The sequence below is a fragment of the Thamnophis elegans genome, chromosome 2, assembly GCF_009769535.1.
Source record: "Thamnophis elegans isolate rThaEle1 chromosome 2, rThaEle1.pri, whole genome shotgun sequence".
Classification (NCBI taxonomy): Eukaryota; Metazoa; Chordata; class Lepidosauria; order Squamata; family Colubridae; genus Thamnophis; species Thamnophis elegans.
Genome location: NC_045542.1, coordinates 24,897,918 through 24,961,136, shown reverse-complemented (window position 1 = coordinate 24,961,136; position 63,219 = coordinate 24,897,918). Strand labels below are relative to the sequence as shown.

The window sequence follows — 63,219 nt, the reverse complement described above, 5'->3', positions numbered from 1 at the left end:
GTCCCAGAGAAAGACGCACATTAGAATTAACTATGCCTGATCAAAGATGAGGCAATTTTTAGCTTAAATTGATATTGCTTATGACTAACACAGTACACAGGAAGATGACGTATATAACCTGTTTGATAAAAGTGCTTGTTTGCACATCATTTTTGTCTTTCTTCTAAGAGAACACCCTGTAGATGCAGAAAATAAAAGCTTCAAAGCACTCTTCACCAATTATAGGGTTACATTGACATCAAGAGAGAAAGCTTGCCCTACTGCATCTCACATTCAAAGTTTATTTAGGAAATAATATGAAACATAATGGAAGTTATGTATGTGTATTATGCACCAAGATACATATACAGTATGTATAGTTACTTTTCCCTGAAAAGCTGCTTTAGAGTTTAATGTTTTCAAGAAGTGTCATTCTTCTGCTTTGCCACAGGAAGCATTTTTTTTGTGATAATGTGAGAGTCCTTTTTTTTATGGTGTCACCAAAGCCAATGAATTCCAGTCATGCTAATGTCCTCATTTTTTTCTACCATCAAGCAAGCATGGTCTTACTTAGGCAAATGTGATCACCAGCTAACTTAGCTGACCTTGAAAACCTAAACTTAACTGAACTGTATTGATATTTGGATGAAAAATCAGGAAACCTGAGGATTGTATGCTACTTCTGTGTATTTGTGTGTATGAAGGCAGAAGGCAGTGGCAAATTATTGACAAGAAAATTACACAGGTGTGTCTATGAATTCACAAGGACACAAGTTCAACTCTAACTTATTCACATGTGAATTTTTGCAGAAAGTGGAGGTGGGGTAGGAACTGATTTTGTTGTGCTTATTATGTTTATAAAGTCTTTATGTTTAAAAAGTATACATGTTTTATTGTATTTTTAAATTAGATTTCTTTTATTGGAGCCATTTCTTGGCTCCAAAACGGGATGGATGGGTGGCTGTACAATGAATAAATAGAAGGAAGAGAAAGAGTCTTATTTGTGGAACATGCCATGGCTCCCAAAGTTTCATCTTCATCTCAAAGGATGCAAGAACTCTTGAGTAAGCAGAGGAAGAAACATTTGTCTGGCTACTTTTTTCACTCATAGCTACTGCTAATTCCTCTCTAAGAACTATAGAGTGATGATTGGGAGAGAGTCCTTTGGAAGAGAGCAGTGGAGTCAAGAAATGGAATGACATTTTGGGGAAATGTTGAGTTTGGAGGGCAGAACTAGAGATACTGCCTCTCCCAATGCTCTTCGTCCCCCAAAGATCCTTTCATGCAAAGGGACGACTGACTGTTCAGAGGAACAATTCCAACATGCAGCATCAGGTTTTATCAAACTGGAGGTTCTCCACAGCCTTGGATGATGACGGCGACAATGAGATAGAAGAGAATAACAATAATAATTATTATTTTCAATTCATCTGGAGCACCATTTGAACACCACCAGCATTGACAAAATCAACATCAGTCAATTGCAAAAGGCAGCTGTACTTGAAACAGCTTATATCCCATGGTGATATGTTTAATACTGTGAAACATTTGTCTATTCCTAGTCCTTGGGAAGGACTCGCTAAGTGGACAAAATGTCAAATACAGTGTAAACATCTGGCTGACAATAAGGCCCATAATAATTGTTACAGCCAATCCTGTAACAGCCCCTGCTGGCCAAATCTGGCATTGAGCTCATGACTGATAGGGAGAAAGTATGATGTCACACAAAGGTTTTATCTTGTATGCCTTTCCATGCAAAAAGCTTCAAGAAGTTGAGTACTTGGTGCTGTTTTTTTACCTTGGAGGATGGAAGTGGGCTTACCATTTTGAAATAACAAGACTCAGCATGCACACAATATTTTGAAACTGAATTGATGCAATCTTCATTTCAGGATGACTATTGTTAATGTAAATTACACAGTCACCATCAGTCTCCACAATATTTTGCATTTGTGTGAGGAAAAGATTAAATATTAAAGATTGCTATCAAGGACTTTACAATCTAAAATCAATCCTAGAGATCAGAAGGCCCAAGGAATAGAAGACATGAGTAGCCAAAGATTAATGTGACCAGAGTTACATATGTTGACAGATTCAAGACTTGGTGAGGATCTTCAAGGATTTATTAAAGCTAGGCTAACTCTTGTTGTACCAGAGACCCCCTCAAAAGTTCTTATCCAAGGAGATTGTATACAACAAGAAGCAAAGAGAGCAGCCACTCAGTCATTCTGGTTTGTAAGGTGAAGCTTTTCTCTAGCAATTCTTCTAAGAATGTGGAATGAGGCGGAACAAATTAAGATCCCATTGCCCCTCACAAAGGAGCTGTCATAAAGTATGCCCAGCAACAAGATGGGGAGGAGGGGGCTATTAAAGTTAGAACAAAAGTTGGAACAAAAGACAAAATGGCATTTGGCTGAAATGGGTCAAGGAGTGACATAGGAAGGATGAGGGAAAGGCCTTCCTGGTGGAGCCAGACACACTCAGCCTTTCAGCCACTGATAGAAATCAACGGGATGCAGGTTACATTAATCCCTGTTTATTTCAAACAACTACTCGAAGCATGAGAAATCTCTTCAAACTGCTTTGCAAGCGTCTGAATGGAGCAAATCTGAATCTCATTATTCTTCATGTTTTAAAGCAAGAGTGGATAATCCGTAGCTTTCTAGATATTGAACTTCACAGGAAGAGACAAAGTAGCCAACAATTAAAATTTATTTTAATTCAGCGGTGTTTCGAGAGCCATAGGATATCCACTCTTTTTAAAGTTTGCTACTTACTGATCACTACTTACTAATCAATTAATTATTAGAACAACTCCACTTGGTATAGGAGTTTAGGGAAGCATTCAGTTACTTCACAATTGATCCCTTACGCAATCTGCTTTTTTCTGCAAAATTAAATGTCTTTAAGACTGAGCTATATTGTCACTCACTTCCTATGCTGCTGGAGGTGAAGGTAACATTCTGAATAAGCCATATTCACGTGAAATCTAATGAAATCTAATGTAAATATCTGGGACAGATTGTCAGAGTCTTGATACCTATTCTGGAACTGGCTGGCAATAATTCAAATATAGTAACTGAGCAGCCGGCAAATAAAACAGTTCACTTAGGTAAATTTACTGTGTATTTTATGGATGGGAAAAGTGCTTAGGGAAGATTTTCTAGTACTGTACCCATCACTAACAAAAAAAGAGGATTATTTCAGATTTTTCACTGCTTTTTAAAATTTTTCATGCTTTCAAATTAGTCTTGACTCCTGGTAACTGTCTGGATAAGTCCCTGAAGTTTTCTTGACAAGATTTGGAAGTAATTTGCCATTGCCTACCTTAGGGATAAGAAAGAGAGACTGGTCCAAGGTCACAGCTGGCTTTGTGCCTAAAGCAGAACTAAAATTCATGATCTCCTGGTTTCCAGCTTGATGTCTTAATCTCTACAGCTAATTTATTCTCTTCTCACCAACTTTCTCCATCTTTAAATCTGATTCTACCTCAATACATATGCATATACATATACATATACATACATACACACACATACATACATCATACATACATACATACATATACATATACATATACATACATACATACATACATACATACATACATACATACATACATACATATATATATATATATATATATATATATATATATATATATATCAGGGACGTGGAGGCAGGGGAGGCAGAGCCTCACCACTGTCATCATGAAAAGAAAAAAAAATGTAAAAGGAAAAGGCAAGAACTGAGGTCAGGCTGAGCTAGTTGCTGCCAGAGTCAACGTGGATGACTCTGCTTAGTGCTTAACTGTTTAAAAAAGCCTCTAAAAAGTGCCCTCTACAGGAGGAGGCGGGAGAATGACGTGCCTCATCTAGTCTGGTGTTTCATGATCACTCAAGCAGAGTTAAGCAAGGGTTAAAAACCGAAAAATTCCTGACATAGAAGAGGCACGTCGTTCTCCTGCCTCCTCCTGTAGAGGGCACTTTTTAGAGGCTTTTTAAACAGTTAAGCACTAAGCAGAGTCAATCCACGTTGACTCTGGCAGCAGCTAGCTCAGCCTGACCTCAGTTCTTGCCTTTTTCCTTTTACATTTTTTTTTCTTTTCATGATGGCAGGCAAGAGCAGAGTTGAAATCCTCTCTGAAACCTGTAATCAGTGAAGCTGGGCTGGATCCTTCTGGGGCTGGGGGAAAGTGTGTGCGCGCTCCAGTATGGCTCTTTGACTGGCTTCCTGCCTCCTCCTGTGGTCTCCCTGACTCCCTCCAATCCAACTTTGTGCATGTGTGTGTGTGTGTGTGTGCTTGTTTGAGAGAGAGTTTGTTTGAATGAGAGAGGGAAGGGGGTAGGAGAGATAGTCCAATCCAACTTTTGTGTGTGTGTGTGTTTGAGAGGGAGGAGAGAGGGAGGAAGGAGGGGAAGGGAGAAGAAAAAGAATGAAGGAAACTTATTTAGCAAAGGAGAAAAACAAATGCTGTCACTTTAAATCAGAACTAAGCATGCCTGGCTGTGGAATTCTGGGAATTGAAGTCCACAAGTCTAAAAAAATTGCTGCCTCACCAGCCATAAACCTCACTGCACGTCACTGATATATATATATATATATATATATGTGTGTGTCTGTGTCTGTGTCTGTGTCTGTGTGTGTGTCTGTGTGTGCGTGTGTGTGTGTGCTGCGCGCGTATGTACGTATGTACGTACGTACATCATTCTGGCCATAAATAACTAAATCCATCCCTGCTAAAATGATGAGTGATTGAACTTGATTCAAATGTGCTCAGATAACCTGTCCTTATGCATTTAAATGTGCATACTATATAAAAATGCATTTTAAATGTGCATATTATATAACATAGGAGGCACGTGGTGGCTGAGTGGCTAAGATGCTGAGCTTGTTGATCAGAAAAGTCATCAGTTCGGTGGTTCAAATCCCTAGCTCCGCTAACTCAGTGAGCTCTCATGACTTGTCCCAGCTTCTGCCAACCTAGCAGTTCGAAAGCAGGTAAAAATGCAAGTAGAAAAATAGGGACCACTTTGGTGGGAAGGTAACTGCGTTCCGTGCACCTTCAATGTTTAGTCCTGCCAGCCACATGACCACAGAGATGTCTTTGGACAATTCTGGCTCTTTGGCTTTTAAATGGAGATGAGCACTGCCCCATAGAATTGGGAATGACTAGCACCTGTGCAGGGGAACCTTTACCTTTACCTTCATTCCTATTTCATCAAATGAAATATGGGTTTTTCAACTTCCAAGTGGAAACTGATGCATCTTTGAAGAGCAGGAATGATTCTGAAGTGGAGAATTGTGACAATAGTGATCCCAGACTGGTACAATTCTCTCGATAAGGAGAAGCTGAAGAGATTAATCTTGTATTTCGGAACATAGTTCTTCATTGGGAAGTCTCCAAAGACCCTGCAGGCATCTTGGGAGTAAGCACCAGAGGCCAAGGAAGAAATAGGTGTTTGCAGCCTCAGTGGAGCCTGTAATGGACATTGGGTCTGACTTCACTTTCCAAAATAGATCTGCATTATTTAAAGGTTACAGATATCCTTGAAGCAGCAGCAAAATGAGACCTGTTGAATGCTCCTATGACCCTGGGCATGAATAAGGGAAAGTGGGGGGTGGAATTTAACTACAAGGATTTAAAAATAATCTACAGAAAAATGTTTTCTAAGAGTTTTGTCTATGGAAATTAGAAATGGATAAAGGATTTGGATGAAGTCAAATACCTAACTTATTGTAAAGTATTTTCAAATTTTAAAAAAAATGCAGACCTTCCAAATGCCTATAGAACATGTTGAATGGTACTATGAGTTAAGACCATAGAGAAAAAAGGGGAAAGAAGAAGGGCTCCATTTTGGTTGCTTTTCCTTGTTAGACAAATTTAAAAAAGAAAGAAAGATGGCCATTATCATGAAAGCAATGAAAGAAGAGAGAAGAGGACCACTAACACCTCAACCACCAGGAAAAAAACATTACACCAGGGATGATACAAAGGATGTTTGAAGAATGTGGGAAGAATATTATAAAGCCAGTGACTACTGACCGAAATATTTGCAGTTGGAGTTTTTTGCTGAAAATGGCTAAAAATGACGTGGTGTGGGTAATGGGTGATTTTTGTTTTTATTCATTAAAATGGTTAAATGTGAGGAGTGGGGAAATATGTACAAAATTTTAAAGGGGGGTGGGAGGAAATAAGCTTGTTTGTAACTGCTATGAAGATCAGAAGCTTTTTTTCCAGTACCTTTTTCATACTTTTTGTTAATCTTTTTCTTAAATTTCTACTATACATTTTTCATGTTATTTTCATGTAATTTTTTTCAAATACATAGGTTATAAGTTATAGGTTTATTATTTATAGGCCGCCCTTTTCCCTGAGGGGACCTCAGGGCGGCTTACAGTTCATAGGGAGGGGAATACCAGACAGCGAGACATAAAACACTACATAATTAAAAATAGAACACAACATTCATCATTCGGGCGGGGGCGGATTGCAGTCTTTAAACCCCAGGCCTGATGGGATAGCCAGGTCCTTGAGGGCTGTGCGGAAGGTCTGGAACGGTGGTGAGGGTACGAATCTCCACGGGGAGGTCGTTCCAAAGGGTCGGAGCTACTACTGAAAAGGCTCTCCTCCGCGTAGTTGCCAGTCGGCACTGACTGGCAGATGGAACTCGGAGGAGGCCTAATCTGTGCGATCTAACATACAAACACACATGCAAATACTTGTATAGGTAGTCCTCAACTTATGACCATATTTGAACCCAAAATTTCTGTTGCTAAGTGAGACATTTGTTAACTGAATTTTGTTCCATTTTACAATTATTCTTGCCCTGGTTGTGAATCAATGCAGTTGTTAGGTGAATCTCCATTGAACTTTGCTTGGGAGAAGGTGGCAAAAGGTGATCACATGACCCTGGGATACTGCAATGGTCATAAATATAAGTCAGTTGCCAGGTGTCTGAATTTTGATCCATGACTACAGGGGTGCTGCAATGGTCATACGTGTAAAAAAATGGTATAAGTTACTTTTTTCAGTGCCATTATAACTTTGGTCACTAAACGAACTGTTGTAAGTTGAGGACTACCTGTATATTTTTTACATGTTGAAAAGCATTTATGAATATCTTTTAAACAGGCACAGATTTTGCTTGAGTGTAGATAACTTCTCACTGCCAGTAGTTTCCAAACTTACATTTGTGTAAATTGATTTTGAACATACAAACAATTTGATTTGGAACTTTCTACTTTAATTAGACAAAATTGAACCAATGACTTCATGCATATTGAAGTGTTGGCCTTTCAGCTCCAGCGGGTCCTTGGAGGAAGCCAGTTATCTCGATCCTTTCCAGTCTGGGCTTCAGACCTGGCTGCAGCACAGAAACCGCTTTGGTTGCGTGATCGATGATCTCTGGAGAGCCAGGGATGGAGGCCACGCCTCCATCCTGGTGCTCCTTGACCTCTCGGCGGCTTTCGCTACCCATCGACCATGGTATCCTTCTGCGACGACTGCGGGAGGTGGGGGGGGAGGCGCTGTTTACAGTGGTTTCTCCTCTTACCTCTCGGACAGGTCGCAGTCGGTGTTAGTTGGGGAGCAGAGATCGACCCCTAGGCCCCTAACGTGTGGGGTGCCGCAGGGGTTCGGTCCTGTCCCCCATTCTTTTTCAACATCTACATGAAACCGCTGGGTGAGATCATTCGACGGCACGGGAATAAAGTACCATCAATATGCGGACGATACTCAGTTGTATCTGTCCGCCCCGTGCCAACTCAACGAAGCGATGTGATGTGATGAGCCAGGGGCTGGATGCTGTTAAAGACTGGATGGGGGTCAACAAGCTTGTGCTCAATCCAGAAAAGACCGAGCTGCTGCTGCTGTGTTTCCCTCCACGAATTGGCCAAGTACACCATCTCTCAGGCTGGGGGGTCAAATTATACGCCCCTCAGACAGGGTTCGCAACATTGGGAGTCCTCCATGGACCCACAGCTGACCTTCGAACACCATTTGTCAGCTGTGACCAGGGGGGGCATTTGCCCAGGTTCGCCTGGTACACCAGTTGTGTCCCTACCTGAACCGGGAGGCCCTCACAACAGTCACCGTGCCCTTGTGACCTCCAGGCTGGAATTCTGCAATGTGCTCTACATGGGGCTGCCCTTGAAGAGCATTCGGCGACTCCAGCTAGTCCAGAACGCTGCCATGGCGAGCGATTGGTGGGTGCACCTCGTTTCACCCACGTAACACCTATCCTCGCGCGAGCTGCACTGGCTACCTGTTGATCTCCGGTGTGCGCTTCAAGGTGCTACTTATTCACCTATAAAGCCCTTACATGGTAGTGGGCCCTGGGTACGTGAGAGGACAGCCTACTGCCAATTACCTCCATTAGACCGATACGATCGCATCGATTAGGCCTCCTCTGAATTCCATCTTCTAGCCAGTGCAGACATGGCACTACCCGGGATGAGAGCCTTCTCGGTGGCTGCTCCGACCCTTGGAACGAACTCCCCGTGAGATTCGGACCCCTCACCACCCTCCAGTCCTTCCGCACCGCTTTAAAGATCTGGCTGTCCCGGCTGGCCTGGGTTAAGATTGTAGCCCCACTCGAATTGTGCGTCTGTTGTGTTTTCTTTTTAACATGCTGTATTGTATGTCTACTGTTTGTCTTTCCCCCCTTTTGCATTGTGAGCCGCCCTGAGTCCCCCCAGGGAAAAGGGCGGCATACAAATAAAGGCAAAACAAAACAAACAAAAACAATATTCCAAGATCTTTCTTGACAGTGATATTAATGTTAATTGAATTCCTTATACTTTGAGTTTGACTTCCAAGGACTACATTAAGACATCCTTGTTAATTTGGGAGCATAAATACTGAGGTGGTTTGAAGTGGCTAACCTGAATTTTTGTTTTCTATTTATAAAATTCTCTGATTTCCTGATGGTCTCCCCTCCAAGCACTGGCCCGATCTTGCTGCTTAATTTTCCAAAATTGGATGTTGTCAGCTAAGTGCTGCCACCTAGCAGGCTCACTGATCATTTTAGTGACAATCATAACACTATATCTGTTCCATAGATGAGGCCTACAGAATCCCTTGGGAAGAACCTGGCAACAACACCATAGGCGCGCAACTGGAACATTCCTGGATGAGGGTGTGTGAGGAAACTGCTGGAGAGAACCAAAGAGGAAAGTTGGTGGGATGTGAAGGGATTGTGATCAAAACTAACAGGAAAGAAAGAGTAATCTGTTACCTCCCAGCTGCCTGACACAGGTAGTCCTCAACTTACAACAATATTTAGTGACTGATCAAAGTTATAACGGCATTGAAAAAAGTGACTTAGGGCCGTTTTTCACACTTACAACCATTGCAGAATCCCCATGGTCACGTGATCAAAAAGATGCTTGGAGCTGACTCATATTTATGATGGTTGCAGTGTCCCGGGATCATGTGATCACCTTTTGCAAGTCAATAGGGAAGTTAGATTCATTTCACAACTCTTGTTACTGACTTAACAACTGCAATGATTCACTTAAACAATTGGGGGGCAAGAAAGGTTAAAATTGGGGAAAATTCAGTTAATAAATTTCTCACTTAGCAACATAAATTTTGGGCTCAATTGTGGTTGTAAATTGAGGACTACCTGTTGCTGGTCAGCTGATTGAGAGGATAGGGGTCTAGTGTGCACAAGCTACAGGTTACTCACTCATGAACCAAACAAATATCCTCCAAGCTTGTTTTGTTTTAAGATCTCTGCCAAGGCTTCATTATATACTTTTGCATTGGCCTCATGGTTTTTTTAAAGATATATATCAATATCTACATATCTACATATATATAGAGTTTAAGAGTTTAAGAGTTTATTAACATTTATAGGCCGCCCTTTTCCCTGAGGGGACTCAGGGCGGCTCACATAAAATCAGGAAAGGGGAATACAAACAATGACGTAGACACACATAAAGTAAAAATAATGAGCAACATTCATTCATCATTCGGGAGGGGCGGCTATCTTTGTCCCCAGGCCTGACGGGCTAGCCAGGTCTTAAGGGCTATGCGGAAGGCCTGGACGGTGGTGAGAGTATGAATCTCCACGGGAGCTCGTTCCAAATATATGTATGTATATGTATGTATGTATGTATGTATGTATGTATGTAGGTCGGTCTGTCTTTGGTTGTTCGGGTTTTCTCCCATGTAAAATGACGTTTCGATGAAGTCTCATTCATCATCTTCAGGCTTCGTGCTTCCAGGAGCAATATATATATATATCAATCAGAAAGCTGTTGCAGCAAGACCCATTATTTTTTTTAACAGAAAATTTTGAATGGATCATATATGTAGCTACCAGGATTTTATTCTTCATTATACAATCCCCTGGACTGCTTTTGGAATGCAGATGGATGTGATTTGGAGACTTGAATTTCTTGATCTTCATTTTCCTTCTTCAAATTGGCAAAAGGCCTGTTTCACAATCTGTGAGAATTAATATATGAATCAGCCACAAAAAAATCCCTTAGAATAAATAAAGAAGCAGTGAAATACTGGGATTCCATTCATTTTCATTTAATTGAAACTACTATTACTAACTACATTTAATTGAAGGAGAGCTGGGAACTGGTAGTGAGGAGGAGGCTGATTTCCCCCAGTCAAAAATTATTCCGGAGGAGCAGGACCCCCTTAGATCAAGCCAGGGATTTCAAACTGGGGCTAGCTAAATGTGCAGAACTATGAACCAAATTAGTTTGAAACTACCTAAAATTGTGGGCTACAAAAGAGCCCTGGCATTGCAAGAGGACTCAGCTGCCTAGAATTGTGCATTGGTTAGAAGTGTGTGAAGTTTTTATGCGTGTGCTTGTGCCAGAAGAGATTGTATATTCTGGTTTTATTTGTATGTAACTTCATCTCTGCAATGCCAAGTGTCCATCAGAGAACTAATGATGACCATCAGGGTATGAAGCAGATTGCCCATTATGCCCGCAAGGGCTACATTTGATCTCTTACTGAGGGACCACACTCCAGAAGATCAGCATAGTCCAGACAAAAACTTCACTGAACTAAATGTAAAATTTAAATTTAAAAGTACCCTGAATCAATTCAATGAGGCTTTGGAGGGCTAGAAGTGGCCACAAAGAGGACACAGTATGGTCTGTAGACAGCTAATGCATGTGAGCATCACCAGTGGCAATCAACAGGAAAAACCATAAACCAAAGCCTCTGAAGAGTATTAAAATTGTCTTCAGTTTCTCATCCAACTAATCTACATTGGTCTTTAGGCCACGGTGTTCCCTTAAAGGAATTTAGGGGTGTGTGTGTGTCCAAGAATTAGCTCACATACACAGAAAGATGGCCCAGAAGTTTATGGATTAATAGGGCAGAGGACGAGAAAGAGCGCAATCACATCTCACCTACCGGAATTTTATCGACAACTAATAAAAAAGAAGAGAGCGCCCTTTGGAATGACGCAAAGCATTAACCCAGCGCAAGACGTGGGGCGCCTCGCATTAAAGGTAGTTCCGGAGGAGCTCTCCAACCCGGGCCTCTGCAGCTTTTCGGCGGCTATTTCGGGGCTGGAAGTGCGCCGTCGGGGCTGAGCGCGCGAGTGACGGCGGCGGTGGCAACAGCTTTAATAAACTCCATCTGCTGCTGACACCCCCCTCCCCGCCTTCTCTCTCTCTCTTTCAATCTCTTTCTCTCTCTTTTCTCTCTCCGCCACCGCGGGATGAAAGGAGGCGCTGAGGACTCTGCAGGCCAAGCCCAAGCGGGGATGACGTCTGGCTAGCGGCAGCCAAAAGACTCCGGAGAGGGAACGAAACCACCGCAAAGCCTTGCCGGCCAAGTGCGGCGAGCTGTGGGAGTCCCCCGGAGAGAGGCGATCCCCGCGGGATGGAACTGCACGAGCAGAGACGGCGATTGAAGATCGCGGTCAGGGGCGATGCCTTGACCGGCTCAGCGTCCCGGCTCTTCCGTGCCTGTGCCCGGGACGGCTGCCTCTCAGTGCCCCGGCGCTGTCTGGATTCCCCTTCACGTGGGTCATGAAGGACGGAGCAGAGCGACTGGCGACACATTCTTCGGAGCGAATGACTGGTCGTGGTCCCGTTTTGGGGTGGGGATGAGGCACTGGGGTGGGGTGAGTGACGAGCATGAGGTAGCTTCCCCTCCTCCCGAATGAGCTGATTTCGGCCTCTCGGGACTCCGGGAACTTAATCTGAAACGGAGGGGAGCGGCCCGTCAAAAGCCTCCTTTCTTTTCTTTTCTTTTTTTTTTACAGTCCCCCCCGCCCCCCGCCCCCTGCCAAGCTGTGATGCGTCCCTTTTGCGCAAGGGCGCATTATTCGCGGGCGCGCACCGCGCTGGGTCTTCCTGACTGGATGGCTCACTCTATGGCGACCCTCCTCGCAGCCTCTATAAGAAGGCCTGGCCCTGGCGAGGGGATCGCAGACATGCTGCAAGGAGCCCACAGCTAGCAGGACGCGCGGCGCTTCTCCCCCGCTAGCGTCTTAATTTCTCTTCTGGGAGTCATCAGCAGGCGGGATTGCCAGCAAGTGAGGCCCGCGGGGACTTTTTCTCCTGCAGCTTCTCCCTTTTTCTTTTCCTTTTCCCTCCCACCCCCATAAAAACTTCAACTTGGGCTCACATCTTCTTGACGAGCGACGGCCACTTCCCGGGCGCACGGTGCGCGCCTCGCCAGCGGAGCGCTTTGGAGACCGCATCGCCATCCCACCTCTCCACCCACCCACCTATCATTCGCCGCTTCCAACTCCCCCCCTCCTGCGGTTCCCTCGAGCAGGCAGGCGAAGCGATGAGCCCCGTGCATTAATGCTAGGCTTGAAGACCTTGTGGGTTTTGGCTTTTTCCTCTCTTTCCAACACTCTAGCGGTGAATAACAGCGGCCGATGGTGGTAAGTGCGCTTTACGCGCGGCTGCGCCTTTGCGAAACCGGATCGCCTGAGTTCAATGGTGGGATGGGGAGGGAAATCGAACCTGCTGCTGCTGCTCCGAGGCTCCCGAATTGGCAACTTTGCATTGCCCGGAACTCGGCTTCTGAAGCAGTGACGAATAGCCAAGCGGAGAAAGGAGGCAGGACCAGGCGTGGTTCTTGCCTAGCGATCTGGATCCCGTTTCGGTTTCTGCGGGATATTGCTCCGTGGAAAGTTGGAAAACTTGAGCATCCAGCTGTGGTTTGCAAGAGATAAGGATAGGGCCCAAAGCTCCCCATGGGTCTTTGGCTCTATCCACAAAGGGGTGGCCAAATTTGTAGTTGAAATTGGACCAGACACGATTTCTACCAAAGAATTACTAATAATTACTACTTCTACTTTTGCCTCTACAAGGCTACTTAGTAATACAGAAATGTTTCCTCTATAACTAAAGTATGTTGCACTCTTGCTATAATTATTTATAATGATGTGCTATTTACTGTTGCACTATTTATGTCACTGCTAATGTTGTTATTCAAGTGTTTAGTGCCTGTATTCTTTATTTCCATTTTCTTTGCATGCCTCTTCTGAGACACCAGGACAAATCAAGTAAAAAATAGTTCTGCAGATATTTCCTCCAATCATAGTACAGAGAAGAGAGCTATAGCTCTCATTTTTGGTTTGATTCTTGACAGTCCTGCTGAAATCTCTCCATGAAGCCCCGGGAAAGCAAAGGAATCCCATTTCAAATTTTAGCCCCTCTACTGCAATACATGCCTGATTTTTGGTCCAATGGAAGAATCAATAGAGGAAAAGCAATGATCATTTTAGCAAGCATCCTGGCCAAGTAGAGGTTTCACATCCAAATTCAATGGCTATATACCTTGTGGGTGTGATATCTTCCAATATAACTTTTTACTGCCAGTCATCAGTGATGTAGATCTGGCCACTCACCCAGCTGCATAATTTACTCTGTCTCTTGCCTGAGCACTAGCATTCTGCATGTGGGACTGAAGCAGCAACATGGGATCTGGGAAGGGTAGCTGTGAGACCCCATGAAGCGGGCTTGGAGTGAGGGCAGATACATGGAATCTGAAATTGCCAGATGTACCTGCTCAGTACAAAACAAGGGAGGGAAATGAGCTGAGTTATAGGTTGTTCAGTGTAGAAATGAAAAGAGAATTCCAGTTAATGGAAGTACCCTTTCTCCAAATGTGTTGAGGTATATGGAGAATTCCCATTTATTTAAGTTTTTAAAATCCTGCTTTTATGAATTAATAATTAACTCAAGATGACAAACATACCTAATACTCCTTCCTTCTCCTATTTTCTCAACAATAACCCTGTGAGGTGAGTTGGGGAGGGAGGGAGGGAGGGAGAGGGAGAGGAGAGGGAGGGGAAGAGAGAGAAGGAGAGAGAGAAGAGAGAGAGAGAGAGAGGAAGACTCAAAGTTACCTAGCTGCCTTTCATGCCTAAGGCAGGACTAGAACTCACAGCCACCCGGTTTCTAGCCTGATGCCTTAGCCACTGGATCAAACTATCAGTGTTACATGGTCTTTTCTGGAATGAAGTTGAAGGTCATGTTCTAGGTTTGGATTGAAAGAAGAAAAGAATGCCTGTTTCTCAGATGCCGCTAGTAATCAGAATGATTTGAGGTGCATAAGTATTAAATATCTGTTTTTAAGGTTAGCATGGTGATACACTAATGACTAAGTGCATTTGTGTCACATTGTGAAGCAGATACATTTCTTGTGTCCCGTTTCAAAGAAGACTATTCTAAATTCTCTATCAGTAGTTTGAGTAACTGGCGTATCTCAGACTATATGCATAAGCATGAAATACTCAACAGCCTTGTCAAACCTTGCAGGATCCAGGATCAGCTCTGTATGAATAAAACTATTTTTTTAAAATTTGTGTTTGAGCTGGGCAAAAAAAAATACAATGCTTTTAAAACTTATAATGTAACATATATATTGCAGAGGTTCCCAAACTTTGTGGCCCAGGAACTTCCCACAGTGGTTTTCTTGCAGGCAAAGTGAGGAACAAAGTCTAAGAATGCATTTGCTTCCACTTGGCCAGAACAAAAGTGATCAGGCTTTAAAGAAAATGATCACACACACTCACTCACACACGCACACACATTCAAACACAAAGTTGGTTGTGATTCCTTGGAGGGAGAGTCTTGACCTGTAGCTTGGGAAAATCTACTGTAACATTTTGGAGGCAATATAATTCCTCCATCCCATCTTTCGAGGAGGAATTCTACAATTTTCCAAACTGTTTTAGCTATTAAAATGTCTCGGATGACATAGTATAGTACCAAATTTCAGGGCTGCAGTGCTTTGGAAAATTAACCCAACCATTTTAGTACTCCAAGTGAAGTGAGTCAGTGAGTGAGTCAGTGAGGCCCAAAGGTCCTTGGTAGTGTACTGGTAAAAAAAGAAAGAAAGAAAGAAAAAGAGAAAGAAAAGAAGGATTTCCATGCTTCTTACTGGGACATGCTATTTGTTCTAGCTCCCTGCCAGCAAACGTGACAATGGACTGGAAGTCATGAAGCCCAATGTTCTGCCTGAGATGTGGTGAGAGCCTCATTGGCTTTGACAGACTGGCCTCTACTGCAAAATCATGTGAATGAAAGGGTTGTGTTGGAATAAGGAGTTAAGAGAGGTACAAATTCAGCTGTTTGTCTATGGAGGTTCTCAGTCATCCAGGTCATGGTTGTCCCAAAGGTGCTTTGTCAAAAGGCAACTGGACTTCCTTGGTTTTTTTTCTTGAAGACTTTTTGCTTCAATTCAGAACTTGAAGAAGTTTCTTGGATGAGAAGCAAAATATCTTCAAGGAAGAACAAGAAAGTCCAGTTGCCTTTTGAAAAAGCATCTCTAGGTTCAACTGTTCTGGTTGCCTAGAAATACCTGGACTGTATGCCTTGGAAGTGTTTGTTTTGATAAGTGGTGAAATTCAAAAATTTATTACTACCGGTTCTGTGGGCGGGCTTGGTGGGCGTGGCAGGGGAAGGATACTGCAAAATCTCCATTCCCACCCCACTCTGGGGCCAGGCAGAGGGGGTATTTGCCGGTTCTCTGAACCACTCAAAATTTCCACTACTGGTTCTCCAGAACCTGTCAGAACCTGCTGAATTTCACCCCTGGTTTTGACCCTCTTTCATATTTAGAGTTAGGTTTTCAGGGGAGTGTTTGGACTATTGTATGCAGTATTACAAAACCTTCTACAATGTTTTAAGGAGAAGATGCACAGACAATTTATTGGGAAAATATTCTTCCATCACAAAGACTCTTAAAACAAGTGTTCTGCACTTTAATTCCATAGCTCAATAGGAAATACTTTCGCTATTTTAGTATGCCTGTACCATTTATCCATCTGTTGGTTATCCGGGTTTTTATTTATTTATTCTGTTTATCAAAGATGATCTATGAGCGCTATACCATTCATTATTTGAGCTCTCAGATAAAGCTCTTCTCCCTGTCACGATTCCTTCTAAAACATCAACCAGCGGAAACTAAAATGAATGAGTAATAGAGCGCAGTGATAATTTATAAAATCTAGTGTCCAGCATGTCAGATTACTAAAGAGTTTTTTCACCCAGGCAGTGAGCGAAGTGTTTCTGGCTATGGGAAAATAAATATTTTGTTTATTTTTTTAACTTTGCTTTGCTTTTATTTTGCCTTTCAGGATCAAAGGTGGCTCCCATCAAAAGCCAGCTGATTATAATTATCAGCTGATTGTTATTGTTAATAATTATCAGATTATTGTTGTTTTTCATGATGAAACATCTCCATAAAAAAAAGCTTAGAACCATCACTACTGTAAAGCAAAGGAGGCCACAATTTGCAGCAGCCACAAATTAACAGTTTAACACCAGTCATTTTCTGAATAAGGTAGATCATGCAATCTTCCCCCAAAGTCTTGTCCTCCAGATGAACTTTAATCCTTACTCCATAATCTCCTTTACCTAAAAATTATGGGAGTTTGTTGGGTATGGATGGAGAGTGCTGAAGTTGAAAAAGTTGGCTTATCGTCCTTCAATACTAGCTCCAGTGGTGAAGTAATGCATTTTCCTTCCTGAAATGGCATAACATTGGGGGGGGGGGGGTTATCCTAGAGGTAATGGCGGTATCAGTGCAAAAAGCAATTGGAGCTGCTGCCTAGAGCATCTAAGGGTCCTATAGAGATTCTCCACCTGTGTAGGACTGGGGTGGTGGAGGGCAGGATAACTAGCAGCTACTTGGATGAAGAAAATGAACAAATGTTGTTTGCAAACTCTTCCACTGGGTGGGGCCTGGCTTGTAGTTTGACTCTTTTAAATACTGTATACAGAATAGTTGTTTTCTTATTGATGCCCTTGTTTCTCTCCCCGGACAGTTGTGGCCATTGTTATTGCGGGGTGTGTGTGTGTCTCCGAGCACTGGTAACCCTTTAAAGGAACCTAGCTCCCTTATTATGGGTGATATGTGGCTGCTTCTTCCCTCTCTCCACTGTGGTTTGTAAATTCTAATTTTAAAAAACGTTTTTCGTTAATGCTTTTCTGCATGTTTTATGATACTTTTTTGTATATTCTGGTATTATCTGATCGTTGTACCTGGCACCTCCTCTACATTCTCTGGAGAATAAGTTCTAAATTTTCAAATAAATATTTAATATTTTCAATAGCACAGAATTGTAGTTGTGATGCGTAATGGTGGTTGAATTTCTTTTAAGCCTTGCGGTAAAATTGGGCTTTACATTTGTGTTATACATGTCTGTTTCGTGTGAGTGTGCATGCCTGTGTGTGTAGACAAAAAAAAAACCCTAACTGGCTATCATATTATTCTGAAATCCTATCTGGAATTAAAGTAAAGTGTATGTATTTTATAAATAAATACACATTCCAGATTTTCGTTCCAATCTAATAACAATAATAGAAAGAAATAGTTGTAAGATAATAACAGCTATGTTTTGTATATGTATAACAATCTATTTATTTTTATTTAAAACATTTATATAGCTCAGCTAGTTGGTTAACAAAATAAATGTAACCAAGATTACATTTATTTCAATGAACTGTTCCTGTACTGTATTGTTACTGCAACTGTTATATTATCAGGCATTTATTGCATTTCTATAGCAAATGACTGGAGTTTATAACAGTGCTTAATGCTATGGTGTTTAAAGAGAAAAAGGGAACTGACTGGGAATTCTGGGTGTTGCAGTTCTAACACATCTTGACCATATCAAATTAGGGAAAGCTTGAGCAACAGGAATTGTGCACCTTACACTCTGCTCTCTTTATGGATCCTGCAAGGAACTTTTCTGCTAATAGAAATCATGTACAGCGAATTCTTTTTAGACAGCTCTGTTAAGTAAATTTTTTCCTCCTAGATGACTTTAAGTTGGGGACAGAAATTCTCAGACGAGATTTTCTTAATTCAAGGATGCCAGATGCACTAGATTTGGAATTTATATGGAATTCCCCCTTAGCTGTTTCCACATGTTTGGGGTGGCTCTGGCAAGAGATAGGAACACTCTGCTCCCCTCTTATAATTACAGTAAGTAGATTGATTCCGCCTCCTGCCAAAACCTGTCCAAAAACTGCTATGATTTCTTTGTTTGTCATATAGAGTGTGACTGCCGCAGCTGCTATGATATAAATTACTTGCAGACATTTTTATTTGTTTTTAATATCATAGCGGGGTACCTCACTTCTTAAAATTATAATATGTTTGGCATTTGAACTGGAATAAAAGAGGGACTTCTTTGCAACTGGACATAGATTTTAGCTTTCCTGCCTAGAGGGGCTTTCCTGATTAACTCTTTAATTATCTTCCACCAGTAAAAGAGGCAACTCATGATTATTAGTTGATCTATCTCGCATGTTTTGATGGATCTTGTGATCCTACTGGGAATGAACCTATACTATGGGAAGATTTATTTTTTATTCTTTAAATTAATTGGTAAGGAAAGGAACTGATGTTAAGAGGCAGGATGGCACAGTGGTTGGAATGGAGTATTGTAGGCTAATTCTGCTGACTGCTAGCAGTTCGATGCTGACCTTCTCAAGGTTGACTCAGCCTTCCATCCTTCCGAGGTTGCTAAAATAAGGACCCAGATTGTTGGGGGCAATAAGCTGACTCTGTAAACTGCTTAGAGGGGACCAAAAAACACTATGGAGCAGTATATAAGTACTATTGCTATTGTTTGTTCTATTTATGAATTTTCATTTTTCTCTTTTTCTTTTGCTATTTAATATGGTTTGCATTGATTTTCTGGTTTGCCAATTTTATATATCACCAGGCAGAGAGAGTTTAAATACATATGTGTGTGTTGTGTTTGTGTGTGTGTGGTGTGTGTGTGTGTATGGAGAGATAAATACTGTAGATAGATAGATAGATAGATAGATAGATAGATAGATAGATATAGATAGATAGATAACGTGCATTGGCATGTTAGCAGCATTGAATGCAATGATATTTAGGCAAAGCAAAGGTTAAAAAGAAAAGCCCATGATAGAGGCTGTTCAGAATCATCAAAGAATGCCAGCAAGTCTTAACTCCTCATGTTCCAAATGCCCTTGGAGTACTTGATATTCAACACTGCAAGATTTGAATGAAACGTTTGTATCCTGGCATTTTCCGGGTGCAGCTGGAAGTTTTCAGTCCATTCTGGAGACCTGAATCCTTAAGGAGCCCAAAAACCACCCTGTCCTGATCACCATTGTAATCTTCTTGAAACCTCTGCTTTCAGGGGAATCATCAACGTGGCCTCGTCTACCAACCTACTGACCGACTCCAAGAATGTGCAGCTGGTGCTAGACCCTTCCTTGCAGCTCCTGAGCCGCAAGCAGCGCAAGCTTATCCGCCAAAACCCAGGCATCCTGCATAGCATCAGCAGCGGCCTGCAGAGCGCCATCAAGGAGTGTAAGTGGCAATTCCGTAACCGCCGCTGGAACTGTCCTACTACCCCAGGCCCCAATGTGTTCGGCAAGATTGTCAACAGAGGTAAGAGGATGATACGGGGGTGGGGGGAAGGGGTTTGAACGGTGGTGGTGAAGAGGAGGATGGAAGTCTGTTCAGTTCTCTAGGTGAACTTCATGGATCTGAGACGTTTCTTCCTGCTCCTATAATCTGGCTGACTTAGCAAGGGGAGGCAAGAAACTAATTGTGTTGCTTTGTGATGGGTAGTTGGCTCTCCATTTTTAATGTGCAGTGCTGCAAACATGAGTGTGTCAGTCAAGAAGAGCAGTCTTTTGCACAGAGAACGCAGATTTCTCGTCCCCGTATTCTGTTTTTCCTTCCTCATGGGAACAAGCTTTCCTGTTTAGTTAAGTCACAAGTGTCAAACTTGTGGCCCGTGGGATGAATGCGTCACATAGCCACCCCTACCCTCAGTTTAGTGAAGGGGGGGAAAAAAGTCACGATACGTCACATGATAACTATGTGACGCCGTGATTTTGACACCCCTGAGCTAAGTGAAGCAAAGGCTTCAAAGGGCAGAGCTGGACAAAGAAAACCCACTCACCCACCTTCCGGCCCTAACCTGCCCTGCCCTGCCATTTGGATCATCCATTTCACTGGGTCTAAATCTGGATGGATGGCCCATTGCCACTCCCATCCCTTGTAAGAGCTGCTCAGTGCATTATCTGGTGCCTGTTGCTGCCACATCTGAGAAGCACTATGTGTATCTCACGGTGCTTCACTGCTGCTGCTGCTGAAAACGGAGCATGGAAAGAAGGAAAGTCTCTTCCCTCCCCAAGGTTTAGGTCTTTGAGGGCCTTTTTCCCTCCAACTAGAACCTTCTACAGGTAGTCCTCGACTTACGTCTACAATTGAGCCCAAAATTTCTGCTGTTAAGTGAGACATTTGTTAAATGAATTTTGTCCCCTTTTACGTCCTGTCTTGCTGCCCTTGTTCAGTCAAACGTTGCAGTTGATAAGTTAGTAACCCAGTTGTTAAGTCAATCTGGCTTCCCCATTGACTTTGCTTGCTAGAAGGTCGCAAAAGGGAATCCTATGACCTTGGGACACAGCAACATGAACCAGTTGCCAAGCCTCTGAATTTTGATCACATGATCAAAGGTCATTACTGTGAAGAACGGTCATAAGTCACACTTTTTAGTGCTGTTGTGATTATGAACGGTCACTAAATGAACTGTTGTAAGTCAAGGACTACCTGTACTTATTTTTTCCTCTCTTTAATTTTGCTCCTCTGGAAGATTTTAACAGGTGATGTCCACAATAGCAGATGTACCCATCCTCTATATAGCCTTATATTTCAGAATATAAGCCCTATAGAATGATCAAAGGACCCATGACTTATGAGGTCAATTTGGGGAATAACCATGAGCCCTGGAGAAACTGAGCAAAGGAACACAGTCAGGTAGTAAAAGATCATCTGACTGTTCTTTATTCTGCTTTATTTTTTTCAAAAGCAAAATATCTCAGAATTTTTCACGGTGCCCATGCTGACATCTTCTTCTGAAGCAAACTGCGTGGCAATTACTGGGATGTGGCTGAAGCACTTTGTATAACTTCAGCATTATTAAGAACAATATCAGACTTGCTGTTCTGGGTTAGAAGCGTCACATCATTGCAGTGATAGCACACCTGGCCTGGTTAAATCTGATGGATTTCAGTGGGATTTCAATAGCTTAAGCGGACATTAAGCTGGTTGAAAATTAAAAGGTGATTTGTCTTGGGGCATGCGTGGATATACACTCCACAGCACATTAAGCCAAGTACATATTTTCTGGGAATGTATACAGTAGCTACCACAAGAAGACACAACTTCTTTAAGGAGTTGCCAACAGATGCAACAAGAGCATCCATGCACACTCTGATTCACCTTTCTTTCGAATTTGGATCATTTCACAGCTGTGACGATGCTATTAATGATGACATCCCACTCGGGTTAGCAACTGAGCTCTGCTAACAGCATAGTTCAGCAGACTAGCAGAATAATGGAACAATAGCAGAAAAAAGGAGGAAGAACTGGAGAAAATCAGACAATATAAAGTCATACTCTCCCTCCCCACCTGAAAAGAACTCTGTTCCAAATGCCACTTGGGCATGGGCATGGGCAGCGCATGACTCATCTGGCCTGCGGTCTAGGAGTTTAGACATTCTACTCCTCTGTGGGGCAAGACTGAGGGAGAGAAGGGATAGGAGAAGATCAATGGGGCAAGCCTGAGGGAGAGAAGGGGAGAAAAGGCCGATCATAACTACTCATTAATTTTCAAGCTTTAAGTGTCAATTTATCAAGCCCGATCACATAGTTTCATAGCGGAGCATGGGTTTCCAGCTAGTATATTCCATAAGTTGAGTTGAGTTGAGTTGAGTTTATTATATTTCTATGCCGCCCTATTCCCCTGAGGGGACTCAGGGCGGCTCACAACCAAGTCAGGGGGGCGGGGAGTACAATAAGAAAAAAGAACATGAACAAAACAATACCACAATTTAGAACACTCAACAACCATACCATTCGAGAGGGGATAAAAGACTCGTTAGCCCCAGGCCTGCCGGAACAGCCAGGTTTTAAGGGCTTTACGGAAGGCCTGGAGGGTGGTGAGGGTCCGGATCTCCACGGGGAGTTCGTTCCAAAGGGCCAGAGCTGCCACAGAGAAGGCCCTCCTCCGGGTGGTCGCCAATCGGCATTGGCCAGAGGATGGAACTTGGAGGAGGCCTAATCTGTGGGATCTAATCAGTCTATTGGAGGTAATTGGCAGTAGGTGGTCTCTCAAGTACCCAGGTCCAATACCATGAAGGGCTTTATAAGTGACGACTAGCGCCTTGAAGCGTATCCGAAGACCAATAGGCAGCCAGTGCAGCTCGCGGAGGATAGGTGTAACGTATCGCTCGCGCGGCTGTACTCTGGACAAGCTGAAGTCTCCGAATGCTCTTCAAGGGCTGCCCCTTGAAGATTGGGGGAATCCCTTGGAGCAGAATGGGAGGGGGAATAGCCGGAAGAACGGCTGAGAATCCCCTTCATTCCTATTCTGTTGTTAGAATCTTGGACCAATCAACAAGTATGCCTCTAGTTCAAGTATGCCTCTTGACTGTTGGCTAAAGAGTATGCCTGAGCATTGTGGTAAAGTGAGTTCTGATGGCTGAAATGAGCACCACTTAAAGCTGGTTACAGGTTTATAAACTAAGGAAATACTTTACTTGGGTGAGAAGGCTTAAGAAGTTGCCATTTAAAGTGGCCAGATTAAAGACAACAGCTGGGAGGGGCACAGAGAACTTCTAAGACTGGACCCTCTGTTGTGTTGTACCTCTGGGTCTTGGTGCCCTTATCCTCCCCACTCCTTTTAATTTGTTTTTAAAAGTTTAAACATAAGGATTTGCCTTTAGTACAGGTAGTCCTCGACGTACGACCATAATTGAGCCCAAAATTTATGTTGATAAGTAAAACATTTGTTAAGGGAGAATTTTATGACTTTTCTTGCTATGGTTGTTAAGTGAATCATTGAGGTTGTTAAGTTAATAATCTGGTTGTTAAGTGAATCTGGCTTCCCCGTGGACTTCGCTTGTCAGAAGGTTGTAAAAGGGGTTCACAAGATCTGGGGACACTGTAACAGTTATAAATATAAATCAGGGGTGTCGAACTCATGGCCCACGGACCGGATGACTCACGTGCTGGCCACGCCCACCCCTGCTTCAGCGAAGGGGAAAAAAGTTGGGATACGTCACGTGATGATGACGTGACCCTGATATAAATCAATTATCAAGCATCCAAATCTTTGTTACGTGACCATGAGGATGCTGCAATGGTCATATGTGTGAAAAATGGTCATAAGTCACTTTTTTCAGTGACTTCGTAACTTCAAATGGTCGCTCAATGAACTATCGAGAAGGTGGTGGCCTTCCAGCTTCAACGGTCCTTGGAGGAAGCAAGCTATCTCGACCCCTTCCAGTCGGGCTTCAGACCCGGCTACAGCACAGAAACCGCTTTGGTCGCATTGACCGATGATCTCTGGAGAGCCAGAGACGGAGGCTATGCCTCCATCCTGGTTCTCCTCGACCTCTCGGCGGCTTTCGATACCATCGACCATGGTATCCTTCTGCGACGACAGCGGGAGGTGGGGGGGGGAGGCACTGTTTTACAGTGGTTCTCCTCCTACCTCTCGGACAGGTCGCAGTCGGTGTTAGTGGGGGGGCAGAGATCCCCCTAGGCTCCTAACATATGGGGTGCCGCAGGGTTTGGTCTTATCCCCCCTACTATTTAACATCTACATGAAACCGCTGGGTGAGATCATTCGGAGGCACGGGATAAGATACCATCAATACGCGGACGAAACTCAGCTGTATCTGTCCGCCCCGTGCCAACTCAATGAAGCGGTGGACGTGATGAACCGGGGTCTTGAGGCCGTTATGAACTGGATGAGGGCTAACAAACTTGTACTCAACCCGGAGAAGACCGAGTGGCTGTTGTGTTTTCCTCCCAATAATTCGATCAGTGTTCCATCGCTCAGGCTGGGGGGTCAAATTTTATACCCCTCAGAGAGGGTTCGCAACTTGGGAGTCCTCCTGGATCCACAGCTGACTTTCGACCACCATTTGACGGCTGTGACCAGTGGGGCATTTGCCCAGGTTCGCCTGGTGCACCAGTTACGACCCTACCTGAACCGGGAGGCCCTCACAACAGTCACTCGGGCCCTTGTGACCTCTAGGCTGGAATACTGCAATGTGCTCTACATGGGGCTGCCCTTGAAGAGCATCCGGCGACTTCAGCTAGTCCAGAACGCGGCTGCGCGAGTGATTGTGGGTGCACCTCGGTTCGCCCACATAACACCTATCCTCCGTGAGCTGCGCTGGCTACCTGTTGATCTCCGGGTGCGCTTCAAGGTGCTACTTGTCACTCATAAAGCCCTCCATGGTAGTGGATCTGCGTACTTGAGAGACCGCCTCCTGCCAATTACCTCCCTGCGACCAATTAGATCGCATAGATTAGGCCTCCTCCGAGTTCCATCTGCCAGTCAGTGCCGACTGGCAACCACACGGAGGAGAGCCTTTTCAGTAGTAGCTCCGACCCTTTGGAACGATCTCCCCGTGGAGATTCGTACCCTCACCACCGTCCAGACCTTCCGCGCAGCTCTTAAGACCTGGCTAGCCCGTCAGGCCTGGGGATAAAGATAATCTGTCCCCACCCGAATGATGAATGAATGTTGCTTACTATTTTACTTTTATGTATTGTTTGCGTCTATTGTCTGTACCCTCCCTTCCTTATTTTATGTAAGCCGCCCTGAGTCCCCTCAGGGAAAAGGGCGGCCTATAAATACTAATAAAATCCTTAAAAAAAAAAATCCTATTGTAAGTCGAGGACTGCCTGTATTCTATTGTGCTTAGTGAGGCAAGTAGGCTATTTGGCACTTGATGCTCAGATCTCACCTCTGCCTTGCAATCAGTCTCTTGGCCAAGTAGTCTGAATCTAAACAGTGACATGTGTATTGACCAGCCCAGAGAAGTTGCCTATGAAGAGTACAGAAGTCTGTTTTTAAGATCTAAAGTCTAAACCCACCCAGCATCCTTACAAATATCCACAGCTTGGATTTGTCCATCAGACTTCACAGATGATGTCAGATTTTATAGTAAGCAATTGTTATTCTCTTTTTTCCCTTCCCCATCCCACTCCATTGAGAGCTGCAGCATTCCTTTCCCACAAACGAAAACTCTATTGCTTGAATGTTCCTTTCTGACCCTCCAGTTCTCTCTCCCTTATGAGACAAATAAGAAAAGATGAATTATTAATCATAAATCCAGCAAAGATCCACAATCCAGAAAATAATCCACAACTATTTCTTTTTATGGGATGCAGCATCTAGTCCATTGATTTTTAAATTGTTGAAGCAAAAAAAAAAAAAAGCAGCTCTTAGGCAGCATGGGGGAGAACGCTCTTTAAAGCATTAAAAAAATTTTTTTAAGGGTTTTTTTTCAGGAGGAAAGGTGCTATGTAAATAAAATAAATCAATGTCAGAATGTTTGCAAACAGCATGCATGGTGCTGTGCTCTCCTGGAAGAGGGTTTCTTTTTCATTCAAGAGGCAATGCCTCTTCTAAGATAGTGAAGGTATCATTTTCAAACATGCTTTCAAAGTTATTAATCCTTCCATTCATATGCAAAAGTAGCTGAGTGTAATCCTACAGAGTAATCCTTCTGTTTTCACTTTTGAGGCTGTTGGTTGAGGACAGAAAGAACCACCACTCCCTAAACCCCACTGAGCTCAATCTGACAAAGGAAGAAATATCTATATCTACACATATCTACACTATATCTATATATCTATATCTATATATCTATATCTTATACTATATATCTATATATCTATATATCTATATCTATCTATATCTATATCTATATCTATATCTATATCTATCTATATCTATATCTATATCTAATCTATCTATATCTATATCTAATCTATATCTATATCTATATCTCTATCTATATCTATCTATCTATCTATCATCTATCTATCTATATCATCTGTATCTCTGTATCTCTCTTTCTTATATCTATTTACATCTATATATATATGTACGTCTACATCTATGTATGTCTACATCTAGGTAGGTAGGTAGGTAGGTAGGTAGGAAGGAAGTAGGAAGGTAGCTAGCTAGCTAGCTAGCTATATAGATAGATAGATAGATATAGATAGATAGATAGATAGATAGATATAGATAGATAGATAGATAGATAGAGAGATAGAGAGAGAGATAGAGATAGATAGATAGATAGATAGATAGATGATAGATATAGATAGATAGATAGATAGATAGATAGAGGGTAGAAGATTCAAGCCCATTGGTTTTATGAAACTGAGAGATGGAATTCTCATACTGATGGTTGGGGGAGTTAAACATCTACCTCCATTAAATGCTTCCCATGTTGGTCTCCTTGCACCTCTGCACAGCATCTCACCCTTAACGGCTCCTAACTATTCATTCCCTTCACTTATAAATGCAGAGGATACATAACTTAAAGTTTCTTCTCATAGGAAGTGCCTCCCACCCAGCTCCCATGTTTGTTGAAAGCAATGTTCAACTGCTTGAAATGGCCTGATGAGTAACATCACCTTATATTCTTATTACTGCTACCACTTTTATTGCTATGGTTGCTACCACCATGATTATTCCTTGAAGCTAACAATACCACTTTTTTGTATGCGGGGGAAACCTTTAAGGAATGCTGCTGCTCCTGCATTGTGTCAGGAATGTATTGTTGGTCTTCAAGCACATGAAGCATCCCTTATTATGGATTCATTAGGAACTACTGGTAGTCCTCAACTTAGGGCCACAACTGAGCCCAAAAGTTCTGTTGCCAAGTGAGACGTTTGTTAAGTGAGTTTTACAACCTTTCTTGCCACCGTTTGTTAAGTATATCACTGCAGTTGTTAAGTTATTAACATGAGTGTTGTGTGAATCTGGTTTCCCCATTGACTTTGCTTGTCAGAAGGTCACAAAATGACTCTGGGACACTGCAACCGTCATTAAATATGGGTCAGTTGCCAAAGGTCTAAGTTTTGATCACATGACCCGGGGGAGGCCGCAACAATCGTAAGTGTGAAAAACGGTCATTAGTCACTTTTTTCATTGTAACTTCAAAAGGTTCCTAAATATAGCTGTTGTAAGGACTACCTGTACTAAGCTGGGTTTGGGGCTGTTCACTGATACGTTGTATGGTCTCTCTCTTCTGCCTCCAGGTTGCCGAGAGACTGCCTTCATTTTTGCTATTACTAGTGCCGGGGTCACCCACTCGGTGGCCCGTTCTTGCTCGGAAGGCTCCATCGAATCTTGCACTTGTGACTATCGACGGAGGGGTCCAGGAGGTCCTGACTGGCATTGGGGTGGCTGCAGTGACAATGTGGACTTTGGACGGGTCTTTGGGCGAGAGTTTGTGGACTCCAATGAGAAGGGGAGAGACCTGCGCTTCTTGATGAATTTACACAACAACGAGGCAGGACGTCTGGTAGGAAGAACGGTGACCGCCACGGGGTATATGGGGCTTTGCGTAGAACTGCATGCATTGAGAATGCCTTTCATATCAATATGATGTCGGGCATAGTGATATCAGCAGACACTAATTAACACCACATTTGACTTCTCCAATAAGCATCATGAATATTTTCAACATATGTTCAGACTGGTTTGTACCAGCTCATTGTTTTCTGAAAATCAGCTATGATTTCAGTTATGTTGATCTATTCCTAGGAAAACTAGCCATCAAATTCCTCCAAAGTAATTAATGTTTGATTAAGGTTAGCATGCAAAAAAGGCCCTGCTCAGATCATTATGCAGTTATGCAGATGTGGTTGAGTTAATGCGATTATAGCTCTCTATATTGCTCACCTGGATGAAATTGGATTTGGAATCCGAGATGTTATCGTACGGCATAATCTAAACAACATGTTCCAGGAGCTTCTTGTTTTAAGAGAATCCTGGGAATACTGTGTTTCACTGAAAATACGATCTTCCCCCGAAAGTATGTCCTAGCTTGATTTTTACACATGCGCCCAATACAACCCCTATCCCAAAATAAGCCCCAATTAAGACCCCGCCCACTCCAGGGTGCACGGGTAAAAATTAAGCTAGGCTAGAGATTGGGGAGTGGAACTGCCCTACTACTTACCTTTGGACAGTTTCAGCCAGGCCTCACATATCCTGACATCTGTCTTACTGGCCCATTTCTTCTGCCTGCAAGGCTTTCCTGAAGGCCTCTGCAGCCAATAACAGAGCTCCGGAGCCTTTTTGGGTGACCTGGTCTCTTTTTTAGTGGCAATCTATACTGTAAGACCCAGTCTTATTTTCAGGGAAACATGGGTATGTGCACATTACCACAAGCTCTTAGTTGCTTTACTGTTGCCCTACAAATATGGCAAAAGGAAGCAACAGACTGCCAGTTCTGGTTTACCTTCCAATCCTTGCAATGATTTGCGCACTTTATTAAACAAGTATGAGCTAGTCCAAAAATCCATCACTCCATCCGGAGAAGAATTCGTTTCAGGAAAACTCAGCTCAAGCTGTTGTCATACCTTAATATTTCTTACAGCGACTTTCCAGATGAAAGGCGCATTCATGCTTTTCATGAACATAAAGACACATTATCCTTCGTAATATCCTTACTTCCCTTTCACTGAAATTGATTGACATGTCCCCTTCTATGATTTTATCCTGGTCCACTTTAAAGGCTTCTTTTCCAGAGTCATTGGCCAAATCTGATGATAGTAAATTCCATCATTTAATCATGCTCCACATGAAGTGACTTTGTCTGTCTTGAACATACTGCCACTCTATTTCACCATTCTTCTGCTACAACAGAAACAGAGAAAAATAGGTCGATATATCATTTATATATTTCCATCATATGCTTTCCTACCTGATCTTCCTGCCATTGCTTTTTCCTAAATAAAAAGCCTCAAATGTTTTAGATGTTCCGCATAAAATAATTGATAATTTTGATAGTCAGATAACACACATTTATAATTCTTCGGTGTCTGTGGTAGCATTCTCTTGATCACATAATCAAAATTCGGGTGCTTGGTAACTGATTCATATTTATGACGGTTGCAGTGTCCTGGGGTCATGTTTGCAATCTTTTGACAAGCAAAGTCAATGGGGATTCACTTAAACAACCATATTACTAACTTAAACAGCTGCAGTGATTCACTTAACAACTATGGTAAGAAAAGTCATAAAATAAAACTCACTTAACAAAAACTTAGCAACAGAAATTTTGGGCTTCATTGTGATCATAAGTTGAGGACTACCTGTACAGAAGAATCTGGTGAACTAACGTTCAACACTACATTGGCACCAGATAAGGGTCAATGGAATTCAGGCGGGGTTGGAGTGGAGTCCTTGTGGGAGCACAGTGACTCTAAGCTGATGATGCGTTTAAATCTACTCGCCCAACGCAGCTTGGTCTTCTCCTACATCCCTTGTAGCCTTGTAGGAGATATGCTAACTATAGTTTGCAGGCAATATAAAAACTCAAACTACTTTTTTGCTACTAATTAAGATGACATAACGTGGTGGTTCAGTGGCTAAGATGCTCAGCTTGTCAATCAGAAGTTTGGCAGTTCAGTGGTTCGAATCCCTAGCGCCACGTAACAGAGTGAGCTCTGGTTTCTGACAACCTAGCAGTTTGAAAGCATGTAAAAATGCTAGGAAAAAAAATAGGAACCACCTTTGATGGGAAGGTAACAACATTCCGTGTACCTTTGGCATTTAGTCATGCCGGCCACATGACCATGGAGATGTCTTTGGACAGCACTGGTTCTTCGGCTTTGAAACGGAGATGAGTACCACCCCCTAGAGCCAGATACGACTAGCAGGCATATGCGTGGGAACCTTTACCTTTTTAAGATGATATTAGGGTATTTATGTCTTGGCAGAAAGCAGGAACTGAATAACGCCCTACTGGAATGGCCTCAAGTTCAGCCTTTTAGCAGAATTGTTTAGGAAAACATCCCAATGAATTGGTTGCAATCTGCCCATGTGCTGCCTTTAGAAATGCCCAGATTTGCTGCCTGACTTCAATCTGTTCCTCAATATTAAGGCCTTTATACTGATGAGCAAATTGAAACAAGAGATTCTGGGCACAAGAATATACCTGCTTATGTATGTTGCTTGGCTGCACAAAATGTATTTCCTCTCTCTGCTTATTTGCACGGATGTGAACTTGGACTGGGAAGCATATGCTTGTTTGCTTTTACAGGGCGTAGATTGTGAGGAGAGTGGTAGCAACCTGAGAGGGGTGGGGCTGCGGTAATGGGATGTCCTCCTCCCCCCAAAATGGGGCAAGCCTCCCTTAATCAGGCCAGCCTTATGCAGGCTAGCCAAGCCCAGAACCACAAGCTAGGCTGACGTGTGGGCTCCTAAACATCTGGAAGGAAATGGTTCCAGTTCTTCTAATTGCAATAAAAACCCCTTTGGAAAGAAAAACTGCGGGCTTGGAGAAACACATCCACATTTTTCTAACTGGAGGGGATCTGTGGTGTGTGGATGGGAGGGGGGAGTTAGTCCCATTTGCAAGGAAAGGGGAAAGAAATGGACCTCGGAAAAGAGATTTGCAACAAAGGGAGAGATAGTGCACAGGGAAAAGCAGAGATGTGCTGACAACCAGCCGCTCTTGATCATTCCAAGAAGCAGAAAAGATAGGACATACAGTGGAACCTCTGGTCACAACCATAATTTGTTACATAATTTTGGTCACAACCCGATTTGGTCGGGACCTGAACCTTATTTTGGAAATTTGGCGCTTACAAAAAAAATGGCGCGGATGGGGAAATTGGCTGCAAAAAACCCCCACCTTTGTGAATTTTTGGTTGGAACCCAATTTGGTCGTGGTCAGAAGCGTTTGTGACCAAAGGTACTACTGTAGTTCCTCAACTATCAGTACCACCATTGCTACATTACCATATTGTTATTGTCACTGTGGTCATCACATTTTGACTTCCCTTCCAATTCCCAGAGTTTCTAGACAGCATAACTAAGAACAACAATTCTGCGAATTGTTGTTCTCACAGCTTTGAATTGAAAAAGCCTTCTTTAGCTAGCTTGTTCAAAGCCTGGAGAACTTCTCTGGCAGTCCAGATAATCTATAGTTCCAGGAGTGAAATCCAGCAGGTTCTGGAGAACCGGTAGTGGAAATTTTGAGTAGTTCAGAGAACTGGCAAATACACCTCTGGCTGGCCCCAGAGTGGGATGGAATGGGAATTTTGCAATATCCTTCCCCTCCCATGCCCACCAAGCCAAGCTCACAGAACCGGTAGTAAAAAAAATGTGACTTCCACCACTGTATAATTTCCAGTAGATTTAGCCCACATGGACATAAATTAAATTTTGGGGAGTTGCAATTCAGCCATTTTTGGAAGATCTTAATCCTCTAGGCCTGACATCATCTTCACAGCTTTTATCAGATGAGTTCTCTTTACTCAGAGAGAAAACTGAGGCAAGGAAGATTGGCTTGCCTGAAGCTACCTAGTGAGTTTTGTGACAAGGGTAGTGTTGGAGACTTGGAGTCCTTGTTTTCACCATCGCCATGTCAGGTCTCTCAAGTTAGGAACCAGGCATTGGGCTTTGGGGGGGCAGGACAGCCCAGAGTGCTGAAAAAGTGTTTTGTTCTTGTGTGAAATTTTATATCCAGATATATTTTATTCTTTATACTGTTTCCATCTTCCCTAAAATATTAACAAAACCCACAATGGTTTGAGAATCAGTTTCTCCATTAGATAATTCACAGTGAAGCTGAAACTAAGTCAATCAATTAAAATTAGCAAACTTCCTCAAATCCCCAAATAGGTTACCCAGACCTAATCCACATACCAAAGGATAAGGCCTGCAAACACAAACAGAATGAATTAAATTAGGTTTCCCAGAGGAACGTCATGTTTACCAGAATAAACATACCTACACTGTGGAATGTGGTGTAGTGCCGTGGTGGCTCAGTGGTTAGCATGCAGTACTGCAGGCTACTTCTGCTGACTGCTGATTACAGGTTTGGCAGTTCGAACCTCATCAGGCTCAAGGTTAACTCAGCCTTCCATCCTTCCGAGGTGGGTAAAATGAGGACCCAGATTGTTGGGGGTAAATAGGCTGACTCTGTAAACCGCTTAGAGAGGGCTGTGAAAGCAATGTGAAGTCTAAGTGCCATTCCATTGCTACACACACACACACACACACACACAGTGTCACTCTAGAATCACCACATAGATACCTGTACTTCACCCCAAACAACTCCCCCGACCCTGTAAAAATCTGCTGCTACATCTCCCTTTTCTCTGCAGCCTGCTCCTAAAGGCAAACTGTTTTGCTTTTAGCAATACATGTTTCTTCTTTCCTCACAGCTGTCTGGATCTCATTTTTATTTATTCTTGTGCAGCCCCATCTCGAGTTGGAACCCCGAATTATTCTTCTGACGCTCTTAATAGGCTTTTTGGTCTTCTCCCCCCCCCCCAGACTGTTTTCACAGAAATGCGCCAGGAATGCAAGTGCCATGGGATGTCAGGCTCTTGCACCGTGAAGACCTGCTGGATGCGTCTGCCCACTTTTCGGACCGTGGGGGACTTCCTCAAGGATCGCTTTGATGGCGCTTCCCGGGTCATCTACGGCAACAAAGGCAGCAACCGAGCTTCCCGCATGGCTGCACCATCTGGAGCCGGAGAACCCAGCTCACAAGCCTCCTTCCCCTCACGACCTGGTCTATTTTGAGAAGTCTCCCAACTTCTGCACCTACAACGGCAAGACAGGCACCGCAGGCACGGCTGGACGCTTCTGCAACAGCACCTCCCCAGCTCTGGACGGCTGTGAGTTGCTGTGCTGCGGGAGGGGCTACCGCACCCGGACACAGCGCGTCACCGAGCGATGCAACTGCACCTTCCACTGGTGCTGTCATGTCAGCTGCTTGAACTGCACCAACATGCAAGTGTTGCACGAGTGCTTGTGAGCAACGGAGAGGGAAGCAAAGGACATGCTTGGCCGAGTCAACGAGAAACACCAGCTCAGAGAAGAAGACCTCACGAAAAGGCCCAGGCTGCAAGGCACTCAAAATACACACACACACACACACACACACACACACACACACACACACACACACCTACCTTCCTATTTCCCCACAGGAGCACAGTACCCTTCCTTGGCCCAGAAAGCAGACATCTTTGTGGTTACAAATGTCTTCACCTCTCTGTCTTGGGAGAATCAACCCATGTGGAAATGGCTACAGACATCCATGAGAATCAACACGGTTATGCATACGCTTTGCCCCCAGCCCAAGTGTGCAAGGAGCCCCTTTTGTGTTTTTTGGCAAGCTAATCGAAATTGTCATGTAGAGCTTAATTTATAAACTAGATCTAAAAACTTTAACCCTAGGGATTGCACTTCCCAGGTTATTAGGTGTGTTTTGATTGGTTGAAATCTTTAGTTCCTTTCTGGACCTCCTGGATGACTGGAGTGGAAGGGTGGGGAACATCTCAGGCAGAATGGCTTTCCCTCATCCGAGGCACCTGCTCAGGTCACAAGAAGTGTCTTCCCTATGTGTTTGACACCTTTCATTTTACAGACCTCATACAAGCTTCTCTGAACTGAATTTCAGGTGTCCTTTATATGATAATTAGGAGCTAGAGGGACCCCTTCCAACTTCTTTTAATGTAGCTCCAAGAGAAACGCAAGAAAAAATTTGGGGATCAACTGTGGTCATAAGTTGAGGTCTATTTGTGCCAGAGACCCTTTGGCTCATTTCCCAATCTAGGTGCCCTCTAGAAGTGTGGACCACTGTCAGCAAAAGCATTGCAGTTAATTCTGCTAATTTGGTCCACATGTCAGCCAAGCTGGGGAAGATTGTCCTAGAATCTGGCCTTGGGTGCTGCATCTGTTATCTAGCAAAGTGGCAGTAGGGAGGTTTGGTCTCTCAAAGACAAGCACTGTTCAAGGTCCATGGGAGACAGGCAGCTCCCCTTTAATTACACGTTGCTCCCTGTGCTTAGAATTATTCTCAAACACAATTTTTGTGCCGCTGTGTGGAGGTCGGGAATATGCATGCAAGGATGTGTATGCCCTTCCGACTTTTGAACTTTTTTGTTAAGATGCTTCTAGAAAATCCTGAATTTTTTTCGACAGTTCTAAAAAAATTTCCCCTCCTTTCATTTTGCTCTCAATCACTCACTCAGAGAAATCACCCTTGGAAATAATATGCACTGAAGAAGTGACTGGGATTGCTAATAATTTTGCAGATGTGTGTAAATAAAATATTTATTATTGCTTGTTTCATATTCCTTTAGGCCTGAAGCAAGGTTCTTGCTCTTAGACATGGTTTCTGAATCTTTTTGCGATGTTTTAGAGAAGAATAAGTAATATTTTTTATCAATTTAACGGAGTTTAATGTATTTGCTGTACTATACAAAATTCAAATGCCTCATCCTGGATTGCCTTGCATTACCTTGTATCTAACTCTGCGTTGGTTGTGCACAGATGTAGTTGGCACCCTCGTTGAGGTTGGTGCAATTATGATCACTTGGTGCCTAATTTGACCTCTCAACACAGATCATGGAGTTCTGTCTGGCAGCTTTTGCTCTAAGCCCAATTATTTGCAGCTGAATGAGAACATATATTTGGAGGACTCAGCCAGTCATCAGTTAAAGTCTCCAAGTATTAGATAATTTACCACATCCCTTGCTGATCTGTTCCAATATTATTGCATTTTTTAAAAAGCTGCATTTCAATTCCAGCTTGAGTTGATGTTCAAGACTCCAAAGCCTTTTTACGATTGTGTCTACTACGTTAAGAAGCCCATCTCTTCAAAGAATAGTGACAGGTTCAGAACATGTAAACAAAGCCATGTTATCATGGCTCGTTCACCACTTATAGCAAGAAGATTTTATTGAATAAGTAAACATGTAGCTCAAGCAAAGGTAAATCCAGATTTGCCTGCTTGAAGAGACATATAGTTACATGAGTGGGGATTGTACTTGGCTTGTTATCAGTACAGATTAAAAATTTTTTCCAGGAATGCCAATATACAGTATTTTGATTTTTTAAAAAGAAGCTGGGGAAAGACTCCACTGAGAAATAAATATTGAGATAACTGACACCTGCCATTTTAGGCCTCTATCTAGTACATATTCCAAAGAAGGGGGAAAAAAACCCAACTAATACAGTTATACCTTTATGCACCTTTGCAGGTGAAAGATCCGTGCAGGGACCTTTCTATTCATTGGTGGTGCTGATAACAAGAAGCTTTGGGCCTAACGTTTGTATGTTGAGCAGCTGAGGCAGGTTATTGGCAGTTTCAACTATTTTGAGGATCTCTGCACTATCCATATCTTTTGTTTCTCACTTCCAACTGCAAAGGGGAACGTGACTTGGCCCCAGAGCCAGAGGAGATGGCTATAGGAAACAAAACATTGGAGGACAGAAGTCTAGACTCTAGCCTAGGCCCTAGAGACTGCCTAGAAAGAACAAGATGCTCTTTGTAGTGCTTCACAAGAAGGGCAACTTGATAAGAGTTGAAGATGGATGGCAAAGGAGAGGAGCAGAGGCCAAAGTTAAAGCCCATCTTTGAAACTGGATGAAAAGTAATGCTATATCTAATTTACAGCTTTCAATCTTCAGTGATGCCAAAAATTGTTTCACGAAAGCTAACATATACAGTATAAAGCAGGTCACATGCTTTCAAATGTGATATAAGGCATTCTCCTGTTTAAACAATTGTGAAAGATCATTATGATAGACCTACTCTTGAGTGCAGAAGCGTCTGCTAAATTCAGAGCTATTGAGTAATTAGATTTGAATAGCAAGGGTAAACAGAGAAGAGTCTGAGCCATATGCTTTCTTCTGAGTATAAGAGCGTGAGAGATCAAGTGCCTCTTGTTCCAGGTCACCAAATAGGTTATTGAGGCAAAAAAAACCAGGGAAGTCTTGCCTTTGAAGAATCATTTATTTTTAATTTAGTATTTGAATCTTAGGAAAATTATTTGACTGGTAAGGTCTCCATCCACGTCACTGCTTGATCTAGAACTCCATTTGAAGCTTTTCATGGTTGTGCCACCATTGAGCAGTCTTCACTCACTGGTATCTGTGGGTCGTTCAGTCTGCCTGTCAACAGCAACTATCTTGGAGGGCAGCAGCGTCTCAAGAACTTTTGAGATACATAGAATATAGAGCATGGTCCATATTTTGCTGGATTACTCTCAGCAGCAAACCTATCAAATCTAGGATAATGCTCAGGCCATTTAATGCCTCAGGGAAGCCAAAAGGAGTGGCTGCAGGGTTGATTCCTCCTTCAGCCAAGAGGATAACCTGGGGCCAGTTGTACTTTCACAACCCAACCAATCTCACAAGGTTGCTGCTGTGAGAACACAAAGGAGAAGGGAACACTTCATATCACCAGCTTGAGCTTCCTTAGAAGGCTTAACCCCAACAGGAAGTTTGAAGGGGGAAAAAGATTTCCTGGGAGAACCTCTGTAAGAGTTAGCTACAGCTATTACACATTTCTTATTTGATATCCAAAATATTTCCTTGTTGCTGAAGGCTAGTACATAGCTATGCACAAGCACCATACCATTCCTGGCAGTTGAACTGAAAAGCTTTATTGGAAAGCTGTTGTTTTGCCTTTCCTCCATAGAAATAGGATGTGTTAGAAGTAGTTTTCACTTCATGTCAATTGCACTGCACTGATCAATGGTGCTGGAAGAAATGATAAAAAGATAGCCAGGTTAGTCCAAAAGTCCAGTGGAATCATTTTTTCTGCTTTCAGCATTGGCCCATCCAAATGCCTCAGGAAATAAAAAGTACTGATGTTGCTATCTAGTTTGGGTAATGAAACATCTGCAAGAACTCAACCAAGTTCAGAGAGCATGAAGGATCCCTCATTTCAACCCTGAGTTATAAATATTCTCCTTTATTGGTAAAAAAAAAACCAAAGATAAAAAGAAAAACACTGATGAGCAAGATATAAACATGGTAGTTAGAGATGTGCACATCACCAAACCGCTTCTCAACAGTGACAAGATTCCCTATATTATTCTGTTTCAGCAAATGTTTGTGATTTTTTTTTTTAAAAAAAAGAGTGGTAAAAAAATCTCACCTTTCTGTTAATAGTAAGGCTGCCTAATAATTGCTGCCTGGGTGGAGGATGCTGGAGACAGTTTAAGTGGATCCCAAAAGTTCACTCCCAAAGCAATTTGTGGCTCATTACTTTTCATCCCTAGTGGAGTTGCTCCTCTATTTTTTGTCCTTGAAATCTGGCTTGTGGATTAGACACTACTCACAACCCTAACAGGAAGGGCCTTGATGTCCATGTCAGGGCCTCCTAGCACTGACCTCTGCTGGTGATTCTGCCAACCCACAAGATCTGTTTGGAAGACCAGTCTCTCATCTTCCGGCTTCTCTACAGCTGGGATGGGAAATGGGCACACCCAGGGTCCCCTTTTTAGGGCCAGGGAAACCTTCAGCTGCATTTTAGCTATGGCTAAGGGATCCTTTGTATAACTTCAGGGGGCATACTATGTACCAGTTTTGGATATTCCTGAAGGAGAAAACCTCTGAAGAATATTCAGAACTGCAACAAAGCACCCAAGTAACATCTGTATTGCAGGAGTTGCATTGTCTACCAATAGGTTTCTAAGTACGATTGAAAAAGATGGGATGTTAGCTATCATGGCAACTCATTTTTTGTGTTCTTGGTGGAACACAGAATAATGTATTGAACTTCAGCCACCCCCATTTTCTAAGAATTTCTGATAAACTCAACCACATGCATACCCTTGGCTAGCTGATGAGAGCTAAAAAGCTTGAAATAGATCTATACTAGTCTCCCTTTATTTATTTATCAGCACAAGTGCAACACAAAAATGGTTTTCTGCCTGGAAGGCTCCTAGGGTGGAGCTGAAAGGCAAAAGGGAAGCAGTATGCTCCCTCCCATATTTGGGCATACCAGGTACTTTGACATAACACTTAATCATTTTCTTGGCTCAGCTGATAAGGGAGGAGAGCTTGTGGGTTAGAGGCTAATACTATATAATATTATAGTATATGGAAAGGGAGTCTGGTATATTGGGCAAATAAGTATCCAGAGACTGAGTTGGTTTGAATGCTTTAGAACAGGCTGTCAAACTACCAGCCCATGGGCCAGATGCGTTATGCACTGGCCACACCCAAGGGGAGGGATCCTGATATGTCATGTAACACCGCTGTGATGACGTACGTTTGACACTCCTGTTTTAGAATAGTCCAAGTACTTCACATGTATTACTTCAATAATCCTCCTAACAGGCTACTAAAATAGAAAAATGCTATTATAAAATGAATAAGCATCAACATTATTTTTATATTGCAAATGTGGCTTTGAGATAGAAAAATCTGATTTAGTGCATTCAGAGCAGAGTGATGTAAACCAAGAATTTTGTTCTATGATGGACAGTGTTTCTTCGTGACTATGTGCTTTCCTCAGCAAAGAAGAAAGAGAGAAGATACAGCTTCGATTCTGAAAAGAGTACTTGGGAAAAAGTTTAAACCTTTCCCTCACAACTGCTATCCCAATCCAGTTGCTTTTCTCCTCCACAACCCCCCCCCAACTTTTAAACTAAATTAAGAGTACAAGAGATCATAATCCTTCAACAATTGGCTAGCTCCCTCAAATAGGTTCAACTAGAGTTGCTATGCTATTGTCTGATCCAGAGGTGGTTTCCAGCCAGTTCTGACAGGTTCTGGAGAACCGGTAGCAGAAATTTTGAGTAGTTCAGAGAACTGGCAAATAGGCTGGCCCTGCCCCCGCTGTCTCCCAGCCTCCCATCTGATCTTTTTTTGTTGCCCAGAACAGGAGAACAGAGCTGGAAAGCAGGTTAGTGGGGTGGGGAGGGAATGGGGATTTTGCAGTATCCTTCCCCGCCACCCCCATCAAGCCACGCCCACAGAACCGGTAATAAAAAAAATTGAATCCCACCATTGGTCTGATCAAAACTTCAAACACAGGAAACTGTGACTCAAACATGTTTCCAGACAGGTGGGGGAAGAAAAACACCTCTGAAACTCACAATTAGTATGTTGCATTGTTGGAGTTTTCTGAACTTGGTTTTTGGGCTGTAGACTTTTCATAAACCCTACACCCATGATGGCAAATCTATGGCACGCAAAAGGGAGATGCACTTCCACTCTGTTCAAAGTTGATAGACCATGTATGTTCTTTTGGTGCTATTCAGAACTATTTCTTCTTTTATTACAAGCTTCTATCTCACACCTTCTGCCTCAAATTGCTTCAAATTCAACATTAGGGTATTTAATGATGCCTTTCCCCCTAATTACTTGATTTCTCCTAGAAAGTATCATTACCGTTTTATTTTCTCTTCTTTCTGCATAAATAAATAAAAAGATAGAATTAAAGGAAAGGAAACTTTCCTTGATTCATACAGAGAAAGAATTAAATAATAAAGAATCAACGCACCACCTATTCTGATACAACAAATGAAATACCGTGCTTCCCCAAAAATACGACAGGGTCTTATTTTCTTTTTCCTACAAAATATGGCTGGGGCTTTATTATGGGGAGAGGGTTTATTGTTTTGGAGTTGCTGGCAGCTGCTCTCTTGTACGCTCTGCAGGCAGCTGGCCCACAACCATAGAGCGTGCGCCCAGAACGGTCACTGCCAAAGGCTCGGGTTGGAAGCTGCAGAAAAAGGCAGGCTGGGGTGGCAGCAGAGGTGCCCTGGCTCCATAATGAGAGCTGGGCCATGCATTGTGAGAGGCGGGTGAGCGACAGCGGAACAGCCGCTCACGCAACTCCCCTCTCCAGCTGTGCAGAGCGCCATTCACTGACGTTTGGAAGGCGCCAAGTTGCGGGAGCCAGCGAATAGGCGCTCACACGGCTTGGCGATACCCCTAGGTCAGTGAATGGCGCTATGCCCGGCTGCAAAAGGGGTTTGCCGGGTGGCTGCTTGTGAGCGTGGTTGCTTCATGGCTGTTGTGTTGTGCTACTGTGACAGCGCAACACAGCCATTTGTCCATGAGGTTGTGCCCGGCTCTTTGAGAGCCTGCTCACAAGAGAGCAGCCGCCCGGCAACCCCCCTCTTCAGCTGGGCACAGCGCTGCTCACCAACTTAGCGGTATCCCAAAGGTGCCAAGCAACGCAATCACCTTTGCCTCCCCCCAGGTTCCTGCGGCTTGGCATCTTCGGGATATTGCTAGGTTAGTGAGCGGTGCCTCTGCCTGGCCGGAGGTGGGGTTTGTCCAGGGGGCTTATATGTGGGAGGGGCTTATATTTTTGCCCACCAGAAAAATGTGGCATGGCTGTAGTATGAGGACATGTTGTATTTTCAGGGAAACACGGTAGTATTTGCAGAAAGAAAGCTTCTAACCAAAAGTATAGAATTGGGGAACTGGCATAGTTAAATAATATCCCCCTTGATATAGTACCTCCCATTTGATTACTAAATCAATACCTCAATAGTTCTAAATGCCTCTACTATGGAAGACACCTCAAAATCAGCAATAGATGGAAAGAAAAGGAAAATTGCTCAACAGGCCAGCTAATAACAGAAGAGACAGATATTAGGCAGGGGTCTGTGGAGATAAGAGTATTACGGAGAAGTATATTCTTATTTCAAAAAGTTGCAAGTTGAAGACTACTTGTATTTAAAGCAGGTTTATTTCATTGATATCATGAACTTTTGGAATTATTGCATGAGATATATTTATTTTATTACTGTACAAGAAGCCATGGATGGAAGCTAATCAAGGAGAGAATCAACTTAGAACTAAGGAGAAATTTCCTCACAGTAAGAACAATCAGCAGAATGATTTGACTCCAGAATTTGTGTGTACGCCAACACTGGAGGTTTTAAAGAAGAGATTGGACAACCATTTGCCTGAAATTGTGTAGGGTTTGAACTAAAGACCTCCAAGCTCCCTTCAAACTCTAATGGGGGATTTTTAACTACTCTGACATCAACTGGGAGACAAACTCTGCACCAAGTGGAAGATCCAACAGGTTCCTAACAAACCTAGCAGACAACTTTATTTCCCAAAAAGTAGAGAAGAGAACAAGGGGATCAGCCATATTGGACTTAATTATCACTAACAGAGAGGAAATGATAGAAGGTATTGAAGCTACAGAAACCTTGGGGGAAAGTGATCATGTAATATTTGAATTCAACATTATGCATACACAAGTAGTAGAACAAAGTCAAACTAGAGTTTTGGACTTTAAGAGAGCTAATTTCAATAAACTTAGAGCTTGGGAAGTATTCCATAGATGAGAATCCTCAAGGGGAAAACAACTCAAGAAGCTTGGGAAATTTTGAAAAGTGAGATTATAAAAGCCCAATCTAGCACAATACCAATGAAGAACAAAAATAACAGCTCCCAAAAAAACCAGCATGGCTCCATAAAGAACTCTCTGACAAATTGAAAGACAAAAAGGATAAGTGTAAAAAGTGGAAAGAGGGGCACATAACTAAGGCAGAATATCAGCAAATAGCCCAAGCCTATAAAGATGAAGTGAGGAAAGCTAAGGCTCACAATGAAGAAAGCGATAAAAGTAAAAAATAACAAAAAAAGCTTCTTTCAACATGTTAAAAACAAGAAAAAAGTCAAAGAAACAATTGGTCCATTTCTGGGAGAAAGTGGCAAGAAGGTGACTAGCAACAGGGAGAAAGCAGAACTATTTAACTATTTTTTTTTGCATCTGTCTTTACACAAAGGGAAAAAACAGTCCAACCTATCAAAAACAGCACCACAAAAATCAGATTAGAAACACAAGTTAAAATATGGAAGAAAATGGTAAGTGACCACATCTACCGTAGATGAGTTCAAATCACCAGGACCGGATGGATTACACCCCAGGGTTCTGAAGGAACTGGCAGACGAGATCTCAGAATCACTGAACTATATCTTTCAGAGATCCTGAGCACCGGGGAACTGCCAGAGGATTGGAAAAGATCTAATATGGTTCCCATCTTCAAAAAAGGAAAAAAAAATAGATCCAGGAAACTACAGACCTATCGGCCTGACCTCAATACCAGGGAAGATTCTGGAAAAGATAATCAAGCAACGAATCAGCGAACACCTAGAAGTAAACAAAGTAATAACCAAAAGCCAACATGGGTTTGTCAAAAACAGATCATGCCAGACTAATCTTACTGCATTCTTTGACAAAGTCACAAAATTAGTGGACCAGAGGAATGCCGTCAATAATTTACTTGAACTTCAGTAAAGCATTTGATAAAGTAACCATAACCTACTACTAGATAAAGTAGAAAAATGTGGGCAAGACAGCATCACCATCAGATGGCTGACCAACCACACCCAACGTGTAGTCTTCAATGGAACTGCATCTACATGGAGGGAAGTATGCAGTGGAGTACCCCAAGGCTCTGTTTTAGGCCCAGTACTCTTCAACATCTTCATCAATGATTTGGATGAGAGGATAAATGGAGAACTCATCAAATTTGCAGATGACACCATTTGTCTGAAATGGTGTAAGGTTTCCTATCTAGGCAGGGGGTTGGACTAGAAGACCTCCAAGGTCCCTCCCAACTCTGTTATTCTATTCTATTCTACTCTATTCTACTCTATTCTACTCTATTCTATTATTCTGGTATTGTTTAAACAGGAAATATACAAAAGTATACAACATTTGAATAAGAACACCACACTTGAATATATGTTGTTTTTCCCATTTCCCATAACATTCCAATTTAATGGCTTAGGATGGCCTTCAGACATTAATTGATAGAACCTCAGACATTTTTCTGGCTGATTTGCAGAGGTGGTATTCAGCTGGTTCTGGTGAACCGCTAGAGGACATTTTGAGTAGTTCGGAGAACCACCTTTAACTGTCCCTGGCCCTGATCTATTGACTACCTTCCGAGCCCCAGCTGATCGGAGTCCCAGCTGATCAGCTGGGTCTTCTTTTGTTCCCCTGCACAGGAGAATGGAGCTGGAAATCAGTTTAATGGGGTGGGGAGGGAATGGCGAGTTTACAGTATGCTTCCCCTGGAGTGGGGAGGGAATGGGGATTTTACAGTGTGTCTAGTATTTTTATCACTGTCCAGAGGCCTTCTCTGAGGGAGATGGGCGGTTAAGAGTGTGAAATATAAATAAATGAAACAAAGAATTTTTTTGGGTAAGGCAGATAGTCAAATTTTGAAGATTTTATATTGAAAAGAAGATAGGTGACTGGAATCAGACGTGGGTTACTGCCAGTTTGGCCTGGATTGGACGAACCGGTAGTAGCGGTGGTGGGAATGCACAGAAGCGTTGCACGAGCGCGCCTCAAGTGGTAGTAGAAAAATTGGCAACCCACCTCTGACCAGAATCCATATAACAGCAGCGGTGGTAGACTATAGTATGCAGAAAATGCAAAGCAATTCTGCCTTCCTTGTGACTCAGAGGTTGAAAAACTCAGAATGGCAAACAGACTTATCTAGAGTTGGGGTATTTGAGTGTCAAACCCTTTATGCTTCCAGAAATATTACCATGGAAAAAGTGAATCTCCCTGGCCACTCCATGCCAAGGGGCAAACGAGTCACCCAGGCAGCAAAATAGAACTGGAGCAGTCAGAGAAAAATAGAATCTAGAAATAGAGAAAGCATCACTAAATCTTGAAAATAGGCGGTGTATCACCTTTGTCTGCCAGGAGCTATCACGAAATCCCGGACAGGAAAATAAATAACTCTTTTTTTTCTTCCTGTGGTGGAGAGTTAAGAATATAGATAATGACTTTCTCCTAAGTCACTCTGCAACGCAGCTTTTCCAGTGGGGTGGCTGACATATCTTAGATCTTTTGCAAATGGGTTGTTCCTCCTTCTTTTGAGTTGTCCTGCTGCGAGTCTCAGACGCATTAGGTACAAATTATAAATAAGCCAAGAGGGCTTTTAAAAATAGTCCTACTCATCCCCCACCTCCCTTCGCCTCATTCTACGAGGCATACTTGGCCCCGTATGGAATGGAAAGACCATCACATCTGGGAAGCTGAGCAACATCTGGATTCCTTAGCCACAAATGGCACTTTTCTGGTTGAGGAGGAGATTGGTTAAGGAGGAGGGAAAGATGATTCCGGAAGGAGGGGGGAAAACTTCCAATTTTCAGTCTGTTAAATTATGTTCATGAATTTAACTCTTCACTGCCCTTTCAGCTAAATAAGAACTGGAAGCCAGAAATCAGATTTGAGGTTTATCACAACAAGTAGTATTCCAAGGTATGTTCTGAAAAATCCACATGGTTCGTTATTATTCAGCATATAATACTAGGGAATAGTTTGCTTGAATCTAGACATCAATGTGATCTGCTCTAAATAGAGAAATCCAGACTTACTAATAAGTGTATCCAAATCTAGTGTCTGTCAGTTGATTTCACAGATTAACCTCTCTTGCCTATGGGCATTACAAATGAAAGGATATTCTCCTTCATGATCTTTCTAAAACCCCTATGGAATTGGCTAGACTTCAAGACAAATGAGAGGGCAGCCTATGGACTATGGGCCACAAATGCTCTGGAGTCTTCAAAGCCTACCAAGGTCTGATGCCAAATCTCATAGGTAAAAGACCTATTTTTGGCAAGACATTTTCTTTGTTTTTTGTTCCAAATAACAATGCAAACAGGAATGTCAATCCATTAATAGCTTAATGCACCTGTTTGATATTGAGCCTCCGCAAAATGTCTGCATTCTGAAAAATTCAGTGATGTAATGGTATTACCAGCCAGCTCCACCTCCACGCTCTCCAAAGCCTTTAAAATAAAGTACAGTGTCTGGTCACAAAGAAGTTTGCCATCTCCATTGTAATAAGGAGCCATAAAATGATGGTGGTGGTGGTGGTGGTGGTGATGATGATGATGACATACAAAAATCTGTGATGGCACTTAGAAACATCTGCACTGTGATATCGTTTTATCTGTCAGCTACAAAAGGCCACACTGCTTGGATCCCCACATATACTATGCTGATATCCTAGATCAGGGTCGGCAACCTTAAACACTCAAAGAGCACAAAGGTCCTAACTGGAAGCCCCCTGTTCAATTCTTGAGATGACAGGAAATCCAGTTCCCCCACCATAGTCTGTCTCTTCCTAGCGTGGCTTCCTTTTTCCTCTACCTGTCCTAACGAAAGCCCTATAAAACTGTGAGGCGACCAAACACAGGGAGCTGCAGAGGGAAGGGAAGAAAGAGCCAATGCGGCCAGAGCCGCAGGTTGCTGACCCTGTCCTAGAACCAGCTAAGGAACTGTAGCTGTATACATTTTGTCTATAATACTAACTTATTTGGAACAGCTTATATCCTGCATATACTTCAAACAACATTGCCTGGAAGGACTTGATAGTTAGACAAAAATGCAAATTAGTCTAAACATCTGGCTGGCTGTATAAAGCCATAATAAGAATGACCTATTACACTTGTGCTGCCCAACTCTCAAGAACCTTGTGGGGCTCACAACAAATCAAACAAATTACAATTTAAAAACATAAGAATAAAAATGGTGGGGGGATAAAGTTAGGGGTGTCAATCACCCTAGGTTAGGGTGGTAAGGCTAGGCTGCTAGGAAATTGTTTTCTTTTCAGGAGTATACATGTTTGATGATTGTGCTTCACATTTTCTGATCTTCATTACATGAGCTGGGTTATGCTGTCTTTAAGGTTGGAGGCAATATTAGCTCTGGAGAAGATAAAATTTTTATCCAATAACTAAATATACCTAATTTAATGTGGATAAAAATATTCAACCCTCCCCCCCAGGTAGCGTGTTTCTTAGTAAGTGTGATAAAATAGGCATATAAAATGATGGCAAATTAGCAATTCGTACCATTCAAAATTGTAATTCAATTATTCATTTTGTGCCACAAAAGCATTTCTAAGCCCGGGGAAACATAAAATCTTAGTTTCTCTTGGCAGGAATGGCATGAAAACGCCACAGTCAATTCTTTATCATTCAGTTGGCATTTCAATTGAAAATATCCATATTCAGGACAGATAGGATAATATTTTAATCAGGAAGGAAGAGAAACGAAAAACACAAATTCTCCTAAAGAAATCTGTGAGATAAAGTGAAAAAACTGTGCAGGTTGAAGATGGTTGGGGGTTTCCCATCATACTTGACTGCCATAGTGTCTTGGATGCACTATATTACGGACAATGCTGGGCATTGTCCATCATCCACAGCCTGACTAGCCATGTGCAGCACTAAAAGGGGTGCTGCTAGCTAGCTTTTTCTGCTCCACATATTAAAATGATTAATTGCTACCCTAGTGATCTCTCATAGGAAAATGACTCTTAAAATACATCCCTTGCTCGAATTGCTTGGGCATCACATAGGACATAGTATTTCAGTTATAATGTAACAGAAAATTGCAGTGGAAGTATATGGACTGGTTATTTCAATCAAGGTATGAACTCGACTCTTCTTCTTCATCACTTCTCCTGGTCATCATCATTCACAGAATCAGAAAATCACAAAAGGTCACTTAGTCCACCAAGTCCAACTGTCAATGCAGAAATCTAAATTCAAATGTCCCAGATCATGGCAGTGTAGCCTCTATTGGAATAGGTTAGTCAAGGAGAGCACAATCCCTCATTAGGGTCTTATAAATATATGGCAATGTGCAATTTAATGGACCAGATGGGAGAAGGGTAATCTTGCTAATCCTGACTGCCCATTAAATTAGATAGTAAGCTATCATTGTGCAAAGTGAAATTTGGGTTGTTGGCAAAATAAATGTTTTGCTTAACAACAGAAATTTTGGACTCAATTGAGATCGTAAGTTGAGGACTACCTGTAATTTATCCTTTCACAACTATGATCTAAAAAAGATCAAGAACTTTACACTATGTGCTAATATAATTGTGAAGTGTTAAAAAAATATTTTCCCGGTTCAAATGCTAGTTCTTATTTTTATGAATGGACTCTAATAGCATTCTAGTATCTGAGAACCTTCTTTCCAAATTTTCTTGGTAGTGATTTCCTTTGTTGCTTGAACAGTGTTTGTTTTTAGATTTAGATCTTAAGTTTTTTTTTTTAATGGGAAATTATGACTTGAGCAACTTGAAGAATATCACTGCTCAGATAGGAGGAAAGCAGCTGATAGTACTAATGTAATATCTGTCAACAGTTCCATGGATAGCAGGCAGAAATAACTGTGACAAAACTAAAAAAAAAAGAAGCATGTATCAGGACAATTACTTAAGGATAATTATGTTATTGCAGAAAAGAAAAACCTTTTTCCTACTTGTTTCTACTGTTAAACCCTCTGGCATTGCTGATGAACATATACATATATCTTCTAATTAAACAATGCTTGATGATTGGCAGTTGAATGCCAAAACATATTCCAGTAAGCTCAGTGACACCCCGTTAGTAAGGAAAGTGCTATCAAATACAATGGAATTATGTACAACAATGGAGAGAGGGGGGGGAGGAAGGGGGGAAGAGAGAGGGAGAGAGGGAGAGAATGGGGAGATTGTTATAAATATGTATATTTATAAGAGATGGAGGATTAAGCAAGACTGAATAAAGTTTACTATATATTTGTTGCTCATTGCTGAACTTGATTACTTTTAGGTCCACTAGCATTTTATTAATTTCCTGTGTCATTCAGGACTGGCTAAAGTATTGAATTTATCAGCACTTGGTTTACCAGCACCATAAGATTAAGCATGTTAGAAGTACAATAGAGGGTCATGGATTAGAATCAAAATGGCAAGTCGGCTTTTCATTTTCCAAGCCATTAATGAAATGTCACTTCTTTTGGAAAAACCCACAGCCAATATGCCTGAACAATGAATCATTGGCCCTCAGTCAGACTTCAATTCCCAGTATACCTTAATCAAACTGTTGTCACTGGGAGATTTAATTTTTTGCATATTGTGTGCTTAATAAAGAGGAGCCTCTTCAGCAGATTCAGAAATTGCATACCACAATGTGCGTGTGGTTTTTTGTTTTTTTAAAAAAATAAAATCATGTGCTAAAATGTTATTGTCAAGATTATTTGTGAGTAAGGATCTGCTGAAAAAACACATCATAATTTATATTATGTCTACTGCTGAGTTGAGAAAAATGGAATTCAGGAATTCAGGGTATTTCTCTTATGGTTTGCCCAAATCACTGACCTTTCTTGTAACTTGCTAGTGCGCACAAGATGAGGTATATCCTCACTTGAAAGCCATGGAGATAAGAGAAACTTGAGATTCACTGAACGTAATGGTGCAATGTATTAGATGCCCAGCTATGTTAAGAGTTCAATAGATAGCAAGTGTCATGTTGGTGCCACCGAGTGGGAGATGCCAAACGAGCGAAATGATCTTTTGATTAGGCCGGCTTGTTTAATTAAGGAGTAGGCAAATGTTTAAAATTCACAGAACTGTTCCTAAGGAAGTATGCATGCTAAGTCACTTGTCAGTTTCTAATCAAGTCCCAAAGGACAGGGCTATCAATATCGACACCAGCTCTTCATGCTTGTTTATTTCAACCCGGAGTGGTGTTTAGCCTCTATATTTAGGATCAGGCTTAACTGTCTAAGCCGGGGAGGTGCATGTGTGGGAAAGAGCTGGACTCTCTTCCTAGATTATTCAACCTCAGCTTTAGCTGAGCCTGTCCCGTATTAATCCTCGGAAGTGATTTCGCCGTCGCCGCCTGCGGCCCCTTGCCTGGCTTCTAATTAACTCCTTGCGCCTCTGGTTTTGTGTTTGGCAAGTACCCCACCTTGTTGGAACGCCCCTCTGCTTCCCCCCACCCTCTCCAGGGGCATTCCTCTCTCCACTGGCCAATTCACCAAGGCAACGTGGCAAGCATCCCCCCTAATCCCCAGGCTCTTCAGCCCGTCACCTACTGGCTGTTAGGTGGCCTATGCCTGGGACAGACAATTAGGGACAAAGCGCTGAGCCCCAGGGGTCTAACACAAACCTTCAATGGGTACGGTTGTGTGGCATTCGGGGAGTTTAATGAATTGTCCATCATTGTCTTTCAATGTTGCTTGGCAGGCTGGATTACTCTGAGAAGCCACAGTGGGGTAGAAGACACTACAGCCTGTATTGATTACTGCTTGCCATGGTCAACTAATGAGGTAATTATCTGCTGACTCCCAGCCCGGCGTGAACAATGCCGGCATTCCACTCAGCCAAAGCTGCCACGCCGGGAGATCTCAGCTTCCCCACCAGGCACCATGGAGACAGACCCCATGGAATCCTGGGAGAGTGGACATTTTCCCAAAATCTGTGTGACTCTCTTGGAACTAAATCCACATTCTATGGTGTTTATCTTTGGATAGGCAGATAATGCATTCATGTTCTACTTGATACAGACATTCCCACCATGGTGCTTGAATGTCATGACTCTTGAGATGCATCTTGTCCACTCCTTGGAAGAATGCCACTACTGTCTTATACTCTTTTGGGTTTCATCAATATTTCTGTATGTTCATGGTCTCTAGTGTAATGGGGCTTTGAGAAGCAAAAACCAGAAAGCTATTGAAAACAGGAGAGCTGAAGGCTGACAAAGAGCATTCTTTGTAATTAGTAGCAGGCCTTTTTAATAGGATGAGCTGACTAAATACTTAGAGTAAGTGTCAGATGATGCCTTGACCTTCTGGAATGCTGTATCATTCTAATCCATGTACGCAGTTCTCTAACAAACATCTACAAAGACAGTGCAAATCACAGTGATGGTTGCCACTTATAGGCGCCCCTTATTTGTTATGTACAGTGCCTAAAGATTGGCTATCAGTGTCTGTACCCTTTCATAGCTAAACACGCTTTTGTCTCACTATGCAGTTGAGACATTTCATCATAAATCAAATAAGACTATTCTGGATGGATCGTTGACTTGTGCAGAATATATTAGTATAGCTCCTTTTAGAAATGTGCTGCCTAGTCTGCCTTGATTGTCCTTCCAAACATAACCAATCCCCAGTGATAACGTATGTAAAACTATGAATGTTTGGAGAAGAGTTTGTTGATGATGTCATGAATCATTATTGTAAAGAAGCCTAGTCTGTGTTTGAGTGAGGCACGCTTCCATCATTCAGAGGAAAGAAAGGACTGGGGAGAAACCAGTATTCATGAGCTCATAATCTCAAACTTTATCTTTCACTTCTCCCTGCTTTAGTGATGGGTTGCAGGCGGTACGCCCCGGTACAGGCGTACCGGAGCCAGCTCGGAGCACCGGATATAGTTCTGGTATGGTGCTCCGGAGGGCCCACCTGCCTGCCCAAGCTCCTTAACGGTCTTTTAAGTCTTCTGCACTTCCATGCACGTGCACGGTGCATACAGCGCCTGCACAACGCTCTGCTGAGCAGCTGGAGCATCACGGAGGCTCGCAGAGGCACTAAGACACATGCGCATGCTGCCCGCATGTGCACACATGCTGTGGCATCCATGTGGACGCTGCAGGCCTGTTCCAACCATACCAGTTGGAACAGGATCCAGAACCCACCACTGCCCTGCTTCTGTGTATTAGTACTGCCCAAAGATTACATTATAAAATTAGAATGAATTGATTAATGACTACAACAGAATGTAGCCAGCCAAGGTTCTTTAACATTTGCTTTCAGATTATCACTAAAGTCTTCTCAAATTTTCAGCTCATTTTCAGAATCCATAGACTAGCTTCTCTCCTCTCCTCTTCTCTTCTTTCTTCTCTTCTCTTCTCCTCTCTCCTTTCCTCTCCTTGCCTCTTTTTTCTCCTTCCTTCCTTCTCCTTTCTTCTTTCCTTTCCTTCTTCTTTCCTTCCTCCCTCCTCTCTTCCTCCCTCCCTCACTCTTTTCTTTCTTTCTTTCTTTCTTTCTTTCTTTCTTTCTTTCTCTGCCTCTCTCACTTCCTCACTTCCTTTCCTACTTTCTTTTTTCTTCCTTCCTCCTCTTTCTCATTTCTTTGTTTCTTTCTTTCTCTTTCTTTTCAACATATTACCATTATGGCCGTACTTCTGCTCTCATTAAAATTACACACACACACACACACAGAAGAGAGAGAGAGAGAGAGAGAGAGAGAGAGAGAGAGAGAGATGAGAGAGAGAGAGAGAGAGAGAGAGAGAAAGAGGAGAGCGGAGGGAGAGAGAGAGAGAGAGAGGGAGAGGGAGGAGATATCCTTCTATATGGCCTTTTTTGTGTATTCCTTAATATGACTTAAACCTTTAAGACTGAGGTGGCCAAAACAAATTCTAGTAATGTGCCTTAAATCCCTTGCAGAAGATGACCAATTCATAACTAACTTCTCTTCAACTCGTTAATCAACTTCTCCTCAACTCCCAGTGTCTGGGATGTGTTAAGGGTATTTTCTTTGCTTAGTTTGAATCGTGCCTTATATCAAACCCTCTATTGCTACCATTATGAGATAACCAGAGTTGGCTTTCTTCCGCACTCTAGATTCTGCTTCAGTGTGATAGAATTATATATAGCTGCTTTCTTGGGGGTGGCATGGGGTGGGGTAGGCAAGACTTAGTTTCAACAGCTTTGTGGTAAGCAACATTTCAACCAGCACAGCTTTCAGGATTATTTCAACTCTATGAGAATGAAAGCACAGCTGTTGAGTTTTGATGGTAGGCAGCAGTTGGAAGGCCAGAGGCCTAGCCCCAACACACCCACACCTCCAGCATGTAAGTCACCATGAGTGGGGGTGTCGGGGCCACTATTTGTTAAGAATGCAACTTTTCCCAGAAAGCCCGGCTGTTGAGAAGAGAGCAGCCTGCCTTGACAGGTGGCTGGGCTCAGAGTTGCTATGTGACCAGAGGGCTGGGTGGAGAGACTTCCTGTTCTCCCAGTGACCTGCCCACAAAAAGCAATGTTGCCAGGCCAAGGAGCATAGAGGTGGAGGAGACCTTGGCTAGACCCCCCTTATCCCAAGTGGATAGACTCCCCCCGCCATTAGATTTCCTCCCAAGATGTAACACACCAAGCAGGGAGGTTGGAGCTGAGCCCAGTGTCAAAGCCACGGACGATGACGGCAGAGCTTCCGAGGTGGGGAAGAGCTGCAGGCAACTGCCCACCCTCTTCCAGTTACTGGGTGGTCTGTGCTGTGCCAGAAGCTGTGGCATTTGCGGCGCGTGGGCAAAGAGTGTAAAGGAAGGCCACCGTGTTCAGTCTGAGCAGAGTAACGTTTCCTACTTCTGGATGAACATGCATGTTTCACATACGCATTCAGGGTCGGTGCCTTGTCCTCATGCTTTACCTTCCAATTCAACATGGGACCTTTCCCCTTTCCTTTCCAGCAATAAGATTATTAGAGCTGGGCTGCAAGCTCTGGGCAGACACTAGAGGGCACCAAAGAGAGATAGAAAACTACAAAGCTATAAATCTTGGCCCTCTTAGTGGCTGTCTTCATTTTCGGAGCTCAGATTAATACAGTTTTTGCATTTTTTATCAATGCATTTTTTGCATGCATCCTTACCCTCTACTGACCAGCACAAATCTGCACAAATACAAGTGCGCACCCGTTCTCTCTCCTCTCTCCTCTCTCTCTCTCCTCTCTCTCTCTCTCTCTCTCTCTCCTCCACACACACACACCACACACACACACACACACACACACACATTTTTAAACTTCTGGAAACCCATTCCCTTCAGGATTACAACATCTCTAACCCGGTTGAATTTAGAAAATTAATTGACCAGGGTGGCCAAACTATCTGAATGAAGTTTATAGATATGTCGCCCCCAAATAATTATTTACATTATTGAGAATGTATTCATTGCATCGTTGGTCAAATGATATTATCTATATTTATTTGTAGCGCTGTAACTTTGGGGTTCTTGCTCCTTTTTTCACACCACCAGTGATAAAATCTCTTGTCCCCAAAGTTTTTGCAATACGTTTCAGTGGTGGGATTCAAATATTTTTAACTACCGGTTCTGTGGGCTTGGCTTTGTGGGCGTGGCAGGGGAAGGATACTGCAAACTCCCCATTCTCTCCCCACCCCACTAACCTGCTTTCCAGCTCCGTTCTCCTGTTCAGGGCAACAAAAGAAGATCAGCTGGGAGGCAGCAGGGGCAGGGGCAGCCTAGTTCTCCAACTAATTTCTGCTACCAGTTCTCCAGAACCTGTCAGAACTGGCTGAATACCATCTCTGATACATTTTCACAAGCAGGTTCTACAAACTTTTATTAATTAACAACTCACTGGCAGGCAAAAAGGAACAAGATCCCCCCCCCTTTTAAAAATAACTGAGATGGAGTGTACACATGCTGCTTAGAGTTAATTGTGTTGAAAGAAAGGAAAGGTGAATGTGATAGGAATAGAATACTTAGGAAGTAGGAAGGAACAGAGTCAACAATAAGTAGATACTAATTTTCAAAAAACAAATTAGTAGGGCAAGAAGTCTGTTGAGGTAGTTGGTGGTGCAGAGAGAATGAATGAGGATTGAATAGAGCTACCGTATGAAGGAAGAGGGAAGGGAGAAAAGAAAGAGAAAGTCCAAGAAAAGGTAGTTGGACAGAGCTGTTGTAATCCTCCAAAAGAGAGGTGAGACTTTAAAGAACAAAAGGCAATATATGAAGCAGCATATGGATGTGTTTGAAACAAGGAGGGTTACAAGCATGGAAAGGCATAAGCAAATATAGTGAAGAGCATTCTTATGAACTAGATTTAGCTATAGTTGCTTTTCTTTTCATTTTTTTAATCTCATATCTTTAATGTCTTTCCTTTACTTTTTCTTTACTCCTTTTCTGAGCTTTGGAAAAGGTTTGCTCATCTTGAAAGGGAATAAGCACGATGGCCTGAACTGTAAAATGTCTTTGATCATCAGATTTGTTTCCTATTTATATCTAGATGCCTATTTATAAATACATAAAACACATCTTCAGGCTTTATCTATCTCTGCAAATACATGCAGGCACATTTATATCCTGTTATTGCATCACAAAAACACATAGGTCATACACGGGCATCAGGCCCTCACACATTTGTTCAATCTGCCTAATTCCTGCTATATTTCAAGGCCTAGTTACAGTTCCAGGATAGCCCTTTCTCCATATCAGGAATGAAAGATTTCAGGAATGAAAGCTAGACAGAAACTCTGGAGGAATTATTTTGGAGGGGGAAGGAGGTGTCACTTCCTTCTCAGTCTATACCTATGTTGGGTGGGAGCATTTTCTCTCCTGTCTTTGACATCTGTCTCCAGATCTTTTAAACAAAGATAGATGAAAGAGGGCTCTTCCGCCATATTCAAGCTTATGCATGAGTTACTTCAGATCCCAAGAAGAATAGTTAAATCCCAGCTCAATGCATGATTAGTGGAAGTGCATTGCATGAATTCAATGGGACTTTTCTTCAGAGAAGCTGTGGAGGATAAGTGGAGGAAAGGCTCTTTGGTCTACTATTTTAGCATTTAGTTCTGCAGGGGTATTGGGGGTTTCAGGATAATTGGGGAAGATGGAGAATTAATTTTAGAAACGCAGAAGGATCCTATTTTCTACCCATGCTTTTGGTAACAAGTTAGCATTCTTATTCTTTCAACCCAGCATATGAATTCTGCAAAGAAGGCTTTGGCCTAAATGAACCAGCTATATATTTGCTTTAACAGGCCACATAGATGGCACAGAAAGCTCATCTTGTTCAGATGTGTGGATTAGCTGAATTCGGTGATAAACAGAATGCAAAACCTTGCATGTGAAGGCAGTTTAATTATCGCTTTTGGGGCGTGATGCTGTATGAGACAAGGCCAGGATGGTGATGATCTACATTCTAGCCCAGTGTATTAATTTCAATTGCTTTGTGGTTTATACTTTAGAAATAAGGGAAGAAGGAAAGCGTATCAGTAAAAAGGAGGGCAGATCTGGTTTTCCAAATTCACCCCTCCAGCCACCAGCTATGCTGCGTATAGATGCTCTTGTTTTATATTACCTGAAGCTTTCCAGGGCAAAGAGGCATTATTTCTGCTCGTTCTCTCCCCACCCTATCCTTTGCTTCCTGCTCTCCACTCTCATGAATCAAACCATCCACTCTTGGGGGGGGGATGATTGATGGGAAACCAGAAGCCAGCTGGCCACCATCACAAATTGGAAGCAGATTGTTGGGTTTGTGTCATGCAGGAGAAAGACAAAGTTAGGGAAGACTTGCCCTGACTAAGCTGCTCACATGGACACTTGTCCCCAAGATGCAGCCAACAGCGGTTTCACATCTGGATGCTCCCAACTGTCTCACCACAGAAAATGACACCTCATCCTAAGGTTCCCTTGGAGGGGACCCAAATCTGCATTGTTTGTTTTTTGTAGCGAAGAGACAGCCAAGCTTAAGCATGACAGTCTGTCTTAGGCAGGAACAAGCTGAAAACAAACACCGCACCTTTTTCAGTGTTCCAGGGCGCACAGTGGGGAGCAGAGAAGAATACTTTTTCTGAAAGAAAGTTCACAAGTCCCAGGAATGGGGAGCCTCTCTCTGAGGAGTGGGATACAGGGTTTCTGCAACAATAACCCTGTTTTCCCTCACTGCTGAAGGAAGCTGCTGAGGCCCCTGGGTGACGTATCTGATGTGGGCTCCCCAGATGAGAGGCTCCTGTGGTAATTTTGGGTTGTGGTTGAGCTAGGATCTGTCCTAATTGCAGGTTGGAACGGCAAGCAGGAGGCTCTGGTGTCACCAAGCGTCCAAGGTCTGGGCAGAGAGCCAGGCCCACCTGTGGTCACACTCCCCACCCTCAGAAAATATCACTGAACGCTGGACAAGCAGGAGAAAAAGGAAGGGGTATAAAGCAGGAGCCTCTCTGAAAACACACACACACACACACACACACACACCACACACACACACACACACACCCTTGGTGAACATCCACATACAAATATATAACATCCCCTCCATCCCGAAAGAAAGAAACTTATAGAACTCAGATAGGACAAATAAATAATCCTTATATTTTCGAGGAACAGAGTAATTTTACTTTGACAAAATGTGGAAAAAATGACATCACTTCAGAATCCACCAATTAGCGATAATCTGATCCACAAGTTGGACAAATAAATTCACAATTGTAATGTTTCATACCCTAAAAGTGCTTTTGAAATTGCTAAATGTTGACACTCCAGGTGCTGGACTATTGTTCCACAGGTAATATATGTGTGAGGTTTAAAACAGTGCAATCCCATGCACGCCTATGAAGAAACAAGTTACATTTCACTATGTGGAATTTATTTCTATGTAAATGGATATCAGCTAAAGGCAGGTAACCTGCCTTCCATGTCCTTATAATAATCTTGTGCTGTTCACAGAACCAATTCATCAGTTGGTGCCCAAAATGTAATGCTTTGAGAGCATTAAGTTCACTAAGTTCAATGTTGCTAAAATGAATTTTAAAAGTCATTAAACGAAACCTTTAAAAAAAAAAACCTTTTTTTTCCTGGTCTCTACCCTTGGCCAATAAAATAAATACCAAGTGTAATCTTCAACAGATTTTCTCCCTCACCATCTATTCAGAGTTGCGACTTAAATTGCTCAGTCACACTAAATTCCTTTTGAAATATATGGGAACTATTAGCCATGAATTAACCAAAATCCATACATTTGAATCAGAATAACGTGCAGCTAAATTCATTTGAACCCAGCTCATTTAATAAATCTATAGCCAGTACAGAGGTAGTATTCTGCCGGTTCACACCAGTTTGGCCGAACCGGTAGTGGCGGCAGCACTGATGTCATCATGCATGCGCAGAAGATCCTGTGCATGCCCAGAAGTGCCGCATGGGAGCGGAGCAACCATGCCAGCGCATGCGCTCCCACTACCAAACTGAAGCGAAGAAAATAGGATTTCATGCCTGAGCCATTGGTTTCTCAACCTTTCTTCACTATGGACCAGGGGTGGACTCCTGCCAGTTCTAACTTCTTCTATAGAAGAGGTTCCACAAATCTACAGTGTCGTTTAGAACCGGTTCCAGCTCCCTCCCCCCGCCCATTCACACATCATCAAGATTAAGAGCGAGAGGAAGAATTCTGGGAGTTGAAGTCCACAAGTCTTAAAGCTGTCAAGTTTGAACACCCCTGGGTTTTTTTTTCTAAAGGGTTACGGGTGCAAGGGTCCTTGTAACTTGACAGCTTTAAGACTTGCAGGCTTCAAATGCCAGAGTTTCTAAGTTAACATTTTGGTTGCTAAGCAAGAGTGTTGTTAAGTGAGTTTCACCACATTTATAAGTTGGCCATGCCCACCCGGTCACATGGCTGGCAAGCCACTCCCACCCGGTCACATGGCTGGCAAGCCACTCCCACTTGGCCATATGGCCAGCAAGTCACTCCCACCCGGTCACATGGCTGGCAAGCCACTCCCACAAAGTAGGTCACACCTACAGAAGAGGTTCTAAAAATTTTTGAAACCCACCACTGCTATGGACCCCCTTTAAATACCTTTGTGACCCCCCCAAGAATTAACGTAACTAAAGATTTAAATCATAGCATTTCTTTAAGCCTTCGCAGATCTCACTGGATGACATTGTGGGCCCCAGATTGAGAAACAGATTGAGAAACACTGCTATAAGCCGTAACTTTTCTAAAATTTCTCATATAAATGAAACTAGATTTGAAGACACTTTATTGGTCCAAAGCTACTGAAGGCAGAACTTTGATAACATTTGGTTGAATGTTTTTGTTTTTAACCAACTTTAATTTCACTTTGAATTTATTGATATTTTATTTGGTTTTCCTTATATGGCACTATTTTTCACTCTCAGTATTTTGATAATTTATTCTTGTATTGTAATCTTCATTAGTTATGGGTGCTTTCCAGTGGTGGGTTCTGGATCCCATTGCAACTGGTACAGTTGCAACAGGACCCGGTGCCCCCCACATGAATGCACGCAGCGTGTGCATGCGTCTTACTGTCTAGTGACAACCTCTGCGAGCATCCGTGACGCTCCAGCTGCTCGGCGGAATGTTACGCAGGCACTGTAAACGCCATGCCCGTGTGCGGAAGCGCCGAAGAGTTAAAGACAGGTAAGGAGCGTGGGCGGGCGGGCCTTCTGGAGCCCCATACCGGAACAGTACCTGGTGCTCCGGGCAGGCTCCGGTATGCCCGCACCGGGGTGTACCGTCTGCAACCCACCACTGGTGCTTTCAAATCCCTAGTGCCGTGTAATGGAGTGAGCTCCCATTACTTGTCCCAGCTTCTGCTAACCTAGCAGTTTCAAACCATATAAAAAATGGAAGTAGAAAAAATTGGGACCACTTTGGTGGGAAGGTAACAGTGCTCCATGTGCCTTCGGCATTTAATCATGCTGGCCACATGACCATGAAGAACGTCTTCGGACATCGCTGGCTCTTTGGCTTTGAAATGGAGATGACCACTTCCTCCTAGTGTCAGGAACAACTAGCACATATTTGCGAGGGGAACCTTTACCTTTACTATTTATATTTACTTCTATGATTGCTCTTGTTGATTGTTTTGTAAACTACGGTCCATCTGTACTGATTGGTAGTATATCATTAGAATAAAAATTATTAAATTTTTAATTATTTTGGCACATTTGAAATAAATCTTTCTCTCCCCCACACGGACATTTCCTTTTATAGGCAATTCTTTGGAAAAAGTGGAATTACGGTACAGCAATTCAACTTCCCATCTTCCTAAATCCCTCCCATCATTGCCATGTAATCCACATTACAGGTAGCCCTTGATTTACAACCATTCACTTAGTGACCATTTGAAGTTATGGTGATTTATGAAAATAAATGACTTATAACTGGTCCTCACACTCACAATTATTGCAGCGTCGCCACAACTGTGTGATCAAAATTTGGATACTTTGCAACTGGAATATATTTATGACAGTTGTAGTTTTGCAGGGTCACATAATTGCCACTTGCAACCTTTCCAGGGGGCTTCTGACAAGCCAAGTCAATGGGGGAAGCTGGATCCACTTAATAACCACACAATTCGCATAGTGAATACAACTCATTTAAAGGTTAAAAAAGTAAAACCGGGTACAACTCATTTAATGGCCATATTGCTTAGCAATGAAAGTTCTGGTCTCAATTGGGGTTTTAAGTCAAGGACTACCTGTAATCATGCCAATTAAGGGACTGGAAAAATAATTTTAGACACCAGGATTTCTTTTCTTTTTTTAAGAAAATAATGATTGGAAAATGGTGAACTCTTATTTCCCAGTACTATAGTATTTAAGTGTTTTAAAAGCTTTCCATAATTTAACTCCCTCGCTTTTGAAAACAAAAGAAAAAGGTGCATCTCCATCAAAATATAATCTCATGAGGATGTGAGATGATACCTTAGAAAAGAATCAAAAGTTTCAAAGAGGCTTTGGGGTTTTCCCAGATAGCTCCAGACCTTAGTAATCAAACGATATCCCACAATTGGTTTTGTTTTCCTTTTCATCGCAAATTAGTTTTCCAAAAGACTGAAGAAGCACTGGGAATATCTAGAAGGATTACAAAGGGGTTCTTTACCCCTTATAAAGTTCTGTCCATAGGCTGAGTGATTGGATAAGCCTTTTCTAAGAACATCTTTATTTACTAAGGTAAAGATAAAGGTTCCCCTCACACATGTGTGCTAGTCATTCCTGACTCTAGGAGGTGGTGCTCATCTCCATTTCAAAGCCGAAGAGCTAGCGTTGTCCAAAGACGTCTCCATGATCATGTGGCGTGCATGACTAAACCCTGAAGGTGCACGGAATGCAAAGGTGTTCCCTATTTTTCTACTTGCATTTTTACATGCTTTTGAACTGCTAGGTTGGCAGAAGCTGGGACAAGTAATGGGAGCTCACTCCGTTACACGGCGCTAGGGATTCAAACCAACCTTTCTGATTGACAACCTCCGGGTCTCTCTTTATTTACTAATATGCCCTAAATTGGCTGTACAGTTTTTCCACACATGGCTACTATTATTATTGCTGTTTATGCACTCATCTCTATTCACTCTCTTGTGTCTCTGCACTTGAGACCCAGTGTGGTAGAGTGGTTAAATGTTGACCTGAGAGTGGGAAAATCCATGTTTTCTTCTGCTTTCAAAATAAAGTGGGTAACTTTGGGCCAGCGACTTTCAGATAGGGACCATACACAATGACAAAGATGCAATTGTTTATCTGTAAACTGGCCTTTGAAGACTTTGGGTGATCAGTGTGTGTGTGTGTGTGTGTGTGTGTGTGTGTGTGTGTAAGAGGAGATGTTTAGTATATCCAGTGGTGAATTTTTACCAACCACGTGCATTATCTACATTATTAATTTTTAGATGATGTACTAACTGAAGATAGTTTACCCAAACTAAGGCAACCAAATGAATGTCTATTTGGAACTTCGCAGTAGCCTTTCTGTGAAGCCTGGTGAGATTTCTACCTGTTCCAGAGTTCATTTGGGGTCCTAGACACATTGTAGATAAAAACCTGGGCCTTCTAGAAGTTTATAAAGTGCAGCTCCCATGGACTCTCCACAATTAATTATCCTGGACTGAGCTGTTGAAAGCTGTGGTTGAGCAATGTCTCCGGTGCTGGCCACCCCCAGGAAGGAGTCAAAATTGTCATATCCAACGTATTAGCTGCTTTTGTACTGTTTACAACGGTCTATATCTTTTCCTGGTGCCTTGAGGCTTTGCTTTATCTTCCACCTGTTTTAAGTATGATTATTTATTGTCTCTTGGCTCCCAATACAGTATGTTCTTGGGGTGAGAATAGAAAGGAGGATGCCCTCGCGTCAGGCAGAGCTGAATTTAGGAGAAGGTAATTTTCTCAGCAGGGAATTGGAGGGGGAGTTTTGGACTGAAACTCATGAAAAGCACCCATCCATCAGCTGCTTTTCTGGTCCCTATTTCAAGCAAGTGTTGACACTGTGGGAGACTCAAGATCACATACAGTAGATGGTGCTCCATTTCCCATGAGATAAATATGTCCCAGTTTATACGTGTTGCCTTGGAACACAATTCTCTGTATAAGCAGAGAATAAGCAGACAGCAAAGAGTCTGGACGCTTGAATGATAATTGCCACTAAGTAATATAGGTACTCCTTTAATTACAACCTCAGCTGCCCCCAAAATTTCTGTTGTTAAGCAAGAAATTTGCTCAATGAATTTTGCCCCATTTTACAGCCTTTCTAGCCACAGTTGTTTAAGGGAATCATCACAGTTATGAAGTTAGCAACACGGTTGTTAAGTGAATCTCTTTTCCCCGTTGACTTCGCTCGCTAGAAGGTTGCAAAATGGGATCACATGATCCCAGGATACTGCAACTGTCATAAATATGACTCCGTTGCCAAGCATCCGAATTTTGATCACATGACCATGGGGATGCTGCAACAGTCATTAAGTGTGAAAAATGGCCCTAAATCACTTTTTTCAGTGCCGTTGCAACTTTGAATGGTCACAAAATGAACTATTGTCAGTCGAAGACAACATGCAGCAGCAAAAAAAAAAAAAAAAGAAAAAGAAAAAGAAAAGAAAAAAGAAAATAAAACTGGGGCCATTAACAAATAATAAACATCGACTCCAAGCATGGGACCAAAGCCAGATTATCAGAGCTTTCTGGAACCCCAGGAGAGGAATCGAAGGATGAAAGATGGTGACATTTCAGATCCAAGGAGTCCAAACAGCCATAGCTACTCACTCTTGCTGGGATTGAACTGATCTGTTCTGTCCCAGCCAAAACTAAGTGATCATCCAGTCATAGAAGTAAAGTAAATAACTACTAAATGTCCTCTTCCCCCCAACCTGGTATTCTTCAGATGTGTTGGAACTGGTACTACAGTATGAATAATTAAGGACTTTACTAAAGAGATTGAACTATTGCTTTCAATTTTGAAGGAAATGTAAAAAAAGGAAAGAAAAAATAGCAATAAACTATATTAGTGGGCTAGTGTCTTCTTAGTCTAGATATCTGTATTAACAAAAGTAAAGGTTTTCCTCACACATATGTGCTAGGCATTCCTGACTCTAGGGGGCAGTTCTCATCTCCATTTCAAAGCCGAAGAGCCAGCGCTGTCCAAAGACGTCTCCGTGATTATGTGGCTGGCATAACTAAATGCCAAAAGTACATGGAACACTGTTACCTTCCCACCAAAGGTGGTTCTTATTTCTACTTTCATTTTTATATGGTTTGGAACTACTAGGTTGGCAGAAGCTGGGACAACTAGCAGGAGCTCACTCCATTATGCAGCGCTAGGGATTCGAACTATCGAACTGCCGACCTTCCTGATTGACAAGCTCAGTGTCTTAGCCACTGAGTCATCGTGTCCCTAGATATCTGTATTAGATGTGCACAAACATAAATATACAGTACATTGAGATTTAATCAGAGACTAACCTAGTATTACAAAAAAACCTGGTTATCAAAAGAGCTTCCCATTCCTTTTAATTTCTTAATGTTGCGTTTCAGACTTTAATTATAAACTGTTATTAATTATTATGAGTTTACTATTCTGGTTAATTTGGCAAATTCCCTTCCTTATTTTATTCGAGTACTCTCTGTTTGTGAGACTCAAGTGGCTTTTTTCCACTTTTTTGGGGGGGGACGGGCATTGATTTCAATGCTCTACAGATCTTCCCAATGTTTGAAATCAGAAAGATAAAAGAACAGATATGTAGTACATTGACCTGAAATTCTAAGAATTCTTGTCCCAACGTACCTGAAGAACACCAGCTTGGAGAATGTTGACTTATAAAATAGCATGGTGAGCAAATGAACTTTGTTCATGTTTTCTATAAAAGGAGAAAGTGGGGGAGGAGAGTATTCCAAGAAATGAAAATAAGCTGTGACTCCTATTCTTAATTAAGTGATAAAAATATTCCGCTGAGGTCTTTTGATATTTTACACAGCACCTTTCAGGAAGCAATATTGCCAGCAACAATTTGGGAGGCTTATGGGAAACCTGACTTCCTATCAACACACAACAGAACAGCAATCTTGAAAGGAAGGATGTGAACACAGGAGTTGCATCAGAGGGCAGGCAAAGTCATGCCCGCCCACCTCCAC

At 42.5% G+C, this 63,219-nt stretch overlaps 1 protein-coding gene across 1 annotated transcript; it reads left to right on the top strand.

Annotated features, from left to right (window-relative positions):
• Positions 1 to 12,777: 12,777 nt before the first annotated feature.
• Positions 12,778 to 33,309, top strand: WNT1 (Wnt family member 1). The gene is given in 5 exon segments (XM_032210833.1): positions 12,778 to 12,860; positions 19,617 to 19,870; positions 27,566 to 27,831; positions 32,823 to 33,004; positions 33,006 to 33,309. Coding segments are annotated over 5 exon segments (1,089 nt in total).
• The last annotated feature ends 29,910 nt before the right edge of the window (positions 33,310 to 63,219 follow it).